Source organism: Lycium barbarum, chromosome 8, assembly GCF_019175385.1.
Source record: "Lycium barbarum isolate Lr01 chromosome 8, ASM1917538v2, whole genome shotgun sequence".
NCBI lineage: Eukaryota > Viridiplantae > Streptophyta > Magnoliopsida > Solanales > Solanaceae > Lycium > Lycium barbarum.
This window is the reverse complement of record NC_083344.1, coordinates 114,799,572-114,871,208: the sequence shown is the minus strand read 5'-3', so window position 1 is coordinate 114,871,208 and position 71,637 is coordinate 114,799,572. Positions and strand designations below refer to the sequence as shown.

The window sequence follows — 71,637 nt, the reverse complement described above, 5'->3', positions numbered from 1 at the left end:
GTCACGGCCTACGAGTGGGGACTTGATAGCGCTCGCCGGATCTTGCAGCTCGGATAAACACTAGGGGACTTATACCCACATCGAGGTTTACCCCGGTTTGTGGAAAATGGAGGAGCTCAACAAATCGAGACCGGACCTTCTGCATTAGGTTTCGGTGTAAGGACCAAACGATCAAAATGAATCGTGTCCCCCCAATATTTGCTATGGCAAAATCAAGACCGGACCTTCTGCATGAGGTTTCGGTGTAAGGACCAAACGATCATAATGAATCGTGTCCCATTTAGCATTTTCTACGGCAAAGCAAAGGCCCGGTCACCGGCCATAGCCTTCGATGTAAGGACCAAACGATCATAATGAATCGTGTCCCATTTAGCATTTGCTACGGCAAAACCAAGGCCCGGTCACCGGCCATAGCCTTCGATGTAAGGACCAAACGATCGTAACGAATCGTGTCCCGTTGTATATTTGCTACAGCAAAGGCAGAAGGAATTAAAATTCTCATATGTACAAACATTTTGGAAACGCAAAGTTATCAAAAGTTGGTATAACAAAATCTTGGGTGTCTTTCTATTAACAGGACTTCGCCCCGATAGCAACCGCCGTATTCCAGCACTGCCCCACTCACATACTCTATATTGAGGATTGTGCCCGAAATTCGACAAAGGTGATAAGGTCACAATGACCCAATCCAAAGCTCGACAAATTCCCCCAAAACGGGGACTGCTGTTATATCCCGCATTTTTGTGCAATCGGAAAATTCAAGACAATCGCAGGAAGACAACAAGCAAGGCCTTATTTTTTGTTTTGTTTGGCATATGAGTTGCTTATGAAAAGTTTAGGAGTGGAAATGATAAGAAAGGCTAGGGGCGAAAAGGTAAATTCGCAATATGACTCGTGGAATTATGGAGGGAGACGAAGGGCAAATTTGGAAATTGGAAAAAAAATAAAATTTGTCATGGAGTACAAAAAAAATGGGCTTGATTTTTTTTTGGGCCAAGGTTGGCTATCCATCCTTCTTGATGGGCCAAGCCCATGTTGGATTAAAAATCCATGGCAATAAAAGAAGACCAAGTCTTCTAATTTTTCCCACAATCCTCTAGAACCTCCAAGAACATAAGAAAACAAAGAAGAGAGAAGAGAAACCTAAGGGCCATTTTCGGCCACCACAAAACCTTGGGAGATTTTCATCAAAAATTATTCCTTCCTAGCCAAGCAACTAATTAAAGGGTCCTTAGCAAGGTGGAGTGTTCATTAGAGCAAGAAAAACACAAGTTCATGCAAGTTGTGATTTCTAGCTAAGTGAAGAATTGAAGAAAAAGGTAAGGTTTAATTCTTTTTTTATATGTTATGGGAGATTTTGTGTGTTGTAGCATGTAAAAGTGGATGAAATTCATGGAAGAGAAAAACTATATTGTGGCCGTGTGCCTATGGGTGTGTGTAGGAAAGATGGTTTAACTATTTTATCTAATAATTGGTTGTTGTTGTTGTGGATGTTATGTTGATAATGAAAAATTGGATGAGCTTAGTGAAGTTGTAGTAATTGGAGACTTGTTTTAGAAATTATGTGAATTGTATATAATGTCTTTGCATGTAGGGAAGACAATGATGTTAGTATGGTGTTGTTGGAATATAAATTATGAGGTTGTTATAGCTTTTATTGGGATAGGAAAGTCTTGAAGGAAGTAGAATGTTAATGGAAGTGTTAGAATGTATTTTGGATTGAATATGGAAATTGTTAGTATGGTTGTTGACATTATGTTGATAGTTTGGCCGGGTTGAATTCCCGGATTGTTGTTGATTAAAAATTTGCTAGGTTGAGTTTTGGGGATGGTGTATTTACAGGGGAAGTGCTGCCGAAATTTCGGTAGCCAAGTATTACTTTAAGAATCCAATTCTAAATGCTCTAATCAAGTTTAGTAAATGTGACCAATTTAAAGATTTTGGCGGATTTGCGACTTGAGTTTGGAATAGCATAAAGAGCGGAAAGAGGTATGTAAGGCTTTACCCTTCTTTCTATGGCATGTCTTAGATGTAATAAGTCGGATACGAGCCGCGGGGACAACTCCGTTCTCCGGAATCCGCACCCAAAGTTTTCCACGTTTCGTTCAATGGAATTGAACTAAAAATTGTGCAAAATGTTAGAAAGACTTCCTAAATAACTAGAGCTCGCATAGAGAGGTCCCGACTACCCTAAAACCCTCCCAGGAGACGTCATGAAATGGAACGAACGTGAATTTGATATGCCTCCTCATTTGACCCGAGGTGGGCCCATGGATCTCGGATTTTATCTATTGTTCCGGTTGACCTATTTTGAAGTAGAACCTAAAGGAAACCTTTGATCCTTATACCGCTTATCTAATGACAAGTAATGTAGCTATTCTAATGAGAATAATCCTACGACGATAATGACAATAACGATGTAAGAAAGAGAATATGTCTATGATGAGAACGACGAGAACGATTGCATGTCTAAAAGCCTTAAGTGAAGGATTCAGTATGAATACAAGAATAATGGACTAGTTCTTGAGTCCAACTCTATTCTTTTGGCATGACTCTATTTTCCAAAGACTCTAAGGTGCACGAAGTAATGTTTTATGAGTTTTACGATCTTGTCCCATGTTTTCTCTTAATGTTATTCTTCATTGATAGTCTCGCCTCATAATACTAGTTCCTTCAAGGTGAGACATGACGATCATGATTATTTCATAATGTAATCGGAGGCTACCGACCTTACGTCACTCCGACGTGGACATGGTTTTCTTGGAATCTCGAGCGTGTTGTATGCATGTTATAAGTATATGTATATGATAAAAGAACCAGAGCGCTATAGACGCTGATGTATGTACATGACACACGTATATGTATATGATGAAAGAGCCAGAGCGCTATAGACGCTGATATATGTACATGATGCATGCATATGTATATGGGGAAGATGGAGATAAGGGCAGCGCGTTATATACGCATATCCACCTGATCAGTTGAAATTATTTGACATGATATCGTCCCGGACGCGGGATTCCCGGACGCGGGATGTGTATATTTATGGTTAAATGGATCGGCTGCCGACGCCTCGGCAATATGACATGTTCTATTTTTATATATATATATATATATGAACAAGAAAAGATTTTCAAAGGAAAGCTAAGCATACATGACATCTGCCCAAGGGCACTTATATGTACAGGTTATGTTTCTACCTCAGGACATGTGCTATAACTCTTTTATGTCATTATCCCTGTTTCATATTTTCCATATATTACTATTCATGCCTTACATACTCGGTACATTATTCGTACTGAAGTCCCTTCTTGTGGACGCTGCGTTTCATGCCGCGCAGGTCAGCAGGTAGACGGACCAGATTCCTAGGAGTTCTATCAGCAGTGTTGGCAGCGCTCCAGTTGTCCCGGAGCATCAGTTCCTTGCTACTATTTTTGTGTAGATATATTTGGGCACGACAGTACTCGGCCCTTTCTACGTATATGTGTACTATGTTTAGAGGCTCGTAGACAGATATGTACAGTTAGATATGTTGTATTTTGGCATCTTAGCGTCGCTGTATAACGTGATGTCAAAGTTTACTAGTCTATGCTTATGAAGATGCTACTAACGATAATGTTCAGTGACGAAAAAAAATATATGGCACAGTCACTACGGCCCGCTGAGAAGTAAAGGTAAAATGATAGACAATGGGTGCTCGGTACAAGTATCGGGTACTCGTCACGGCCCCTAGTTGGGTCGTGACAGAAGTGGTATCAGAGCAGTTCGGTCCTAGGGGATTGTCTACGAGTCGTGTCCAGTAGAGTCCTATTTATGGGTGTGTAGCGCGCCACACTTATAAACAGGAGGTTGCAGGGCATTTAGGAAATATGACCTTCTTTGTACTCAAGATCGTGCGATAAAGCTATTCTACCAGGTTTCCATATTCTTTTCCTAATCCTGTGTTATGGTTTCAGTAATGCTGCCGAAGAAGAAAGCTAGGGCGGCCCAGAAGGGCGAGACGGTGGCTGGAAGAAGAGTTGAACGGGCGCTAGAAGAAGGAGAATCTCATAATGAAGCTCCCCCTCAAACCTTTCCTGCTCCCCATGCACCGGCAGAGCAGGAAAGAGTTCCAGCTCCAGCCCCCGCACCTCCAGTTCCACCGCCAGCAGCTCCGAGCCAGCAGATGGCCGAGGCCATCCAGTTGTTGACCCAGCTAGTTGCCGCACAGGCTCAGCGGCAAGATGCAGACCCGGGAGACCGAGCGGTAAGTTCAAGGGCCCGCGACTTTATCACCCTGAAGCCTCCAGAGTTTTATGGATCAAAATCAGAGGAGGACCCACAGAGTTTTATAGACGAGATGCTAAGGACTCTGGGGATCATACATGCTTCGGATACGGAGTCCGTAGAGTTGGCTTCATACAGGCTGCGGGATGTGGCAGTTCTGTGGTATAATAGCTGGATATCTTCGAGGGGAGCAAATGCACCCCCACCGGTTTGGCAGGAGTTTACTGAAGCATTTCTACGGCATTTCCTACCACCAGAGGTTCGACGAGCTCGAGCCGATATGTTCTTGAACCTTAGACAGGGAAATATGAGTGTTCGAGAATACATCCTTCGTTTCAACTCACTAGCCAGGTATGCCCCAGCCCTGATAGCTGATAAGGGAGATCATGTGCACCGATTCGTGAGTGGGCTAGGGCCACATTTAGTTAAGGAGTGCCTGACGGCTTCACTCCAGGATGGGATGACTATTACCCGCATCCAGGCCCACGCCCAAAATCTGGAAGAGCAGTACCAGTCACAGAGAGAGGAGAGTTATCCAGGTAGGGGTTCCAGAAAAAGGGGCAGATTTTCCAGGGCTAGAAGAGAGTATAGAGGGGGGCAGGCACAGGAGCAATTTAGGTATTCAGACCAATCGACGGCCAGTGCACCTCGTCGATTTGCGGATAGGGGATTTGACCGTTCTACTCACTCGAGACCAGATCAGGGTACTAGAGCTTCAGGAGCCCAGTATAGAGCTGATTCTAGCAGGATGATGCCACCCCCGCCACGGTGTGCTCGATGTGGTAGGCCACACTCTGGAGAGTGTCGCGCAGGTACAGGTGCTTGTTATACTTGTGGGCGGGTTGGCCATTTGATGCGTGATTGCCCACTGAGGTATGAGGGAGACCAAGCCCAGCCCGCCGGGTCCGCGGTTGGTTCATCGTCGACCGTACGTCCTCCCGGACTGACTTCCCAAGCTCCAGTGGGCCGCGGCCGAGGTAGAGGAGGGGCACCCAGTTCAGCCGGTCCTCCGCACCGTATATACGCATTGGCAGGACGGCAGGATCCTGAACCTTCCCCAGATGCGGCTACAGGTACACTATCGGCATTTTCCTATTATATGTATGCGTTAAATTGATCCAGGTTCTACTCTATCGTATGCTACTCTTTGTGTTACTGGACATATTGGAAATTTGCAAACTCAGGACGAAAAGTAACCATACACAAAGGAAAAAGATGAATACTGACGATTGCGAAGGCTAAAATAGTAATTAAAAGGAAAAGATACGTTACGAGAGCGGTTCGAAAATTGTCAAGATTCCAACTCGCCCCATATTAAGTGATATAGGCAGTGCGGAGGAGTGGAGGCCAATGGACTAGCATTAAGGCACTAAAACGCACTGAAGTTTTGAGGTTAAGCGTGCTAGGGTGAGAGCAATCTCAGGATGGGTGACCCCCTGGGAAATATGCTGAAAATTTCATAAATGCGGGAACAAGAGACGAATGCGAAATTAGTTAGCCTAATGTAAATTAGAGTATGTGGAGTGGTTAGAAAACCTATAGAAGTCATGTAAGTTGAGACGGGCTAGACTAACAGAAGGGGAGAAAGCATGACAGAAAAGGTATTCAAGACTGGAGAAAGTTTGATTAGCTTTTGGGAGTGTTTGTAAGTAAGATAGTGGTGGAAATGCATATATGTACATGATATATTATCGGTGACAGTAGAACCCTAACAAGCAGTGTCGCGATACATAGAATGTGCTAGCTGAATAAAATTCAAGGGACGTAATGAAAGGTATGAGTATGGATGTCACAGGGTAAGACCAACACCGAACTCGCACTGGTGGAGACGGAGAAGCCCTAATGCGGTGATATACGGGAGCATATTAGCGAGGTAATAGACGCGGCAAACTCCGCAAAGGGGAAATTATAATTGTAAAAGGTCGCGGAAGGCGACGACTACTTAAAAGGCATAGACGTGTGTAGACCCTCCTAATAAAGGAGGGGAGAGCATTTTAGACCAAAAATGGACTGTGACAATTCAAGATCCCATAAAAGGGGGCTTATTAACGCAGGGCCAGAGTGCGGATGCTAACTCAATTGACCTACGACATAAAAGCAACCTAAGTTCCTAAAATGGACATGTTAAGCGACGTGTGAGATATCTACGAAGGAGACCTCCCCGAAGTATCATAAGACCTCCTAAGGTCAGTTGAACATTCGAGGACGAATGTTCTAAAGGGGGGGAGGATGTTATATCCCGCATTTTTGTGCAATCGGAAAATTCAAGACAATCGCGGGAAGACAACAACAAGGCCTTATTTTTTGTTTTGTTTGGCATATGAGTTGCTTATGAAAAGTTTAGGAGTGGAAATGATAAGAAAGGCTAGGGGCGAAAAGGTAAATTCGCAATATGACTCATGGAATTATGGAGGGAGACGAAGGGCAAATTTGGAAATTGGAAAAAAATTAAAATTTGTCATGGAGTACAAAACAAAATGGGCTTGATTTTTTTTTGGGCCAAGGTTGGCTATCCATCCTTCTTGATGGGCCAAGCCCATGTTGGATTAAAAATCCATGGGAATAAAAGAAGACCAAGTCTTCTAATTTTTCCCACAATCCTCTAGAACCTCCAAGAACATAAGAAAACAAAGAAGAGAGAAGAGAAACCTAAGGGCCATTTTCGGCCACCACAAAACCTTGGAAGATTTTCATCAAAATTTATTCCTTCCTAGCCAAGCAACTAATTAAAGGGTCCTTAGCAAGGTGGAGTGTTCATTAGAGTAAGAAAAACACAAGTTCATGCAAGTTGAGATTTCTAGCTAAGTGAAGAATTGAAGAAAAAGGTAAGGTTTAATTCTTTTTTTATATGTTATGGGAGATTTTGTGTGTTGTAGCATGTAAAAGTGGATGAAATTCATGGAAGAGAAAAACTATATTGTGGCCGTGTGCCTATGGGTGTGTGTAGGAAAGATGGTTTAACTATTTTATCTAATAATTGGTTGTTATTGTTGTGGATGTTATGTTGATAATGAAAAATTGGATGAGCTTAGTGAAGTTGTAGTAATTGGAGACTTGTTTTAGAAATTATGTGAATTGTATATAATGTCTTTGCATGTAGGGAAGACAATGATGTTAGTATGGTGTTGTTGGAATATAAATTATAAGGTTGTTATAGCTTTTATTGGGATTGGAAAGTCTTGAAGGAAGTAGAATGTTAATGGAAGTGTTAGAATGTATTTTGGATTGAATATGGAAATTGTTAGTATGGTTGTTGACATTATGTTGATAGTTTGGTCGGGTTGAATTCCCGGATTGTTGTTGATTAAAAATTTGCTAGGTTGAGTTTTGGGGATGGTGTATTTATAGGGGAAGTGCTGCCGAAATTTCGGTAGCCAAGTATTACTTTAAGAATCCAATTCTAAATGCTCTAATCAAGTTTAGTAAATGTGACCAATTTGTAGATTTTGGCGGATTTGCGACTTGAGTTTGGAATAGCATAAAGAGCGGAAAGAGGTATGTAAGGCTTTACCCTTCTTTCTATGGCATGTCTTAGATGTAATAAGTCGGATACGAGCCGCGGGGACAACTCCGTTCTCCGGAATCCGCACCCAATGTTTTCCACGTTTCGTTCAATTGAATTGAACTAAAAATTGTGCAAAATGTTAGAAAGACTTCCTAAATATCTAGAGCTCGCATAGAGAGGTCCCAACTACCCTAAAACCCTCCCAGGAGACGCCATGAAATGGAACGAACGTGAATTTGATATGCCTCCTCATTTGACCCGAGGTGGGCCCATGGATCCCGGATTTTATCTATTGTTCCGGTTGACCTATTTTGAAGTAGAACCTAAAGGAAACCTTTGATCCTTATACCGCTTATCTAATGACAAGTAATGTAGCTATTCTAATGAGAATAATCCTACGACAATAATGACAATAACGATGTAAGAAAGAGAATATGTCTATGACGAGAACGACGAGAACGATTGCATGTCTAAAAGCCTTAAGTGAAGGATTCAGTATGAATACAAGAATAATGGACTAGTTCTTGAGTCCAACTCTATTCCTTTGGCATGACTCTATTTTCCAAAGACTCTAAGGTGCACGAAGTAATGTTTTATGAGTTTTACGATCTTGTCCCATGTTTTCTCTTAATGCTATTCTTCATTGATAGTCTCGCCTCATAATACTAGTTCCTTCAAGGTGAGACATGACGATCATGATTATTTCATAATGTAATCGGAGGCTACCGACCTTACGTCACTCCGACGTGGACATGGTTTTCTTGGAATCTCGAGCGTGTTGTATGCATGTTATAAGTATATGTATATGATAAAAGAACCAGAGCGCTATAGACGCTGATGTATGTACATGACACACGTATATGTATATGATGAAAGAGCCAGAGCGCTATAGACGCTGATATATGTACATGATGCATGCATATGTATACGGGGAAGATGGAGATAAGGGCAGCGCGTTATATACGCATATCCACCTGATCAGTTGGCATTATTTGACATGATATCGTCCCGGACGCGGGATGTGTATATTTATGGTTAAATGGATCGGCTGCCGACGCCTCGGCAATATGACATGTTCTATTTTTATATATATATGAACAAGAAAAGATTTTCAAAGGAAAGCTAAGCATACATGACATCTGCCCAAGGGCACTTATATGTACAGGTTATGTTTCTACCTCAGGACATGTGCTATAACTCTTTTATGTCATTATCCCTGTTTCATATTTTCCATATATTACTATTCATGCCTTACATACTCGGTACATTATTCGTACTGACGTCCCTTCTTGTGGACGCTGCGTTTCATGCCGCGCAGGTCAGCAGGTAGACGGACCAGATTCCTAGGAGTTCTATCAGCAGTGTTGGCAGCGCTCCAGTTGTCCCGGAGCCTCAGTTCCTTGCTACTATTTTTGTGTAGATATATTTGGGCACGACAGTACTCGGCCCTTTCTACGTATATGTGTACTATGTTTAGAGGCTCGTAGACAGATATGTACAGTTAGATATGTTGTATTTTGGCATCTTAGCGTCGCTGTATAACGTGATGGCAAAGTTTACTAGTCTATGCTTATGAAGATGCTACTAACGATAATGTTCAGTGACAAAAAAAAAATATATGGCACAGTCACTACGGCCCGCTGAGAAGTAAAGGTAAAATGATAGATAAGGGGTGCTCGGTACAAGTATCGGGTACTCGTCACGGCCCCTAGTTGGGTCGTGACAACTGCTACATCAAAAACTTTGCCAAGGTTGAAAAAATACCGACCCTGAAGAAAATGCCTATCGTAATTCGGAGACATCTGAACTTATGAAGCAACGGATAAGTCCCACGGGCACGGTGAATTAACGACTATGAGTCGACCTGTCCTAAAACGGACCAACGATCATGACCAAAATAATGGCAAACATTCAAAACGAAGAAATAAGAAGGTAACGATGAGCTGACAGGGCCACCGGTTTCGGAAGTTATCCACTCCCCGTTACTCCGATAGATCGGAGATCCGGAAAGTGTGGGGATATCTGTATACGGTAAAAACCGGATGCGAGGCAAACGGATGGAGCGAGGGGACCGACTGATCTGCCTTCTTCGTCATTGGAACGAGCAAGCCCGGTGACCCGAGCATTCGTGGCCGTTGGTCCGTACGGCTGTTGGTCCGAGTAGCCGTTGGTCCGTGTGGCCGTTGGTCCGAGTAGCCGTTGGTCTGTGTGGCCGTTGGTCCGAGTAGCCGTTACTCCGTGTGGCCGTTGCACGCGGGTCACGCGCCAGTAACGTCCTGTCCTGGTCAACTACCCATCATGCGCGTGTCAGACGGCGCCGTCAGTCTAATCCCACCAAATCCGTGCAGAGCTGTCCTTGTTGCTATTATTTTATTAGTTCACATCATATGAGACTCATGGAGGTCACACTATAAATAGAGCACGTCCCCCTCCTTTGGAAGGGTTGACATCTTTTACTTTCCAAGAACATTTATAATAGAAGAGCTCATATATTCAATCTCTCTCTCAATATCTGATCCGGCCAAGATTGTTTGTTTCGGTTTATACTGTGTTTCTTCCATCAAAGTGTTTCACACTGTTTATACATGTTTACATTCTTGGCAAGTCGCCGTCCTCGATCGTTTTATCGAAGAACTCTCGCATATACATTTTCTCCATCTACATAAATCAAGATCCAAGCACATATCCTATACCCACTTACAAATTTAATTGCTTATCCGATTTCGGGGTAAACAATACCCAGAAAGAACTTCTAAATAAAGAATTATTCCTTATGGTTTCTTCTTCTGATGATGATGAATGTGGAGATATTAATTAAGTATATGGTATTTGTTAGAAGCCCATTTAATTTGGTTAGTATATGGTATTTGTTAGAAGCCCATTTAGTTTGGTTAGTTGTACGATCATATAACTATGTGGTATGGTTGTTCAGACGGATAGAACTCCTAATATTCATCGAAAGATAATTTATTTAGTATTGAAATAAAAATAGTACACTTGAATATATATATGACATGTACAATAAATGCATATATATATATATATATATATATATATATATATATATATATATATATATATATATAAGGACAATTGCCCATAGATGATTTCATATATTTCATATATATATGAAGATATCAGTAGAAAAGGTCAGAGGCAGATCTGGGATTCGAAGGTGTCAGGTGCCATAATTTTCTTCAATGTACATCTTGTTAGGAAAGTGTTGGGTCGGGTCCATATCTTTTTAGTTTATTAGGGTCAACTTAATAGGCCTTTTTTTATTTGCAAATATGAAAATTATATCTCAAAAATCAAGAAACGTACATAATTAACATCTTAAACAAAGAATCACACTCATTAACAAGGTAAAATCAACATTTTCACCAAGGGACTTGCATCTTTTATGTATATTAAAAAATGAACTTGCACAAGTAAAATAACATCTTCAATAACGGAATTACACCAATCAAAATACGAAAAATAATAGAAAAATTCTTCAAACATAAGTAAATGTAGAATTAGATAAACTACAAGTTCTCAAAAAAAAATCATAAATTTCATGTTTTTTCTAAGCAATGCTTGTGAAATTTCCATCACAATTTAAGTAGTAAAGTGATTTAAATTGAATTTAACAATTATAGAATAGCACAATATAATTTTTTTATAATACACTCCCTCCATCCATTTTTATTTGTCCGCTAAAAATATATGACCACTTTTACTTGTAAGTTGTATAATTTGAAAAACCAAGACATAATTTACCATTTTATACCTATTTTACCCTTATTATTAAGTACTCCAATTCATTTCTCATTTTATTTATTACTTATTAAGAGTGTCCCAAGTCAAATATAGACAAGTAAACATGGACGGAGGGAGTAATTAACAAAAGAAATTATAAAAAATAAAAATAAATTGAATTTTGATCTCAATCCAAAATTTCCATTGAGACCCAAGTATTTCGATTTAAATACTCACAGATTTGAGATTATGAAAAATGCTTAATTTAAGGGATTTTGAAGTTTCTATCTGTCTGTTCTCGCTAGAGCTCACAAATAAAATAATAGAATAGAGGAAAGCCAATATAAATAATAAAAATATAAATAGAAAATTGGGAGAGCCGAAAAAAGAATTACTGGTACAAAGGAACTAAAAAGCACAAAGAAAAATGGGATTCGGAAATGTTCAAGATAGATTCAAACTTGTGTCTACTAGCTATGGCACCTTTGTCTAATTTGCGACTGGAGATGACAGGATTAAATATTTAACCTAATTTAAGCAAATTGCAACATAGGTATATAAAAAATTTATCAATTTAGGGGTATCATGGCACCCCACCCTAAAGGGTAGATCCACCCCTGGAAAAGGTAGTTGTACCCTTGCCCACATGCTACCAGATTACGTCATGAGCCACATGCAATCCAAAGCTTAGAAATTTTCCAGACTTCAAACTTCAAACTTCAAATTTAAGCTCCCATTTGGCCATAAATTTTGGGAGCATATTTTGAAGATTTATTTTCAAATCATTGGTTGGCTATAAAAATTTGAAAGATTTTGAAATAAATCTTCAAATCCCAAATTCTGGCTCAAACTTGTTTTTGTGGCAAGATCTATGTTTTAGCATTTTCAAAACTTTTAAAAACTATCCCCAAACTTTTGTATTTTATAAAAAAATAAAAAAACCCATCTATTTATGACCCAACTAATTCTATCTACCATGTTCCTTCATAAAGCGGTATCTACCATATTTCCACAATTAAAACCGTCTCTTCTATAAACTGAACGAGCTACTGTAGAAATCCGTTGAAAAGATAAAAATTTGAAGGTAATTTGCTAAGATCTGCTAATGTTTTGCTTGATTTGTATGATTTTCCTTCAGATTTGTTTTGCTTGATTTGTATGAATTTTTCTTCAGATTTGTAAACCCTTGTATTGTAATTTGAATTGTCGTAGCTACTAAATGTGTTATTAGCAGTTGTTATTAAAATATCATGTTCTGCATAATTTTGGATTAACAAGTATGTATGTTTTGTATGGTTGGGTATTCTTGATAGTTTCTAGAACTTATGGGTATAAGTATATTTCATATTTTCCAAAACAAAAAGTAAAATATGTTTTGAAAAATTTCGCCCAAATCAAGTTTTTCAATGTTTTTTTTGGGAATCTATGATCAAACGCTAGCTTAAACCATGGAAACTAGTCAAACTACTACCGCTGGCTTTGAACAGCTAGGAGCCCGTTTGAATGGGCTTTTATATATTAGGAATTCTAACCTATGGCGCTTATTTTTGTTATTTTGGCTTAAAAACAGACTGTGCAATGCATGAGGCATGCTCACAACTTCACTAGGTCTAGCATAGTAATCAACAGATATAATTTTATGTAAACAAGAGATAAAATAAGCTTTTTTTGTTTAACAGAAAAAAATGAAAGAAGGTCAATCAGGTTTGGAGATGCGGGATATCGATCCCCGTACCTCTCCCATGCTAAGCGAGCGCTCTACCATCTGAGCTACATCCCCAAGGGCTGACTACTTCTTTAATGTACCCATTTCTTCTAGTTTGCAATTGTAAATATTTTCCGAGAAAGTTTTTGAAGAAATAATATTTTAATGACAATATTTGAAAAGATTTAGGAAACAATTTGTTTGGACAGGATATTTTTCAAACACCCTTTGATTAGTAAGCCTCTACATTATCACTACATGGTACTATTTGAACACCATAAAATATAGTATTCCTGAAGTAACATCATTAGCTAGGCTAATAGTAAACACATAACATAAAAATCAAGGGTGTTCATAAAAATATTAGTGACTATTTTTGAAATTTTGGAAAGCAATTTGGTTGGACAGAATATTTTTCAATAAAGAGATATTGCGACCCTTTGTCAGTTAAGCCTCTACATTGTCCATATATGGTACGCTAATTAAATACCAGAAGAAATATTCCTAAAGCAACATCATTAGAGTACTAGTAAACACGTAAGATAAAATCAGGGGTGTTTATAAAAATTTGACTCAAAGCCGTTGTAAACACTATTTCTTAGAATTTATTTGCTTTATTTCGGTTTAAACTTATAAGTTAACAATATTTGTTTTGTTTGGTATTAAAAAGGAGAACGAAACTAACAAATGCATATACATTTTATAAAAACTTATGTATATTACTATATTATTTTATTTTTCAGTACAAAATTGCCTATACATTTTTTTTTTTCAAAAGCAACCAGTGGTGGAGGGTTTAGGCTTGACCCTAACCTGTTTATTCATCACAAAAGAAGGGTACATGGAGGAGGACATAAACCCTAACCTCCATTACACAATGGTTCATCTTTGTACAGAAACTAAGCGCAAACAGTTAGCTCAAGTTTCCTTCTGTACGTCAGATTTGTTACTATACATATTTGAAATGCTTACTTTGTATGCGATGCTTAATGTGGCTTATTCAATAGGTGCCTTTTTGTTTCGGTTGATTTTTTTCCTTACTTTTTGTTATAATTAGGGGGTTACGAAAGAGGAGAAATTGAACTCTCATCAATAAGGTGAAAATTCAAGTTGTCTATTAAACCAATTGATTTTTCTAGTTGATTGAGCTTGATAAACAACATTAAAACAAACATTCTAGAGTAATAATGAATCATAGTTTCATTTTCACTGTTTTTGTATTGTTTCGGTCATACTTGTTTTTTTTTCCTGTTTTTGTTTCTCATCCAGTGTAGTATTTGTATTGTACGTCGATTAATTCAGATTCATGTTATGTAAGGTTCGTTAAAGGGTGAAATGCTCCCTACCAAGACTTTTTCTATTTTTAAGACTCAAAACTTCAGACCTCTAATTAAGGGTGGAGGAATCCTAACAATTCTAACACAACCCTTGATATATACTCCCTAATCCCTACCTTGTGTTTTGTCTCTTGCAGACTAATGTTGATGATGGAAAATTATTATGGAATACTTTCCTTTGTCGTTCTTTGGTTTCTCCAAGCATTTTAAACTGTCTTGCTTAATTGATAGGGTAACATTCCAAATTAGAACACACGTGCCTGGGGCAAACTATTTGACCATAGTAGAGTATTAAAATTAAGGGAAAAGGGTAAAAAAAATGTCCCTCTATTTTGGGAAAAGGGGTAAAAATATCCTCCGTTATAAATTTGGGTCAAAAATACCCCTCCCATTATTAAAGTTTTCAAATATACCCCTATTTTAACGGAAATCTCCCAAAATAACACGATTTCATTTTTAAACCAACTCTATTTAAATCCGACCCAACTGCATAAAAAACTCATATGCGACCAACTTGTTCCTGAGTCCTACATCTGGAGCCACTAGGCACAAGCGCGGGTAACCCATATGAGTTTTTTATTTAGTTGGGTCGGATTTAAATGAAGCGGGTTTAAAAATAAAATCGGGTTATTTTGGGGATTTAAGACAGGAGTATATTTGAAAATTTTAATGACGGGAGGGGTATTTTTTACCCAAATTTGTAATGGAGGATATTTTTATCCCTTTTTCCAGAGTAGAGGGGTATTTTGACCTTTTCCCTAAAATTAAATAAGAGTACGTTTCATGACATGTTAAAGTAATTATTGCTCTATTTAGTGCTTCATTTATTTTGATTTTAGGCCATGTACATTTAATAATTGCTTCTAGCCGTGTGAATCTATCTTGCTTAAAACTTTTTTCATTTTCGAATCTTATTTTATATGAGTTCCCGTTTTCGTCGATACACTAGGCTTAATTTACTAAAAGAAAAAAATCAAACTAAAATAAATAAGACCATTTGAATTTACTAGTAGCTAGAACTTGAAGATGTGCTATGAAAACTGGTTTGATCGATGAAAAAAATACCTGAAGAATGAATACAGATGAATTGGTTTGTGAATTAAAATAACCAATCTTAAAATTATTCGAACACGGATTGAAAATAAAATACTTATAAACCGCACACGGCGTCCAAGTAAATTTTTTCTCTTATTGGGTAATGGTGAAGAGCTACCAAACTTGGTACATAAGTATTAACATTGAAGCTTGTAAACCCGATCTTTGAAATTCGTCCAAAAACTTTCCAGTTTCAACATCGAAAAAACTCATCGTCTCACTTGCGTCAACTATCAAAATTTCGTTGGTAAAGCTCATGTGACACACTCCCTCTATGCCGTCGTATATATGATCATCAATTGTCACACTAAACTCTAACCTCCATGAATTTAAGCTTCCTAGATCATCATTATTATGAGCAATATATCCCTTGAACAAGATACTACTGAAATTTAGACACGTTGTTTTTGTCATCAAACAAATCTTTCCTGCCTTTTCCTCTATACTTACATTGTCTTCAAGGCTTTCTATTGGTACCTCAATCAGATCAAATTCTTCCTTAGCTACGTCGAAAGCAACAAGTGTTGTTGTATCACTCTTGACTTTATGATGATGTGGATCGTGGTGAATACTCTTTGTACACCAATATAAAATCCCATTTACACATGCCGTTGACCAACCATATCCGGTCCAAGTGAACTATGATTCCATTTCAAAGACCTCCATGATTGGTCATATCCGTTAACAGTTGAAATCGAACCATTAATAGTCTCTGAATATGGAGGAGGGTGAAGTCCAAATTGAAATTGACGTTGAAAAACTACTGCTTTGTATGAGAGCCAAGAGGACGCATTGAAAATTTTAACTATTTACATTCTTCTTGTAGAAATGTAGTAGAGCGCACATTTGGCGTTTGGAAAGCTAGATGGTCTACTTTGAGAGACATGCCTTACTATCACACTGACACACAAAGGGACATCGTACTTGCTACTATGGTCATTCACAATTATATCAGAAACAAGTGCAATGTGGATGATGCATTCCAAACAGTCGAGAATGAGAGCTATATTTCATCGGTTGATTCTAATATTGACACAACTTCAAGAGCTAACAATGTAGATGTCGAAGACGTAGGAGAACAAAATGATGTCTATTGGATGGAGTTTCGTGATATGATTGCCAGTGACATTTCTAATGCTTGATGCTTGTATTATATGAATATTTTCCACTTCTTGTGTTTATAGTGGAGTGATTTCGGCTGTATTAGCACTTTTATTTTGTCTCAAATTCTCCATCTTTGAAGTATGAATTGTATTATCCTTTTGTATAAAGCATGAAGGCGTTGGGATATTGCATGAATGAATGCTTTACTACCTTCTTAACTTTGGGAAGATATCTCTTGCACCATATTATGTGCAAATGCAATGATAGAATTTCTTGAATGACTTTAAGAATATGTTTTTTTCAACAGAATGTTGCCACTGGTCTTCAGTTCTTTTATTTCCTACATATTTAATGATGGATTATGTTGCTGCAATTACCCCTATACATTAAGTAACATATATTTATAAAATTAACTTAAATAAATAGTTTATATTGGAAGTGATTTTAAAATATAAATTACTTTTGATTTGAATCAACTTTAGAGTTAAAAATCTTATAGTATCAACTTGTTTATGGTGTTAACAACTTTAAGGGTATTTCAATCATTTTGACAGAAAATAAGTGTTTAACAGCACTTATGTACCAAACACACCAGTAACTTATTTTCAGCATAAGCACTTTTATCCAAACACACAACTGCTTATTTATAAAATAACTTTCAGCGCTTAAAAGTTCTAAAAGCATTTTATACATAAAAATCACTTTTTTTGAGCTAATCCAAACGGGCTCTTAATAGGTGTATCAAGTTAATTCATAACAAGTAAAAATGGACAGAGGGAGTAACACATTAATTTTGACAAGAAAAACTACAGGTTAAATTTAGATTTTCAAAGCATAATTAATAATAAAATAGAACAAATCCCTAATAAATATATTCTTATGAAAGTATAACTTTAATAAGTGCTAAGTAATTCGATGTTGATCGTCGATTAACTTATTTCAGTCAATAAGTAAGCTGAAAAGTAACGTTTAAAAGTGATGACTTCGTTCCAATGTAGAAAAAGTAACACCCACTAAAAATACCATACATATTAAAGTTATCTTTTCACTATTTATTAGTAATTATTTTATATGTTTTTTATCTATTAATGACATAAAATATATATAATTTTTAATAGCAGAACCCAATAAGTGTTGTATTGATATAAAGAGAGGGGGGTTATGCCTTACTTCTAAATAGAAAGAAAACAGGTGATACAATCAGCTCAAAAGGGAAGGTTTGCCTAAGGTACACAGTCCTTCTTCCTAACAAAAAAGCTATATGTTAGACACTCAATTTTGTCCCGCCTTTCTTCCAAAATATTTATATGTGCTTCTAATATTTTTGACAACTTAAGAATAGTTATTTATACTTTACTACAATTATTAGCTTTCTATTAATATCGTCGTTTTTCATTATCCTACTATAGTCATTAGCTATTATCATTTTTATTACCGTTATTACTATTACTACTACTATTATTATTATTATTATTATTATTATTATTATGATTATGATTATTATCTTCATTATATTGCATCACGTTTAACATCTTACGAATCGCATTTATTTTATATATTTAGACGATAGTATTTACTTACTTTTAAACTTTAAAAAATATTATCGCGCGGCTATTATGATATCGTATAATTTAGTTTGAGTACTAATAAATATATTTTTGTATTAGGTAATACTTTAACACACGTTAATATATAATTAACTAAAGAAGTGTCTTTCATCTTAATTTAGGAGCCCAAATACTATAAGGAAGAAAGCATATTAAGTCCAAGATAAATAGTCTTCATACTAGCCCAATTCATATAAAATATGATCCTAATTTGGTCAATAATAGCCCAAAATGAGTAGCGCATTCGGCCAAATAAATGTACCATCTGAACATTTCTTAAAAAAAAGGTCCAATATGCAGCCCACTATTCTTTTAAACCGACCCGACCCGTTTTCAACTAAAAATCAGCTAGGGTTGCAAACACTTTCATAAAAAAACCCATCAGCTGCGCTTGCTCTGTCTTCATCTCCATTTTTGGCTAAACCTTCTCCTTTCTTTAGCCACGGACAGAGGTTATTCACCCCATTTTCGTGCAAACTTTGACTGGTTTCAATATCTATCAGAACCCTTTCTATTCCTTTGGTGATATAACGTCCACATTTCAAATATTGAATCTGGTGACAAAGATTTCTTCAGCTTTTTCTGTCATGATCTGGACTGATCTTCAAAGGACTATTTTGAAATGCAAATCGAAGACTTTTGAAATCCCGCGCCTAACAAAAACCCTAGTTCATCACTATAAATACTAGCTTTGCTACTCGTTTTAGAGGAACTTTTTTTTGGCGGCCATTTTCTTACTCTAATACTCACAGTTCTACCCTCCAAAAGATTTCTCTTAAGAAAATCTAGCTGCTTTTTGCTTCTGTTGGTTGCTTAACCAAAATAGAGGCATTTTACCTTTTCTCGAGTCAAGGTCGTAGACGGTGTGACCCGAGATCTACGCCCCTGTTCGCTACACTCAAAAAAGGTCAGTAATTCTCCTTCTCCTTTTACTTCAGTTCTGTTCTTTGTGTTTAATATTGTTTTTAGTTTGTTTTATGTAGATTCCAGAATGTTACTTAAGGTTTAGTTGTCTAATTTCAATAGGAATATGAGTTAGTCGTAGCTTTCTTTCGATTTTATGTGAATGCATATATCTTTTGTGCCTTTATTGAGCTTATTTCTCTTTTCATCGAACTTGCGAAGTATGAACCATTTACAGCTTTGTTACCCTTTGTCTGTTCAAAAAATGAATTAGTTTAAGAGGATTAACTCAAAGTATAGGCTGCTATGATATGGTTTAGTTTTTTTTTTTTCAGAGCACATAGGAGTTTAGTTTTACATTATAGTTTTTTTTTTCATTTGAATCTGCTCTTGTCTTCCATTAAATGGTTAGCCTTTAGCTATTCTTTGGTAGTTTAAGAGTATGCTTTTTTATTCCTGAAATTTTGATCTGAAATGGTTGATAATAGCTGCTGCTAATGCGATTTTCTAAATCTATAGTATAAAGTTCATTTAGGCCTTATCATTAAACATATCATGTTGCGGGATTAAGTTAGGTAGAGATTAAGCTAACAATTGATGTATGGCTTTCTATTTTTAAACATTATCAAGTTAGTAATTTTATATGAATGCGAATAGGTTGAATCTTCCATTCGAAACTCAGTCTCCATGATCATTTAGTTTAGAATTATTATTAGTGTAGTTAGCCAAATTCTCAAACTTGTCTGCTTCCTGGCTTGAACAATGTTTTCATCTTTTCCTTTCCTATCTGTTTTTCCTTTAAGGTAATATGAGAATGAATTTGCTTTCGGTTAAGTTGTTTTCTTTAGTATTTTGATAAAATGAGGTGATCCACTCTTCATTTGAAGTCGTACTCTATTTTCTGGAAAACATTTGTTGTTGGTTAGGATAGAGGTCGATCTTTCCCTTTAGTATGCGTTTAACTTAAGATATGATATGCGAAATTACTTGGTTCTTACACATCGATCTTTCTTAAGTTTGCCTCTATTTTCAGAATGTTTGGTTTGGTTAAATTGATTTGCTCGGAACTCTTGTTTTGAACGTGATTAAGTAATAACCAGGAGAGTCTAGATGTTGTTCAAATGTTTATTTTTCCGAAGAAATGACTAAGTTTCAATTTGCTAAGTTTTGAAGGATCTTTCTGTTGAGGTTTTTGTCTCTAATTTAGATCAGCTAGCTAAGTTCAACAATGTTTCCATCCTAGTTATTTTTCTTCATTATCCTGTTTTAAGGAAGTGTATTTCTGATCGTAGGGTATTTTGACATACCTCTTGTGCGAATATGCCTTCGCTTTTCAATATCAACCACTATTTTGAACCGTTCCGCATTTCTATTCGTTTAGTAAGACAATGAGTTCTAAGTGTTGTTTCTTAATAAGTCATAATACGAAGCACCTGTTGATAATGTTCACTAAGATCCAATCGTTCAAATATTTTGTAAGAATTCTCTTTATTAACATGGACAACATGTTTACGAACAAGTGTAAAGCCATAATATGTACAGCATGTTTAAGGTGTATGTTAATTATATAGGAAGGGCTGTGAATTTCTATTATGTAAAGGCTTCTGGTTCCCTCGATTAAAATCATGGCATAGGCTTATATTTAAATAATGTCTATTTAAATGATAGTGGAATTAAGGTTAAAGTCTAGTCTTTAAAATGACTTATCTAATACTTCTTTGAACTCTCTGAATTTTGGTTTGTGCTTGCAATTAAGTTTTCATGTTTGTTTCTCTTGCAATCTGCATCTTGTTGGACGCTGCCCGTTATGCTATTTAAGAATTTATCTTTGTCTATTTGTTTTCCTTATTAAATCTGCTCATTTCCTAATTCTTTTCTCTTCTTTGTTTTCATGACATATGGGAGCATTCTTGAGTCTTGCATTGAGACTCGACATCGCTGCTAGGCTCGAGACTTGCATTTGCATCTCCAATAGCACCTCTCATCCTCTGAAAAATGCACCTGAACAGAACGCCAAAAGAGAGGGGAGAAGTAGTGGATATTCTCTCCTATCATGTCGATCGAGTTTTGCTTCATGATCTGCTAATATTTTTCTTAGTTCCTTTCATGGATATAGCTAAATTAAGAGGACTCCAAGTAGTTAATCTTATGGGGGGTAGTTTACAGATAATGGATATATAGAGTTCTAGTATGTTTTTTTCGGAGTAACGTATTTAAAGGTTTAGCAATTTAGTCTATTCTCTTCGGTTCAAGATTTTTAAGTTATTCTTTTACAAGGTTTAAAAATGGAGTTTACCTCTAATCGTGCCTCAGATCGGTAGCTAAATTTGCTAATCCAATTACACCAAGTGAAACATGGAGTCTAATAACGTATTTTTTTAAAAAAATAAAAAAATACTAATAATAAAACGAGCCTTTTGAAAACTAAAAGATCATCTTTGCTTTGTTTCTTTAAATAAAAGGAGTACGTTTTTCTGTATGTTCTCAAAATTTATTTCTAAAGGATCAAATCTCCATTTCAAAAAAAAAAAATCTAAACGTATAAGACAAGATTTCCTATGAAGTATAATCACTTTGTTGTGACTTAGTTAATCACTACTATTGCTTGATTATAACGATTAGCTAGTATATTAAGTACTAAATCCATTGTGTTATCAAATGCAAAATCCTTCACTCAATCACTGAAATACATAAATAGGAATACTTTTTTCTTACATCGCCAATAAAATATTAATATTTTGTCAGAATTTCTTGTATTAACCTAAGTTTGGTCAGTAACCGTATTTAACGGATTCTAATGGATGCCCAAGACCTTCCCATTAGGATATTTAGAACCCTTACCTAGAATTTATGAGGTTAGTAAGACCTTTAAAATTAGAGTTTATTTTAGGTATTTATTTAGTTAAAATATGTGTCCTAATTCACCGTTAAAATAATTAGGTGGCGACTCCTTGAATTAAATATTTAGAAATTACCAATATGTTGTACTTCGCGTTGACCCGGTTAAAATGTTCTATACATTTAGCTGACTTTAAAGTTAGACTTGTGAAATCTGGTCCTAAGACTTTACAATTGATTTCCCTAAAGCTAAAAAAAACGGTTCAAACTATAAAGATAACATTATCCTCATCTTCATCCTTGTCTCTGTCATCTTCAATTTTTCTCTTTCATCGTCAAATCATTAGGATAACAAACGAGAGGCAGCATTTCACCTTCTTGCATTCTCTTACCGTTTTTCCAAAAGGTTTGCCTTCAGCTGGTTATAAGATCTTTCTCCAAAGAGCCTAACTCCACCGCAATGGAGGTCCACACGGTGAACACACCAATTGCAGTGTGTCGCAAATTGTTCATTCCCAAAGCACTGCCTACACTTACAACTGATTGTAAGTAACAGGTGTAAACGTATGTAGTGTTTTTGGAGTTTCTTCAATTGTCTTAGGTTGTGGAGACAAACCTGACACTCGTACACATATCAAAACAACCGCTTGGAGATTGGAGGTGCTCTTTCTATCTTTTTTTTTTTTTTTTTTTTTTTTGCGGTTGGAGGCAGGGACAATCACCATTTTTTTTGCTAGGAGTAGAGACAAAGACACTAAGCATTTTTCTGTTGGGGTCGAGACACAGAGACTATCCATTTTTCAGTTTGAGAGAAAGAGAGAGAGAGTATGACAGAGAGAGAGAAATGAGTGAGACACTAAAGACAACAAATGGAAACTTTATTCTCAAGGTGATAGAGATGTAATGATTTGAAATCCGACACAATCGAGATCTTCCAAACGACAATCCATTTCTTTTAGCTGACATTTTAAGTCAGAAAACTCATTTTATAAAATTTTGCTTAGTAAATATATATATTTTTTTTTAATTAATTACATCCATCATTGGATGTGTATTTTATTTCATTCAGCAAAAACTTACATGAAGCACCATTGAAATCAATGGCACTCTACAAAAGTTACTAGTATAAGAACTAGCAAAGATACAAAATAGGTCTAACTAACGAAGAAATTGGCCTTATCATATCTAATTCTCATACTGGGAATCTGAGAGTTATCAAGATGGTATGCTCCTCTTGATACGTCCGGGATTTGTTGCCAGTTTTGAAAGACAAAAGTGCCTTCCCTGTTAGCGCCCCATTTAGCTAGCCCATCCGCTACTTGATTGGCTTCTCTATAACAATGCTCCACGCTACAATTCATTTGCAACATAGTTTGTAGTATGTCGTCGATAACAGTCTTGAGTTTCAAGTTGTTTGTACCCCTTCCCCTAATCATATCAGCGATCAGCCTTGAGTCCAGCTCTAACTCAACGTTGGTTAAGCCCTTTCGGGCACACAGCTGCAGTCCAAACTTGGCTGCTTCTGCCTCTGCCGAATTGCTGCTGCTGCTGCTGTCCACTTTTGCCGCAAATGCCATGACAAGGTTGCCTCCCTCATCTCTCACTATGCCCCCAATGCCAGCTCCGTTTCTGGACCAGCTTCCATCAGTGTTGATCTTCACTTTGCCAGCTACGGGTTTAGTCCATAATATAATTTTCCAGTTGGTGCTGGGCCTTAGCTTTTCCACGTGTTCACAAAAAGTACTCCAGCTGCCAGCTACCTCCAGCTTTGGGAAAGCTTGCTTTAAGGACATCTTGAGATTCCACCATATATGATTTTCCATTCCTCTGCGCCAAAAATTCCTTTGACTGCCATATTTACAAGAACACATTTGTTTCCATATTTCCCAAAGTATGATCACAGGGAGGATATGTAATGTCATTTTGTGGACTTCATTACTAGTTTTGGATTTCCACCAGTTCTCTAAATTTCTTACGATACTCCAGGTTGGCTGCATGTTGATCCCCAAAAGGAGTTCCAAATGTTTTCCAGATCTGTTTGGCCACCAGATTATGTATAAACAAGTGGTGTCTTGTTTCGTGCTTTTCCTGTTCGCAGCAGACACACATACAAGCTCTATTAGTAACAAACTTGCATAGAGTATCATCCAAAGGAAGTTTCCTATGGATGATCCTCCATGCAAGAAAGGATATCTTAAATGGGAGTTTAGAGTGCCATACCTTGCTGGTGATGTATTGCTCTTCCTTGTGGGTTCTGATAATTTCCCATGCTGACTTGGTGGAGAAATTTCCATCTATGCCCGGATCCCATATAGCTATGTCCTTTTTGTTGTTGTTTCCTATACGAACTCTGGAGATGCTTCTAATCAGGTGACTAGGTATTATTTGCGAAAGCTCGTCATTGTTCCATTGTCCTTCCTGAAAAAAATCTTTGACTTTGGTCTTGGAATAAATGGACTGGTTAGGGACTAGCTCGGCTAAGGCACCCTTCCCTGTCCAGTTATCCCACCAAAAGTTACTCCCTCTTTCATTAATTTTCCATATAATATGCTTCTCTTCCTTGTGTTTGATTTTCATAAGTTTTCTCCAAGTATTGGATTGGGGGCCATTAATGGACTTGGCTACAGGGTGTACTCTAGAGCAATATTTTGCCAAGACAAAGTTGGACCATAAGGACTTTTGGGTCCTCAAATTCCACCACCTTTTATAAGCAAAACCATCGCTGATATCTTCAAGTCTTTTGATTCCAACCCCTCCTTCCTCCTTGGTATTACATAAATTGCTCCAAGCACTCCAATGATATTTATTTTTATCATTATCAGCTCCCAAAAAAATTGGCAATGTGATTTTCGATGAGCTTGAAAGTAGTTTTAGGAGGTGTAAGAGCTGCCAAAGTATATGTAGGAATGGCCTGTAGCACACTCTTAATAAGAATGACCTTGCCTCCATTGGATAAAAATTTGCTATGCCACCCTAATAGCATTTTGGTGATCTTATTGACCAGATCATCGAAGTAGCAAATTCTCCTCTGTCCCGCATAAATAGGGCAGCCCAAATAGGTAAAAGGGAACTGCTTGTGCCTAAAACCAGTATTGTCAATGATTCTGTTGATTCTAGAAGGAGAGACTTTTTTTGAGGTACAGAAAAAACTCTTGTCTTCATTCACCTTTTGCCCGGAACTTTTTCCATATTTCCTTACTTGTTTCATGATCAATTTGACAGACTTACTTTTCCCAGCAGTGAAGATGACAATGTCGTCCGCATATGCTAAATGATTAACTTGCGGGCCCTTCTTACTCATGGTGAAAGGGTAGAAATTGGGGTTAACATACAGCTTGTTAAGAAGTCTGGATAATACTTCAGATCCCAAGATGAATAGAGAGGGGGAGAGAGGGTCTCCTTGCTTTAAGCCTTGTGATGATGTGAAGAAACCTGTTCTGTTCCCATTAATAATAACTGTGTACCATACTTGTGAGATCAGCCTCCATATAATTTCAATCCACCATTCAGAGAAACCAAAATTCCTAAGAACAATAGTAAGAAATCCCCAAGAAAGCCTGTCGTAGGCTTTTGCCATATCGAGCTTGATCACCACATTGCCACCTAGATTAGGCTGCGTAATATCATGGACAATTTCCTGAGCCAGTAGTACGTTATCCGTAATAAGCATCCCTTGCACAAACCCACTTTGGTTCAAGGAAATCATCCTGGGCAGGAAGGGATTAAGTCTCTTTGCAAGTATTTTGGAGATAATTTTGCTTGAGAAATTACTTAGACTAATGGGCCTAAGATCAGAGAAATTAGTAGGAGAATTGACTTTCGGGACCAAAACTAGGCAAGAATGAGAGAAGAATTTTGTTAGGTTACTTCCTTTAAAGAAGCTTTGGACAAAGTTGAGCACATCATCCTTGATAATATCCCAACATTTCTGATAGAACATGCCGCTGAAACCATCTGGACCTGCTGAGCTAGTAGGGCTCATATCAAAAATAGCCTCTTTGATTTCCATTTCCTCTGGTAGCCTAGAAAGTAACAGGTTATCCTCTTCTGAGATGCATTTGGTGATGCAAGAAACAATCGTTTCGTCCACTGTAGTCTCTGGTAAATTGAAGAGATTTTTAAAATGATTGACCGCAGCTTTGCCAATTTTTCCTTCGTTCTGAATCCACTTCCCTCTATGATTTTGTATTCTATGGAGATGTAGTCTTCTCCTTCTATCTTTTATGATATTGTGAAAGTATCTTGTGTTGGAGTCTCCTTCTTCGTACCACTTTATTTGGGCATTTTGTTTAAGAAGAGACTCCTGCATAGCCATCCAAGTAACATATTCTGCCTGTCCCTTATTTAACTCCGCCCTGGTTTCCTCAGTATTGTCAAGTGTGTCCATATCTTCTAATCTCTGCACTGTTTCCTCCCATTCCACCACCTTTTGGAAAACATCACCGATGACTTCTTTCGACCAAATACTAAGCTGCCTTCCTAAGTTCTTCAACTTTTGATGTAGAATCCACATTGGGTTCCCCCTAATATGAATTTCCCATTCCTTCTTTACTATATCATAGAAGCCTGGTTGATCATTCCAGAAATTCAGGAATCTAAAATATTTGGTGCCCTCATTCATATCATCATAGCATTTAAGTAGTAGAGGCCTATGGTCGGACCCTGTCCTACTTAAATGCCTAACCACGCTGTTTTGGAATTTGTGTAGCCAATCATCATTAAATAGCAACTTGTCCAACCTCTTCCATATCCTTTTGCTTGGTCTTCAAATATATATATTTGACTTTTATAAGTTTATACATATCTTTTTTATATTATACGAAAAGAATATATCTTTTAATTTGCTAAAATACGTAAGTAAAATAATATTAAAGTGGTATCAGAGCTAAGTTTGACTTAAAATAAGCTCTGATACCACTTTTAAATATAAAGTAAAGTAATAGTAATTACATTTAGTAGAGAAAATTTGGCTCACAAACCTATTGAAGTCTTCAATTGACAAAATGGCCTTCTCTTATTTCTCCATTTTAAAATAAATCAAAATAAATAAGAAAATTAACTAAATGAATTATTGGGCTGTAATTAATACTCCATCTGTTTCAATTTATGTGAACCCATTTGACTGGGCACGACATTTAAGAAAGAGTAAAGACTTTTGAAACTTATGGTTCAAAATAAGTCTTGAATATTTATGTGGCTGTAAATCACTTCATAAAGTGAATTTGTTTCCAAATTAGGAAAGAGGTCATTCATTTTAGCACGGGCTAAAAAGGAAATAGGTTCACCTAAATTGAAATAGAGGGAGTATATTATACAAGCTATGGTATCTATTTATATATAAACTAAACATAAAAACCTAATAATCCCTTCAATTTCAAATCTGTTTTCCCTCGTTTTGATTACAACGACATAGAGAAAAAAATCTGCTATGTCCATTGAAGGCCATTCTTTTCTCCTCCCTCTTGCTAAAGACTGTTTTTTTCTCCAATTTACTCATCTTTAGAAATTTCTTTTTGAGTATTCTTCTTGAGTTTCTAAATTGTAAGTTATCTACTCACCCTTAACTCTAGCATCAATCTTATTTTCTAAAGAAAAAGATTATAGTAATAGATATGAAATTACAGTTTATATGGAGTTACAGTTAATTAATTACTTTTTCTTTGTGGGTGCTGCTTCTTGATCATAACTTCAACTTGTTTTTTGAAGAATTCATGGTGCAAGTAGATCCTAAAAATGTTGGCCGCGAGCTCAAGGACAATCAGGTGCACCTTCATTTTTTAGCTTTTTTAACTTAAATTTCTCACTTATCAGTGAGAAAGGAATCACAGTTTTTATAAATTAAGTAACAGATAATAAATCGGTCCGACCAAGTAAAAATTTGTCACAATTTAGGTGACCGATTATTAATGGGTCTACTCAATCAACCATCGATCTGTTTTATAAAATCATTCAAAAGGCTAAATATTTTTATTACCAAATCAGGCGATTGATTGTAAATTAATCTGACCAATCTATAAATCGATCTGATTTTCTAAATATATAATAGACCGACAAATAGTTGGTCGGATCGATTTACAATCAGTCCTTTAAAATATTGACACCGATCTTTAGTTTTCCTTATTTGTCTAATTGATATTACATTTATTACAATATCTTCAGGAACATGATTTATCTAGCGAGGGGGATGAGTCTTCTAAAACAATTAGTGATGGAGATGAAGCTTCTAAAATAGTTAGTGATGGGGATGAGTCTTCTGAGACATTTAGTAACGGGGATGAATCTGCTAAGGAGAATGATACATTATTGATACCACAACGTGAAACCTCAATAGTGTCACACCCCAATCCTGGTAGGGCATGATGGGCACCCGACCCTTACTTAGAGTCGAGCGAACCCGCTGCTTCTAGTTATACTTATAAATCTCACAGGACTCTTAAGTCATGAAATGAAATTCACAATAGGAGCTTTTCGAAAACATTCTTTTCATCTTTCTCGAATCAAATAAAATTTGTAATCATATGAATCTGTAAAGTAATGCATAATGATACATCGGCTTAAATAGTCGCTTACAAGACTGGCATACTGTATACATGACTCTGTCTGCAAAGTCTCTAACATAAAACAATATACCATAACACACATACTCTAACTCGGCAACACTCCGGAAAGAAATGGAGCTCGCCAATCCCGCCGGAACATCTTCTAGCAATATCCTCTACTCATCTGTATACACCTGCGTGGCATGAAACGCAACGGCCACAAGAAGGGGCGTCAGTACGAATAATGTACTGAGTATGTAAGGCATGAGTAACAACATAACATAGATATGAAGAGTAACAAGGAATAAGAGAGATAACCTGTACATCTGAATGCCTCGTAGGGCGGATGTCATGCATGCTTAACCTTTTAAAAAAAACATTTCTATACATATACATAGTAACATGCCCGGCCATTAAGGCGCGGTGTCATATATAATATCATGCCCGGCCATCAAGGCTCGGTGTTATCATTATTAGCCTGCGTCCAGGCCTCCCGCGTCAGGGGCAATATCATAACATGCCCACTGCAGTGGTGTGCACATCTACGTGCCTGCCTGGCCGACTATAGCGCGGCGCGGTGTGAGAAAATACATACATATATATAAATAAAGCATGCATAAGAGCCCAATCAAAAGCCACAACTGTATCGGAATGACGTAAGGTCGGTAGCCTCCGATTATATTATGGAATACTCATCGTCGCTTTGTCTCACCTTGAAGGAACAATTATTTTAAGGTGAGACTATCGATGAAGAATAGAATTAAGAGAAAACATAGAATAGGATCGTAAATGTCATAAGGCATCAAGCCATGTATTTTTTTTTGGAATCTTAAAAGAAATTAGTCATCATCCATGAATGAATTGAGAAATCAGTAAATAACTCAACATTCTTATATCGTCGTTGGAATCATAAACTTAGAACCTTTAAGCATGGAGTCATTCTCATCATAGTCATCATAATGATATTCTCACTTTTGACATCATCGTTGTCATTGAAAAACATATCCTTCGTCGTTATCATAAGAACTCACATAATCACAACCTTTGGTTTTGGAAAATAGGGGCACCTTGGAAAACAATTATGGAATATCAAGAAGGAAATTATGCTTTGGAATCTGGGACATTTAGCTTTTGATGACAAGGAAAAATACGGAAACATTTATGAAATCATAACCTAAAGATCATGTCTTTGAAAGAAAGGGGCGAGCCTTAACATACCTGGAAGATGATTCTCTACTTCCAACTTACTTCCCGTCTTGCAACTCTCTTAAGAATTATTCGTGGCCTCGTAATCTACATATATAACCATTCATAATATCATTAGGATCATCGTCATACGCTCGTCTTAAACACTTAATGAAAGTCCTTTTAGATTCAGTCGAAATTCGGGCAGCATTTCCCCTGTTTATGTGCCTAGCCCGAAATTCCAATTCAACAACCAACAACATCGACAACAATACCAATAGTAGTAACATCATTTCCAACACCAACATATGCCATACAACAGCCCACACACTGTTGTCCAAATTTCTCAACCAACCAACTTGGGGTACGACTAATTAATAACTTTATTTCCGTAAAGAAGCCGAAATTAATACTAACAACATCAATATCAACATCCTTAACATTCTACAAGATGAACATATACATATCTTATCCAAAATTCTCTTCAAGCCTCGATCCATAATTCAACAACATCAACACAACAAACTATAATTCTATTCTTGCAATTATTCCTTAATCAAACTTGATAAAGAGAGAGATTTGAAGATTCATACCTTGTTTTTATGAAAGTAGCAAAATCTTCAACATTTTCTTGTTCCCATGCTCCTCTAACTCCAAACAAAATTATATTCGTGACTATGCGTTGCCCGGACTTCGATTAGTACTTCGTAGCTTGAAATTTTGCTCAAAATCTTCACTTTTATGTGAGATTAAGAGTCATTTTTAATGGCTGAATTTTCTGGAACATTGTAGCATTTTTGATGATGAAAATGGGGGGTTTTATCCCTTTTATAGTGGGTGGGCCGACGTACTGTTTCTGCGTTGACAGCTCAGTTTGTAACGTCTATAATTCTCTACTCCGATGTCCTATCGATGAGAGGTTTGTTGCATTAGAACCTAGACTCGACGGACTTCATTTGTGACTTTTGAAACACCTTAAAAATCCATATATACTGGGAGATATGCGCCTCCAAAGTTGACTAAAAATCCTTCTAGCATTTCTCAAATTTTCGTCGAATTTATTTTCTTCAATTTGCTCGATCTCGAAATATTCCGAAACTCTCCATACATGATATTTATCACTTATTATACTAATAATGGTCATGTTCTCGTGTTTCAAAATACTCTTTCCCGATTACGACTTACGAGATCGTAATTCACCCTTTTTCTTCGTTTTTAGATACTCTCCCTGGCTTGTGCTTTTCAAAACATCATGGGACGTCTCCGACACTCCATTACTACGGTGAGGTAAATTTCATACTCATGCTCTGAAAACGCGGGGTATAACAAATAGACCTCTTCCAATATAGTTTGTGTAAGGAATTGGACGACGAGGACCACTTTGATGGACTTGTGAGCATTTTATCAAAGTGGGATGTTGTTAAAAATATACAAATTACTTGGAGAAGGAAAAAGTGTACAACCAATTTATGAATAGTTGTTTTGGCTGCTTATTAAAGTTAACCTAGAGAATTGGAACAAAAATTTTTGTGGCCAGATCGTACACTATCTTCTATAACGACGTGTTGTAAGCTCAAACAAAAAGGAGGTTTGGTTCATTATGGTAAGCCAATTCGATTTGGTATGAAGGAGTTTTCTATGATTATTCGGACTGAATTATGAAAAAATTCCCACCGGTAAGGCTTTATATGATGAAGAGAAGGCAAAAGATTTTTTAGATCTGGTGTTGAACAAAAATAGTAGTCTAACGGGAAATGATTTAAAGGAAATATTAAAGAGTGACAGATTTGATGCGCAAACAAAGTTGAACATCGCTATGGTGTGGTGTTGTTGAGTCTTTTTTATGGGTTGGTGATCAAAAGCGAACTGTTGATGTAAAGAATATGAAAATGGTGACAAACTTGAATTACTTTAATGCATATCTTTGGGGTAGGCGTTCTTTTGAGATGACAGTTGAGTTCCTCATAAATGTTAACTTGAAGAAAAAGTCTGCAGAATGGAAGGAAAATAATTCCACATCTAAAGGTTACAGCTTGCAAGGATTCTCTTGGGCTTTTCTGGTAACTTATAAATAATTTATGTTGAGATAGATATTGAATTGGTCATGACAATTACCAAGCATACAGATAGACATCATAAAGGAGAGGAACATGACAATTTCAACACAAATAGCAGAGGTTTCACAGACACTCAGAGGATTGACAACAAAAAATAGTACCTCCAAGACCCTAATAGCGCATGCAAGAAATTTCTCTAATCGGGGAACAAATCAGATATCAAGGCTTCATAGACCACCGATTTTGAAGTCAATCTAGAAGAAATCGAAAGGAACAACTCTTTACTTGAAATGAAACAATCTAGTTTTTCTGAGAATCAACTTCTTTGGCTATGGCTTCGCTGCACCTGGTCAGAGCTTTATGGTGCAAGAAATGCTCCAAGGGGAGAAAATCAGACTTGGATTTCCGGTGATGATCTCTGCTCCGACGAAGATGAAAAGTTCTTGAAGTTTTCTATTTTACTTTTGAGTTTGGTGTTGAACTGACCTTGTGCAATATTTTCTTTTTCTTTTTTGTTTTTCATTATTATATATTAATAAAATATCCCTCAACTAAGTTTTTTAGTGGTTTTCAATTACCTTCAAATTTTCTAACATATTTACTGCAACATGTAGACATTTTAAATTAGATAAATGAAGTTAAGAATTGGTAAGGACCTTATCAAGTTAAGAAAGAACTATAAGTAAGAGTCTTCATTACATTCCACGTCATCATAAAGTCGAGAGTGATACAACAACGCTTGTTGCTTTCGACGTAGCTAAAGAAGAATCTGATCTGCTTGACGTACCAATCGAAAGCCATGAAGACAATGTAAGTATAGAGGAAAAAGGAGGAAAGATTTGTTTGATGACAAATACAATCCAAAGGTATCTTGTTCAAGGGATATATTCTTCATAATAATGATGATCTGGGAAGCTTAAATTCATGGAGGTTAGAGTTTAGTGTGACAACTCATGATATATACGGGGTAGACGGATTGTATCACATGAGCTTTACCAACGAAATTTTGATAGTTGACACATATGACACGATGGGTTTTTTCAATATTGAAACTGGAAAGCTGTTGGATGAATTTCGAAGATCGGGTTTAACAGCTTCAATTTTAATACCTTATGTGCCAAGTTTGGTAGCTCTTCACCATTACCCAATAAGAGAAAAAAATTACTTGGACGCCGTGTGCGGTTTATAAGTATTTTATTTTCCAAGGTAGGGACTGGGAGCCGCGTCAATTGTCGTGGTAGATGGATCTCTCCATCGTTAACTAGAGGTCATGAGTTTAAGTCTGAGAATGTGAAATATCGTAGCATGTAAGCAGTGCTTCCTTCTTTAATGGATCTTACGCAAGGCGAATCTAGGTTAGTTAGAAATCCAATGCGATTATCTAACTGTGCATAGGTAAGAAATAAAAAATAAATAAACACAAGTACATAGGAAACAACACAATGACTGAAACAAATAATTTTGACTCTAGAATATTTGCTTCAATGTTAATTGATTATTCAAGCTCAATCAACTAATCAAATTAGGGTAGTTCAGTTAATTTAACCGGCAATTTAAATTTTCACCTTATTGATGAGAGTTCAATTTCTCACCTTGTAAACCTCTCCCCTTTTTGTCCTTCCCCTTGCCTGCGTCTTTATAGTAACAAGTAAGAAAATGAAAATCAACCAGAACAAAAGAAGGCACCTCTTAAATGAACTTTATTAAGCATCGTACGAAGTAAGCGTCACGAATAGATATATAGGCAATTTTGTAATGAAAACTAAAAGAGTATAATAATATACATAAATTTTATAAAATTCATGAATCTACATTTGTTAGTTTCGCTCTTCTTTTCAACACCAAAACAAAACAAATGGAGTATTATTAACTAATAAATTTAACACCACAATAAATCAATAAATTTTAAGAAATGGTGCTTACATCGGCTTTAATTTGAGCCAAACTTTTATGAACAGCCCTAATTTTATGCTACCTGTTTACTATTAGCCTAATACTGTTGCTTTAGGATATTTCTTCTGGTGTTTAATTACTGTACCATACAGGGATAATTAATATGTAGAGGCTTAACTGATCAAAGGGTCGCAATATCTGCTTTTTCAAAATGGAAAAGGATTAAAAATACTTCTGAACTTTGAAAAATAATTTATGTATACCCTTCGATATATTATTGGGCTAATTATGCCTCTACCGTTATACTTTGGTGTTGATTTGTCCTAAATTTTAAAGGAGTGCCACATGGCAGCGCCTTATTAAGAGACCCAGACCCAATCTTTAATCTACCCGTTTAAAACTCACTATTCTATGACCCGACCTGTTACCCAACCCAAAACCAACATTATTCTTCCATCTTTATCAATATTTGCTCAAAATTTCCAACCCAACTTCGGTTAACAACCTCGGAGCATCAATTTAATGTCGAAAACAAATTCAATAATAGATTCCAATTTATTAGTAACAAATACATTTTCAACAACATAAATCGACCGGTATCGAAGAAATTGAGGCGAGAAGAGGACTCCGGGCACCGTCGCCGATTGATGATAGAAACCAGTCGGAGTAGTCCACTTGCTTCCAAGCACAGAATTTTCGAATACCTAGCAAACCCACCTCCAAAGCTTCATTGTGGACTACAAAGTTTACCTTTAATTTCACTTTTGAGTGTCGATGATCTGTAATGCATGTACAACAATGCCAAACCTGGAAACTGAAAATAGCTATGCGAAGATACAATTTTTATTGAATAAAAATCAAATTTTGGAAACACCCAGATAGAAAAAAAGGGAAAGGAGATGGAATATCCTTGAGAAACGGTCTAGTTGAATAAAACATTGATTTCTAGTACTAGAAAAAAACTGCTGAAAAGCGAACAAAAAAATTAATTTTTCCAACCTCGCGAGATCGATTTCTAAAAAAAGACCTCAAAATCGACCTCAAAAGTAGGTCGGTATAGGCAGGTCGCAAATAATGAGGTCGGAAAAAAGCGACTATATATGGTCGGTACAGGATTCGTCCAAAAAAAGGGAAAAATTAACATACCGACCTTGTCTGGTCGATATATTAAATTATTATTTTTTCAGAAAAAACATTAACGGCCACGTGAGGTCAGTAAACTAGTCTCTCTATTCTTCCTCTCCCAGGCAATGTGTCTTTCATGCTTTAGTGTGGAAGAGTGATGAAGGGGGAATGGATTAACAAGCAGATGTTTCCGCTGTATATGGCCTTACCTTTTACTTTTACTCAATGTTAATGCACTTTTTCTTCATGTTTAGAGAAAGAAGGGAAATAGGAAAATTGGATAAGAAATTTTTTATTCATGAAACTTTGGGACCCTAGTTTTGTGATAAAACAATGGAGTGTTTCAATGGAAGAAGGAGATGAAGGTTGGAGAAATTGGTTTTGGGTGTAATTTGGTATTGGCTTGATTAGTTTAGCGGGTCGGATCGGGCTAAAAGAGGGACGGATAATTTAATTTCTGAGCTGCCACATGGCACTCCATTAAAAGTAAGGGAAAATCAACACCAAAATATAACGATAGGGGTATAATTGATCCACTAGTATAACGAAGGGTATACATAAACTATTTTTCAAAGTACAGAGGTAATTTAGGCCCTTTTCCTTATTTAAAAACTATCCTCTCCAAACACATTGTTTTCTGAAACTTTCAAAATTAATCATTAAAATATCATCTCTTCGAAATTAACTTCTTCATATATCATTAAAAAATTTTAACATCATTAAAAGATATCATTAAAATAATATTTCATCTCTTGTTAAGACTATTTCTTGCTTTATGCGCACTGTTTGCATGGGGATGTAGCTCAGATGGTAGAGCGCTCGCTTAGCATGCGAGAGGTACGGGGATCGATACCCCGCATCTCCAAACCTTTTTATGTGCAATTAAAAGTTTGTGCATTTTTCTTGTTAAACAAACTTTATTGTATCTCTTGTTTACATAGAATTATATCTGTTGATTTTTTTTAATTATATCTGTTGATTATTTAAGAACAATCTATTTTCATGTAGAACTGCAAATTATCCCTTTCACTGTGAATGTTTTTTATGGTTTTCCTTGAACTTTGATTTTGTGTTTATTTTGAAGCTCGTAGATTATTAATTACCTATTGTACGTTTTATGTTCTATCTTCTAGTACTACTTAGATTTTCAAGAGTTGTAATGATGAAATTATAAAACATGAACAAATTTTAAGTTGAATAGTTTTAAAATTTCGTTTAAAGCTATATATTGTCATGATAAAGTATTTCAACCTGGTTGCTATAAGTTCGATGATTTGCAGAAAGTTTGACCAAAAAGAGTTTTAAAGTAATTTGCTTAAAGAGGCTGACCATAAGAAAAGAGGTAAGAAAACCACAAAAAGGACCTTGTTATTCAATTTGTAGAAAGTTAGTACCTCTCTGTCGTAATTTGTTTGACGCTTTTAGTTTTTCGAGAGTCAAACTTTTAATTTTGAATTTTTAACTATGTGTTTGAACATATAATATTTAATTTTTTTGAAATAAAATTTACATATTTGAAAACTACGTAAAAAGTGTTATAAGTCACCATAATTAATACTAATTTAAATTATTTAAAAGACATGAAATATTTACAGTGAAAGAGCAACTCATTTGACTCTCAAAAAGCAAAAAGTGTCAAACAAATTGAGATGGAGTATTTTTTTTATGGTACAAGTTGGTGTTAAGCTATTCAAAAAGATAGTTGTATTATATTGTACCCTCTTTCCCTCCTGGTAGTCGAAGGGTGCCTGATTAGCAACAAAATTTCAAAAAGTAGAGACAATTATTGGGTATTACTATACTAATTTGTGATGGAAAAGTTGTGTATCATTTGAAGAATAATGAACATTAATTTCTTGTCAACCAAGGAGAATGGATATTAGTAAATTATTTTGTATGAAAAAGTAGTAGTGACATATATTATAAGAAGAATGACAATGACATATTTCTTGACAATCACTCCATTGTTTAGTAATCTTAAGTCATGCTAACCGTTATTTAATAGACCAATTTCTGGTAAAAGATTATCAACTTGTTTAATCCTAAATTAAGTACTTGCTTTATCAACCCTCTACTAATTTCATATTTCATCAAATTGTTGTCACCAATGGATTCATCTGTATCAACAGAACCACTTAGCAAGAAGTATGGTGGTTTAGCTTCTTCTTTTTTTATCTTTTAATTTCATTTGCCTATTTACAATTCTAAAAGTTATCTAAATATTATTTGGATATGCATATGTACTCAAAGATTAAACTAAAAGTAGGCCAATCAATATGCTGCTCTTTTTTTCTTTTTTTTTTTTAATTTCCTTTGGTGAAACAGTGCTCTTAAGAGAGAGAATAAGGCAAAGGAGAAGGAGCACCTGGAACAGGAAAAGAAGGTAAAACTTCTGTTTTGTAAATTTTCAGTTTTGTGTATGTTTTTTCACGACTAGAAATAGGCATTTTTTTTCCGCCAACATTCAATGGAAAATTTGTGCTATAAAACATGTTTTTCCCACTGAAACATCTCACTGGAAATATGCACGGTGGGAAACAGGTTCCCTTTAAAACGCTGAGAAACTTCCTAATTTTTCCGTGTGAAAACATTGCTATTTAGGTTTTTCTCACCGATACTTAGTGGAAATACCCACCGTACATTTTTGGGTGCGAAAATAGTGATTTTTTAGTAGTGTGTACTCAGTGATGCTTGACCATCTGGTTTATCATTCATAATGATATGGAATCTTGGGTGTGATGGACACACTCAAGAGTTAAGTATACTAGTAGTTTTCTTGAGTCATCTTAGTAGTACTAGTACTACCTTATCAGTATAGCTGCCAAAAAAATGTTTTAGCTTATTTGCATACTTGCCAACGTGCAAGTGAAAGTGTACATTTTTTAAGTTGATGAGTTTTGTCCCCAATTGGATGTACAGGTTGCAACAGTAGCTAAAAGGCAATTGAAGCATCATAATATGCCTGAGAATGATAATTTGGATCCTACTGTAAGTCCTTCTACCATTTTGTTCAACCTCAGTGAGAAATTATTCCTTGTTGAATTTACAGCCCAAAAACTCAACAATCAGGATGAGCTTTCACAATGTGATAAATGGTTAAAAGTTGAAATTTTTGTGGCAGCAATACTTGGCGAACAGATTGAGGAGCGTTGAATTGTTGAGAGAATCTGGAATAAATCCATATCCACATACATTTCACATAACAATCTCTATCCCTGAATTTATCAGCAGATATGCTTATTCAAGTGCTGGAGAGAAACTTGAGGTCATTGAATTTGATATCTCCTTAGCAGGTTCTCAGGTTATGAATTCCATTAAAGATTGATTAGATTTGAAATTTCAATAACTTCTATTCACATCCATGTAGGGAGAGTAATAAGCAAGCGAGCATCATCATCAAAGCTCTATTTCTATGAACTGTTTGGTGGTGGGGCGAAAGTACAAGTACTGGCTAGTGCAAGGTATTGAGTTATTTGAATAAGCGAGCTCAATGAATGATGAAACAAAGACATTCAATTAAATGCTTATTATTTTCTTAACTTCAATTAAGTTATTGGATTTTAAGAGTATCTTGCCTTGGCTGCTTAACGGATAATGGCATAGTGAACGCCTTTGATCCATCTTTTTAACTTTATGACTCATAATATCATATTTATGGTAGGGATTCGGATATGGATGATGTTGCATTTCCTAACTATCACTCTGGAGTGAAGCGAGGTGACATCATTGGTGTCCGTGGATTTCCTGGTTAGTCTTTTAAAATCCATTAAAGAAAGAAAACTAAGACAATGTTTATCTTTTACCACTTAAAAGTTGGGATCCAATTTGATCCCTATTTTGATTCACAAACAATTTTCACCAATTCATTCCAATTTATAGCTTGAAATTATGCCAGTAATTAAAGTGTCATGCTGCTAATGCTGCAGGGAAGAGTAAGAGAAGAGAGTTAAGTATCTTTGCAAAATCTTTTACAGTGCTAGCTCCTTGCCTACACATGCTACCGAGGCGTTTGACCTCCTCTATCGTAGATGAAACTCGGGCACAGGTGAAACATCCATAAGGAAACCTATCTTATGTATGTCCAGTTCATATTACATCAATGATTCTTAATACAAGACTCAAAGGAGTTGTTTATTTCCAGAGTTCCCAAGGAACAGTAGCTAATGATACTTGGACACTGGGCGATGCAAGAAATCCTGAGTCGTATGTGTTAAGGGATCAGGTATGATCATATGAAGAATCCGGATTTTTAAAGTCCCCCCTGCCCCCCATTTCCGGAGCAAGAAAAAAGTGATAAGGAGAAAAAGGGAGAAACTAGATAAAAATGTAGATGGTAGGTAGTGGCGGAGCTAGAACTTTTACTAAGTTTAGCCAAAATATAAAGAAGTTAAGGGAATTCAACATATACTATACATACATAATTTCTTTCACCTTTGTACACAGTGTAAATTTCCAGCGAGGGGGTCAATTGACACCCCTTGGACAAGGGTGGCTCCACCACTGGTTAGGTTAAACCGCTCTCAATTGTATAGGAGTAGCCATATTTGGCTAAATCTGGTTTCCTGTATCTAATTATGGTTGGCTAATCATGATACTTTGTGGTTTTCAGGAAACTCGGTATCGTCAAAGGTACTTAGATCTAATGATGAATCCAGAAGTTCGAACTATATTCAGGACTAGAGCCAGAATCAATTCTTACCTCAGGAGTTTCCTCGATAATCTTGGGTTTCTGGAGGTTTAAATCCTAGATATAGCCCTTTGAATGCTGACTTATTCTCCTGCACTAATGTGTTCTTTTCTCACTCAGCTTTCTATTTGTCTTAGGTGGAGACTCCTGCTATGAATTTGACTGCTGGAGGAGCTGCAGCCAGACCATTTGTTACTCACCATAACGAGTTGGACACAAAACTATTCATGCGTGTTTCCCCCGAGCTTTATCTTAAGAAGTTGGTTGTTGGCGGATTTGATCGTGTTTATGAGATCGGGAAGAATTTCAGGAACGAGGGAATGGATTTGACTCACTGTCCTGAATTCACGATGTGTGAATTTTATATGGCTTATGCTGATTACAACGACTTGATGGATTTGACAGAGCAGCTACTATCAGGCAAGCTTCTCAAATAGTTATCTAAATTGCTTTTCGTCTTCAATCTGTTGATATAATTTAAGCGATTTTTGCATAGGTATGGCGAAGGAACTAACTGGAAGTTATAAAATAAGGTACCATGCTAATGGCTTGGATAATGAACCGATAGAAATTGATTTCACTCCTCCATTCAGGTATGTAAATATGTGATTAACGATGTAAAACTCACCTTCCAAAAGGAATAGCATTTACTTAATGGTTTGGCGTTCCTCTTATTTGTTAATTGCAGAAAGATTGATATGTTGTCGGAGTTGGAGAAAGTGGCTAACATCAATATACCCAGAGATCTTTCCTGTGAAGCTACTAATAAATACTTGCTAGATGTATGTGAAGAGTTTGATGTCAAATGTCCTCCACCTCATACCACAACACGATTGCTCGATAAGGTCACTTCCTGATTTGCCATAGCATACTGTTGTCACTATTATATTTTGTTTTCCAAGTTAAATGGCAACTCTATTAGTGCTTGAAGTGTCATGTTGACCATTATTGATGTTATATTTTCAGAATTTAGTATCTCGTTGACATACTAATACCTGTATGATTGTTCCCCAGCTAGTTGGTCATTTTGTTGAAGTAAGCTGCATAAATCCTACTTTTATTATCAACCATCCTGAGGTCATGAGCCCACTGGCAAAATCGCATAGATCAGAGCCTGGTTTGACTGAGCGTTTCAACTTATTTGTTAACAGGCGAGAGGTAATATGTTATTTCTTTTGGTGTTGATGCAAGTGCTTTCTATATTTCAATCGTGATCTTGCATTTGGTACTATTTAAATTAACCCTTTCAGCTCATCCTGCCCCGCTTTCTCCAGCTATGTGATAGCTACACTGAACTAAATGATCCTTCAGCACAGAGAGAACGTTTCGCTGAACAATTAAAGGTACATTTGCATTATAACCAAATTGGTGGATAGGTAGTAACAAAACCTATGAATCTTAAGCACCTACTATTATTGCCACTTACCACCAGAAGAAAGCAAGAAAATTGCGCATATATGATCTACTGTTTTATTATTTCAAAATCTTCAAATTCCATCTAAGATACATTGGGAAACATAATTGGATTTGGATAAATCTTCTGTATTCAGGATTCAAGAAAATGAATTAGTGCCTCTTTACTTACTCAAAAAAGTATATAATATGTGAAACAAGCTAAAAGAAGAAAAGGGAGAAACAAGAAAATACCAATAATTGTACTGTTAGCAAGTATTCTGCTAGTTCAGTATGCTAACAGTTAGAATTCATAACATGTGAAGAGATTCTTTAAGCCAAGAAGAGGTTCTTTTTCTGCTTACTAACACTGTTTTTTGTCATCTCAGGATCGACAATTAGGAGATGACGAGGCAATGGTTTTGGATGAGTCCTTCATTACCGCATTGGAGTATGGACTACCCCCTACTGGTGGCCTAGGCATGGGAATTGATAGACTTACAATGTTGCTTACAGATTCACAAAATGTCAAGGTTTAGTAAACTCGAATTCTTGAAGTATGTTAAAATTCTCAGTGCATGACAAAAAAAAAATGAATAGCTGTCAAATCTCACTCTGCTATTTTTCTACCTTCTCAGGAAGTTATCCTCTTTCCAGCCATGAGACCACACTGAAAGAATTTACCAAGTGGCCAGCGATCGCGTGTTCTCTCCATTATTATGATCATTTGATTGACTTCATTTGCAATTCTACATAAAACTTACAAAATCAGTTCCCAGAATTTATTGAAGTTTTCATTTAGTAGTATATCAATGTAAAAATGAAATGCAATACATTAAAGCTTTTTTTTTTTTCCGGAGAGGATGTGTGTGGTGGACAAGTTACTCAACATTGTCAATTTTAAATGATCGTCCAGTTTCATGTATATGTTGTATCCATCTCTTGAAAATGAAGTTAAATTGACTTTCTTTAGCCAACCTGCAAGTACATATAGTTTCGCATTTTCATCCTTTCTTTACTCTAACTCTGATATTTGATTGAAAATATTCAAAATCAATAAAACAGATACCAAGAAGAGCACCACTATTCCTAACATCAAACCAGAGTGGGGACTGCATATTTCTTCTTTTTCGAGTCAAATCTATAAACTCGTTTGCTGAAATTTAAATATATAGCAAATTTAAAATTATTTAACTAAAACAATGATGTTTTAACAATTATTTTTATTATATTTGACCAGAAAAAGATATTTCACAAAATTTATGTATTTAGAAAGATAAGAAGGTATATTCTATTTCAAAAAAGTCACGTGATAAAAATAAGTGACCAAAATATCAACTAATCTTTTTAATTATAAATTTGACCCCAAAAAATGATCACAATTAATAAAGCACTAATTAGTATAAATAAAGGATACTTATAGTGTTTGACAAAGCTTCTAAAATCAGTTTATTTAAAAAAAAAAAAATCAAAAGTGTTTTTCAAAAAAATGTTTTTGGCGAAAAACAGTTTGTTTGTGCTTGCCAATTAATTTAAAAAATAATTTTGAGCTGCAATTAATGTTTGGTCAAGCTTTTAAAAAGTATTTCTAATAAGTGTATTTTCATTAAAAGTGTTTTTCAAAAAAGTGTTTTTGGACAAAAGGTATTTTTTTTAATCTTCTAAAAAACTGCTTCTGCTACTCTCTAAAAGCACTTATTTTTTCCCTGGCCAAACACCTCACTTTTTAAAAATAAGTAGTTATTAAAAAAAATTAGCACTTTTGGTAAAAAATAAACTTTAGCCAAACAAGCTATTAAAAAGATTGTTCTATTTAGTTCAATTATTACTGCCTTATACAGCTTTCCAAGGCGGATCGACGAAGCAATATTATCTCCCACAAACCTACTAATTAAAGTCAACCACCAATAAGAAAAATATTTTAGATGATATTTTACCTTTTTAGTAACTAACTAAATACTACTACTCCAAACACACAACCCCCCCAACCCCCCGCCACACAAGCCCCCCACCCCCCCCCCCCCCCCTCCCCAACCACCGCAAGCCAGGTTGATTTGCTCAATTAACAAAACATGTGGTTTTTTTGTTGATTTATAGCTATAAAAAAGTGTAACTAAAAATTTTAATATTTAAAAATAAAGTATAATTTCGAAAATTACGTATTAAAGAACTTTCTTAGTACAAAATCTAAAAAAGAGAGATAATATGAAACGAAGGAAGCATTCGGCAATTCCTATAATTTTATACATACTCCCTCTGTCTCAAAATATTTATCGTCCTTACTAAAAATACTTATTTCAAAATATTTGTGATTTTATTTACCCAAGATAAAATTAAGTAACCTTTTTCTATTTTACCCTTTTATTAATTACATTAATGGGATGATTTTGTGAGTTCACATGCCAACATTTAATAGGTGTTATCATTAATGAAATAAATATTTATTGAAAAGAGAATATGATGAAATATGTTAAGAGAGTAAAATAGTCAAAATGCTGCCTTTATAATGTTTTTTTAATGGGCGTGTAAATGAAAAGTACGATAAATATTTTGAGATGGAGGAAGTACAAATTCTACAAAAAAACATTATGATTAGTCAGAATACGCCAAATAAATTAATAATGAGGTACACAATATAAGGGTCGTTCCATCAAATACGCACTCCTGTTCAAATAGAGTATCCACTTAGCCATTTGCATATTCTTTGAGAAAATTCTAACTTCTAGGTAAAAATAGATAATTTGCACAATCATTGAAAAAATAATTTAATTAAAGTATCCCTAATTAAACATATATTGAGATTTGATCACATAACACTTAAAAATGACAAGTCTGAAAAAATAAGGTTAATTCTTTCTTAATTTGATGAGTGAACATTCTTTTTGAACAAAAAAATAAAGGAATAATTTTAATAATAAACAATCCAGCATAAAATGTTACACTCACTTAGCAATATTAACCTTTTTTTGCAGCAATATTTATACACACGATATACTAGGGGGTATAGACCAAGTTAGTTTGGGTTTTCTAAACACCAAACCAAGCCAATTGCATCGGTTTTTAAATATATAAACCAAACCAAACCAATAAAAGTTGAATTTTTCAACCTCGGGTTTTTTCGATTTTTTTGGGTTGCTGGGATTTTTTGAGTTTTTTCCCAGTAAAGTCTTCTTATAAAATATGAAACTTGTAACTCAAATATTTCTTTAGTTCTAGTAAGATACGACTATCTAATTAAGATATTTGTAAGAAAATAACACAAAATGTGAGATGAGAGATGACATTGTACTAAAAGATTCAACAACAAAAAAAGTAATGAAATCGCATAAAATAAAATGATCATAATTTAAAAATACTAAGTCATGCTATAATAAATACGGCTAATTTATAAGGCATATAGAAAATGATCATAATCTAAAGTACTAAGGCATGCTAAAATAAGTAAGGCTAATAAATATTAATTACAGACTAAATATTAAAGAAAAAATAAAATTATGTTTTTTATTTTCACTGTCTAAATTAATATAAAACTAAAGAATAAATATCCAACATTGTGTTAGAATTGAATTTCTTTTGTTAGCATTAGTATTGATTTGAAATGTTTTGGGTTTTATTTAAGTTATTAATATCAAATGGTTCTAACTAATACAACTAGTTAGATACTACACACAAATAGTTCTAATTTCAAGCTTGAAATAATATGTAAAGACAAAGAACCATGAAAAGGTTTAAGAAATATTTATAAATTACATTACAATTAAAATATTTTTATGTATAAAATATTCTTAAAATTTTATACATGTATTGTTGGGTTGGTTTGATTCGATTCGACTTTTTTTAGTTAAATCAGACCAAACCAAAAGTGATCGTATTTTTCTTTTTAAAACCAAACCAAGCCACCAAGCGAGTTTTTTCTCGGTTTGATTCGGATTATCGAGTTGGTGTGATTTGTCGGTTTCTTTTGTACATCCCTATGATATACAACATTATATATTTACTGTACACAATATATAAACTTGTATAGAAATATATAATAATCTATAAGAGAGTCATTACGGATAATATTAGAAATATGTGTCATTTTGGGTAAATATTTTTCCCAAATAGACAGAGGGACACTATTTTTGAACAAGAGTGAGTATCAATCAATATATATTCAATATCTTATAACCCACACTTAGATTTCCGTGCCAAAACATCCTTCATCTTCTTCGTCGTCATTTTGCCTGTTTCTTATTCTATCTGCTCAAGAGTTGACAAAATCATTGCTTTGTATTCATGAAAGTTCCATCTACTATAATTCAAGGTCGGTTCTCTTCTTTTCTTTTTTCCTTTCTGAGAAAAATTGCTAATATGTTTTTCTTTTTAATGTGATCAAGATTTGATATTTTGCTTCAAAGATAATACGGAATAGTAAATTCTTAATGCAAGAAATTTTCAGTCTTTCAAGTATTGAAAAGTCGAGGGAAATGAAAAACCTTAGTTAATATTGGGACTTGGTAACCAGAAATGTGTAATTTTTTTTATTTATTTTTTAAGAATTTGGTTAGGATACATCATGGAAAGGAACAGAAAAAAAAAAAAAAAAAAACAAGTTGTGAATATGGATATGGGGTTTTCTCTTGGATAATTAGGAAATTGCAGGGTAAAATGGTACTCTCAATTTAAGTGTCTTAGTTATCAATATGAGTGTTTTAGTTTGATTAAGTACGGAGTTTAAAATATAAAGGGAGACTTTTGAATCTTGTGGTAAAGATGTAATATATTAAAATGATCTTTTGAATTTTGGGACATATCAAAAGGAAAGTAAGACACTTTAATTGGGACATATTTTTTAAAAATTCAGTAAAAGTTCTTGGAATCACTGTTTGGGTTGACTATGGTTTTTTAATAACTTTAGTATAAATATTCCTCTTATCAGTTTTCCCAAAAAGAAGAGGTCTATCTTTTTAAATAGTCAGTGATCATTCCTTTGGGTTACACTTTAGAATCTTTGGATGGTGAAAAAGCTAAAATATTTGTAGAATCTGGCAAATTAGCTGTTAAATTTCATATTTTATATGATGTTGATTAAGTAATTCTGTTTGTATGTTGGTATTTACTTTGAGCATGTTTACTTAGTGTTTTAGACTCTCTGTGTGACTCGTTTGATTAAGGACTTACATTTTAAAACGCGATGCAGAGGAAATGATTAAAGAGGCGAGAAGCTCCTATTTTGATTTACCAGCATTGGATGTTTCCACTGCATTTCCTCAAGCAACACCAGCTTCCGTCTTTCCTACATGCAGTAAGATTGATTTTTACTTTACTTAGTTGTGTATTAATACCATTTATTATTTGAAGAAAGAAGCTCAGTACTCTTTTGAGAATCGCTAAATGAGACTGCTTTTTTGGAAGACAAATTTGTGTTCATTAAGGACTGAGTTAGCTTTGTTACGATGTGCTTTGATATTCGGGCTGAGCAATTCTATGTCTTTGATTACATTTGGAAAGATCATCTTTGTGGTCACAATGCTGAGGATTTCACTAACTTGGATGTAAACTTTACAGCTTCGGACTATTATCAGTTTGATGATCTCTTGACTCCTGAAGAGAAAGCCATCAGAGTCAAAGTGAGAGAGTGCATGGAAAAAGAAGTTGCTCCTATAATGACAACGGTATTCCCTAGTTCTTGTATGTATTGAATATTCCCAGATTTATGGCTATAATAGCTGCACCTATAGTTAACATAAAAACGAAGACTTGCTCTCAATGAACTCAAATTTCTAAGAAACAGGTTGAGCGTTTGAAGCTAATCCATTTCTTGATTTGATTGTGTAGTACTGGGAGAAAGCAGAGTTTCCGTTTGAAGTCGTTCCAAAACTTGGTGCTTTGCACATATCTGGTGGCACTATAAAGGTGTTTCTATAGAGCATGATAAGTTTGTTAGTTCCTGGCATTTTCAACTTCTATGAGGCACTTATTTACTTTCGGCTTCAGGGGTATGGTTGTCCAGGTCTATCAATTACTGGAAGTGCTGTTGCCCTAGCAGAAATTGCCAGAGTTGATGCAAGCTGCTCTACATTCATTTTGGTGCATTCATCTCTGGCAATGCTCACTATTGGTAGCTTTATAGTATTATTTTCCGAAGTTTCTACTGGCGCCATTTTTGTTTATTTTGAGCTTTGGGCATTTCAGATATAATCGTCTTAAATAATGATAGACAACTTCTTATACAATTTGATTAGGACTATGCGGGTCAGAAATGCAAAAGCAAAAATACTTACCATCTCTGGCTGAACTTAGCACTGTAGCTTGCTGGGTAAGAATTTTGGTTAGTTATTGATTTAGCATTGGCATCTGTTTTGCTTTAGATAAGTATTTATAATTTATATCTTTTGGGACCTAGGGTCTAACTGAACCAGACTATGGAAGTGATGCAAGTGCTTTGAGGACCACTGCCACAAAGGTCTAGAATCTAAAATTGAGTCCTGGTTACTAATTTCTATATCGTTCTTCATTATTTCTGTTCTTTTTATGGTAAAAGGCTGCTTAACATGCCCCCTTCCCTTTCTTTTGTGATCTCCAATTGTTAGGTTGAAGGAGGTTGGATCCTTGAAGGGCAAAAACGGTGGATAGGGAACGCTACTTTTGCGGATGTGTTGGTCATTTTTGCTAGAAACACAGCCACAAACCAGATAAATGGGTAAGTAACAGTATATACTATCTAGATAATCTAGTTCACCACATCTTATTTTTGTCAAAATCGGTTATTGTGTTTGTCTCAGCTTCATAGTAAAGAAGGATGCTCCAGGCTTGCAAGCTACTAAAATAGAAAACAAAATTGGGCTGCGGATTGTTCAGAATGCAGATATTCTCTTTAAGAAAGTGTTTGTTCCTGATGAGGATAGACTACCTGGTGTCAATTCTTTCAAGGATACAAACAAGGTATGGCTGCAATGGTTAAATGAGGTTGATGATGCAAAATGTGTGCATTGTTTCACTAATAAAACTTTGTGCAGAAGGACCATCCTGAAGTCATCAATAGTTAAATACACTAAAAGGTCGTCACTAATGGTTGGTCTGACAAGGGAACAAGAATCAGAAACTTACCATGTGAATTTAGATCTTAAATCTTAAGAGAATGACTTAATGTTAATTTCTATTGATGCTAATAAAGTTTCAAAAATTCTTGAAAATACCCGTCCTCCCCCAAAAGAACCAACCCCACAAAAAAGTAAAAACAATCATTGAAGGAGGAAAATACATAGCTACCCCCCCCCCCCCCACCCCCCCCCCCCCCAAAAAAAAAAAAAAAGAGGAATAAATTTTAAATTCCTTTAATTGCTTTCTTCAGCTTGCTAATGGATTTTTGATGCAGTGTGATTGTCATACTGATTGATAAAGTCACTGTTCTCATTATAACGATTTCCCATCTGTATTTCCAATACTCCATGCATGCATCTTGCCGTTCAATTTTCTTGAAGTTCTGTCACTTAAAATCCTGTCCTTTTAAGTTATTGTCTATATTTTGGTAGCGGCAATTACTTAAATAGCTGAAATCGTCTTGACAGTCTATACTACTTTGTTCCCTGAACAGGTGCTTGCTGTATCACGTGTCATGGTTTCATGGCAACCTATAGGCATTGCTATGGGTGTATATGATATGTGCCACAGGTAGTATTTAAATTAGAAACCTGTTTTATTTGCTGTCAAATGAAAGTTACTTATACTGGGTGCTCTTTGGTTCAAATCATGGACGTTAAGCTAATTCCTGCTGGGTAAAATAAGGGAAGTTGATTTTCGAGATTGCTATTGTCTATGATGTCCTTTTGATAAGTATTGTCTACAATGTCCTATGGTGGCAATGAAAGTAATCTCAATTCTCTGGAGTCATACAAACATATATTCCTTATATCTTAACTTATTTTCCTGTTCAAATTAACAAAAAAAAATAATCCTATATCATATCTTTCATCTGAAAGGAAGTTGCCCCAAAGAACGTACAATTTCTCAAGATCTGTGCAGGCTTGGAGAAGAGCAGAACGTAATAGAAGCAAAAGATCCTTACAGATGCTATGAACTAGTTGGGGTTAGGACATTGAACATTAAGTCTGGTATTGACTGTTGACTAAGAGGCTTTTAGTTTATCTAGGGATTATGCCAATAGAAAATTAAGAACCTCTAGGACCTGTAATTTGTCCTAAAGCACACATGTTTGAGTATTAGAATGTAAAGGGTCAAGATGGAATGATATAGATAATGAGGAGTCGTATGGCCGATCCAACTAGATCAGGATTTTTGATAACAATCCAACCAGATTAGGATTGCATGTTAGTCGTTGTTGTATCTTTCATGTCTCATTAGTCAACGTGCTGTCATTCTATTTATCTACTTCAAAATAGAACAGCCAAGTGATCAAGCAAAGAGATTTTAATACATGATGGGGTTTGATATTTAATTCTCTCAGGAAATAAGTAATTGAAGATAAAGTGGTCCTAAAGTTAGTAATTACTATTTAGGATATCTTTACCTGTTTACCATGAAGTGGTTTAAAAGAACCTTATTAGCATTCTGTTGTACCCTTTATTTGTCAATCTTTTGTTCAATGTTTTTATAGAGTTTCCTAGTTCAACATTTCTCTGGGCTAAATTGTTTTCTAACTTGAAGGTATTTAAAAGAGAGGAAGCAGTTCGGAGCTCCATTGGCTGCTTTCCAGATCAATCAACAGAAGCTGGTTCAGATGTTGGGCAGCATTCAGGCAATGGTTCTTGTTGGTTGGCGCCTTTGCAAGTTGTACGAGAGTGGTAAAATGACTCCTGGTCAAGCTAGCTTGGGGAAAGTAAGACCATATTCTACTGATTTTAAAGTTGTTATAGATTTATCTTTTGCAGTGATTAACAAATCGTTTGTTTCTAGTCATGGATTACCTTGAGGGCTAGAGAGACCGTTTCTCTTGGACGCGAATTACTTGGTGGCAACGGAATCTTGGCTGACTTTCTAGTGGCAAAGGTTTGTGGATGAACAATGCTTACTTTCTTCCTCAGATGCAAACCGCAAGATACTTTATTTTCCTAGTATTTATTTTTTACTTGTATAGTTGTATAGATCTCATTTTGGCAGCAACTTATGTTTTGTGTTCTCATTTTCTCCACATATCTGTCAATGTCTCCAGGCATTCTGTGACTTGGAGCCCATCTATACATATGAGGGTACCTATGAAATCAACACCCTGGTAACAGGTAGAGAAATTACAGGTCTTCCTAGCTTCAAGCCAGCAGCATCGAGGCCAAAGAGCCGCCTGTAGTATCTCAACCATCTTGAAAGTGTTCTGCTGAACTCACTGCACCTCTAGACCTACTTGTGCAAAAGGGGAACTCACTCAAGAATATTTAATCCCTTTTAATCTCCGGGATCATAATCATAAAGAAATCTTGTAATAAAACAAACTTTGTATATGTGAACTAGTTCATTGCTATGTATCGATTTGGCTATGCAATGCCAGTATGCATAGTTATCTATCTGATTTTATATGAAGTTTAATCCTTGAATAGATTTTGAGAGATTCACACCAAGTACCTCGCGGACGCAATATATGTAATGGGTAATTCTTCCTACTAAGACAGGAGCATGAAACGAATCTCTCAACTCTTTTTCCTTGTCTACTTCCCTGATGTAATGTACTCATTCTCTGGCTGCAACCTTCTTCCTTAACTTCCCAATCTACAAAATTACAGTAAGAATTTGGCCTAAAGTGTGTAATACAGAATGCAGAGGATTTGAAAGGAAATGATAATTAAAGCACGTCTTTCTTGTAATACAGCTGGCAGCTGCTGCTTTTTTTTTTTTTTTTTGGTACTCCAATCAACAAGCTAATACTTCTGGCTTAATAATAACAGTGACGATGTAATTTAGTTCGTAAGATCAATCTTCTGATTCTCAAGATTAGAGCAGTTTATTCCATCAAATCTAAAGTGAATATCTCTTTCCTCTTTCTTCATCTCAAATTAAGTCAACCTTCAATTTAAGGAAGTTCTAACAGGCTTATAATATAAAAGGCTCAGTGAAATTTTACTTTCACAATGCAACATCTTTTCTCGAAAAGCTCGTACAAGTGTTTATTTCCACGATGTTTCATTTTTTTAAGTTCTATTCTTAAATCTCAAAAACAATATATGACTATTTGGGGAAATAGCGTTAACCGAAAAATCAAATTTGAAATGAAGAAGTTGCTTTGCTATAAAGAGGTGAGCATAAAGCATTTGAGAGCACCTAATTAAACTCGTGATTACTGCTAATTGTACGTATGCCATGTCTGTAAATTAATACTTTGCTTCCACGGTTTTGACTGGATAAAGATCTACAACCATCAATCCCCTCGATCAGGATGTAAACATTATTGGGATATGAACTTACAACCCTGTTTAAGTCAAATTCAATACAACAACTACACCTTGGACCCAAACAAGTTGGACTTGAAGCAAATTTGATACAATTAAATATATTTTATCACTCATGTTCGCCATTACTAAGAGGTTTTATTATAATTTACAACAGTGCCTGCAAGTTGCCGAATTCTTGGATGGCAAGGTTTCATTCAGGGCTTCGATAACAGTCAGGTTCACGAAGCAAAGATGCCTCATGGTTCTGGATATCTACTATAATATGATGCTCAAACTTACAGCAGTCCACACAATCGAGGTCTTGAGCAGATTTGCCTTCCATTTGATTTGACAATTGCCATAACTCCAGCAGTTACACCAGCACAGAGTGCAGAGAACAAAAAGGCATTTGTATTTCGTCCCGCTGCCCAAAGTAGATTATGCTAAATTAGAATCTTGAAATATGAAGCTATAAGATAAGAATTTGGTAAATACTGCACACCACCAATCAATCTCACTCAGCTCTATTAAAAAATGGAAGTGAAAAGGATACCTTGGTTTATCGTGATGGTGGTCACGGTCAATCCTCCAATTAAAAGAGCTGATGCTACTGGCAGATACTGCAATGATTTGTTCATATGATCAATAATCAGTCTAACAATGATTTGTTCATATGATCAATAATCAGTCTAACAATGTGTTACAAAAGGAAATAAGTAAAATGACCTGACTCAATTACTGCAACAAGTCAGTAAGCAACCACTTGGTATGGATTTATGCTTTTTCATTATATTGTCTAAGAGATTTAACTTTGTGAAAGCAGATCAGTAAGATTCATGATTCTACAATATTATATAGAAGATGGAGAAGCCCTGCTATCATCTAGGTTATACCAAGAGACAGTCATTGCTTACACTGAGTGATTCGAATCCATTATTCTGGACTGGAGAGGGGTTGCCCCTGTTAACACTATAGCGACCACTTATAAGGTCCACCGCATCCTGCAAGTGCATGGAAAGTATATGGAGATCTCACTTGCAGTGTAAAGATAATAAATAAGAGAGGATATTTTAATATTAAGATTATATCTGCAGCATGCCTGACGAAGTCCATCCTGAAAATTGTTCAAGAAGTATCTTGAAATTGCACTCATCCCATCTTGAATAAGTCCTGTCATAGTCTGTTTTCCATATCTGGTGCATTTTCAAAGTAAATTTAGAGTGGATAAATGATGCTTTTGCATTCATATTTTTAACCCAATATTTCATCTATTACTTGACAAGGTCACGTTTTAGAGCATGTGTTCCAGAATATTCCAGGCTGATTTCATCACCTTGCTCCACCCACACTGCAATAGGAGTATGAAGACTAAATAAACAAAGAAGGCCAGTATGAATGTATGAATTTTATTGGACACGAATTTTACAGAGTCCGTACTAGTCTTAAAGATTTCAAAATCTTCAGGGAACATAGATATGCACTCATTTGAAGAAAGCGCGCCAACTCTTTGCAGTTGAGAATCCAAAGACTTCCGAGCCAGATAGCTCTGCAAAAGATAATGGCAGATTATAAAGGGTAAGTGCAAGGGAAATTACCATATAAAAAAACAATATTATGTGTGTTTGAAGCATTTCAAGGACTCGTTTCATCGAATAAAGAATAGATGTGGTTCCTCCGACCTGAGTAACATTTGTCCGATCTAGGCAGTCAATGCAGTTGGATCTAATAACTCCTCTCTGCTCTAATAGAATCTTCTCTTCTGTGTCTATGAGAAAGTATCTGCTCAGCTGGATTAGTGAATTTTAGCGAGAAAAACAGTATTATGGACATTAAACATTGTCATATTGAATTATCTTTTCCTGGCAAACAATGCCGCTGTTGTTCTAGTTTTATTCTTACCCTTTCTTTTCAAAATCCTCCGAGATCTCATCATATAGAAGTTGTATGTTGTCGAAGTTTGAGCCCCCACAACACTGATGAAAGTCAAACGACACATATCTGAGACAATGCAAACAGAATCAAGAAATTAGTCTTGAGTTTGAGCAGGCAACACTTCAGTTTCTTAATGCAGTTCAGTAGGCACAAAATTGCTGAAATTAGATTGGAAAAGAGACTAAATAACTATATAACACACTTTCAACCAGGTGTCTACTGACTTTGATGATAACTACCATATCAGAAGTAATTGTGGCCAACTATTTAGTTTCCACCTTTCTCTCAATCTTCTAACTTCAGCCATGTGATGGTAACTATCATAAAATTAAGTAAGGGTAGCTTACTAAATTCTCCAGTTCTCTCTACCTTCTGACTTCAGTCACTATGGAACTATGGGATGGACATGATCCTACAGCCTCAGATAGATAAAGGTTTAGTAGAGTCAGTCACCTCACACTTGAAAGCTTTTGGATTTGTGTTGCATAAGCTGCATTTAATAGACCCTCATCTCCTTGCTGCAACAGGAGATAACGAGAATGTAAATGTGAAAATATTATTAACAGAACTAGCTCCTGTAGCAGTAAAATTAGGATAAATTACTAAGTGGAATCTCATAAAAAAAAAATGAAATATGACCATTCTGGCTATTAAGAAATGAAATAATAGTTACTATTTCGACAAAAATTTCATCATTCGTAATGATTTTGACTTTTGCGATATCTAGGACAGCAACATAATGTTAGATTATAGTAACCGGATTAGAAAAGAGGAAATAAAGCTTGGTTTCCTGAGATATTCAAAAAGCTCAATAAGCATGGATACATGTATAGTTGTGCATGGATACACATATATTCTTACTCGAAAACATTCTCCATAGTTGATGCTGGAAAGAATTGTCCACATTATCAACATCAATGCAACTTAATGGACTTAAGTATCAGCAGAAAAGCTATATACCTTGTCTGTCAGGTCAACTGCAATGACATCCCCGTATCTTTGCGACAGATCATGAAAATGGCGCTCCACAACTTTTGGCTGAACGAGGAAAGGCAATTTCTCATAATTCATACACTAGAAGATTTTAAATAAAGATAATCAAGAATAAGTACATACTGTTTCCTCATGATCGATAATATTAAGCCGTGGTTTATAGCTCAAATCAACAATTTGCTCCCACAAGAGTGGAATTGAACCTCGAATCTGAAATGCAGAAGAGATGGTTTCTCAATGCTTAGACCCTTGAAATTGTCAAAGTTTCCTCTTTTCTTTGTTAGAGAAAAGTAACATCTCAGACATACACCATTCTTCCAACAAAGAAAAGAGGAGACTTAAAGACAACTTGAAAATTATCAGATGAGAATAAACATGACTAATGTTCTTTCATGCACATAAGAGAGAAAGATGTGTGTGCGCGATACACACACACACACACACACATATATATATATATATAGAGAGAGAGAGAGAGAGTCAATTACACAAAAGAAAAGAACCAGTTACTTTAGTTACAATGCCCATCAGTCACAACTTCATATATGTCATTGCTGAACTACCAAAAAGCAGCTATAACACTCTTTTAGACATGGAAGAAACCCTTATTTGCCAAATAAAATGTGCGGAAACCATAGAGATGCAATTTAACTGAAGAATCATGCTTCGGAAAACATACTTGCAGAAAAGAAGACCTGAAACCTTCAAACTCCAGCAACTGCTCAGTTTCAATAAAATTAGCAGTATCGCCTTCTAGATTAGCCCCTCTTCTCCACATCCGTGTTCCTATATTTGGTATAATAATATTAACTTAGAAAATAAATTTGGGTTTTGATTCCAAATCAATGCCACATGATTAATGCAATAATATTAACTCAGAAAACAAATTTGATGCTTTAGAGATAACGGATTCTTTATGTACCCAAGCGTCGTGTGCATCTTCTTGAAATCAATGCTATGGTAGCTGGTGACTCTTTGAGTTTAAGATGTCCTGTCTGAAAGCTTATGTCCTGGTTAAGGAAAAAGTATTTGTACTTCTGACAAAAGCACACGTAGTTTGGGCATTTATGAATTGCATATCCTTAAACCCGTGGAGGAAGGGAGGGAGGGAGGGAAAGAGAGGGAGACATGGGAGTAGGGACAAGAATTTCAGGATATTTCCTTGCAACAGAGGAACGATGAAGCCATCAAGCTGCACCAACAAAGAAAAAATGAAAGACGATTTTAGACAAGCTACATATCAGAGTCCAATACATCTGATTTTTAATAATCTCACTGATAATCAATCGAATTATTTTAATTTGTTAAATGAAAAGGCACTTATTGATCAAAAGAAATGTATAAACACAGGTCTTTAACAAACCTTGTTTTCAATCAGGTCCTCCAACAGATTTTTGTTCCAAACAAATCGTGGGTCAGCCTGAAATTAAGCCAAAAACCAAAATAATCAAGAAGAAACAACTCTACACAAATTTCATACATTAGTGAAAAACATTATGATGCTGGTGCATAAAGGTGATAGGAACATAGTTGTTAACCAGGATGATGCCAAAAAATGTATAATTCTATTTGGTATTTATCGTCGATCCGGAACATGTAGCAAGAAGAGTCTTTGTAGGGAAGCAAAACACCGGACAGAGTAGTTCAATATGACATGGCAATATTTTGTCCCACATCTACATCAGTTTGACAGGTGAAACAAGTCCACCATGACATATGACAACTAAACGTGGTAGCGTGGTCAAATATGAGAACCCAATTAAGCTTTTGGTATAGCAGTAGGCTAGCATCCTGTGAGATCACATGCACAAAGACATCTTCTGGTTGGTATTGTGACCATAATAAGTAACACTTCTTCGTGAGTTAAGGCTCGATCACAGGAGAGAGTACTTTTGGCAAGAAGATTTGGACTGCTTTGGTAACCATGGAAAACAATTGATCCGATAAGGTGACACTCAACATATTTTACTCCAACAGAAAACAAATGTGAATCTCCATGCTTGCAAGTAATTGTTAATGGCACAGCAGAAAGCTCTTAAAGCTCTCACTTTCAAACATTTAAGAGGCTCATAAGATTAAGAGATATAACAGGATGAAAATATATGGGCAATGACATTAACATCATCAAGTACACCTTAAACGGTTCTCGGTCACTGACTTCAATCAAAATGTGACAACCATAAGCGACGAAACGGCAGACACAATAGCCTGATTCAACATTTATTCGCCCATAGAGTTAATTGAGCCTTAACCTTCAGCAACCTCCAACTATCAACCGAAAACAATGATCTCTGGGATTAGATAAGAAATCTAACAGCGAATCATAGTAGCTTTAACCTTCCATTACCTCCATGCGGAATTGAATGTAATGATTTGTATTTCATACGTAACACATAAAAAAAAAATCCCAAGTGCTTCATAAAACAATTTTGATACAGTGAAACATATCATGTGAGGTGTGCATGCAAGCAGCGTCAATTGTCGGAATAGTCACTGAAGTCTATTTTCCTTTCTCTCATCCATGGTTTTGGCACTCAATTTAACACACTAAGCAATTTCTATCAGTGTGAATCCTTCATAAGTAGGTCCAGAAAACTTGCAGCGGCCAGAATATGTGTTCACATGCCAGTTGGAAGCAATAATATCATAACATTCTACAAATTCAATGTTATGAAACAGTTCCAAAATAGTTAGTAGACAAACCTGTTTCCAAACTGGTTTACTCATCCACCCTTTTGCCAAATTGTGTCTTCTCTGCAAGCTGGTAAATATATTTAGATTTCTTGATACTAAAAGAATTGCCAATGCGCAAAGTCAAGGAAACGACTGAACAAAAATAGGGGTAATAACACAGCTTGAACATACTTCACTGTTATATCTGTTTCATAGGAATAATACAAGCCTGGAGTTGATTCCACTATTCTCAACAAATTCATGAAGTAAGCTTCATCTTTTTTCTGCTGGCACAATAAAAACAAAAGAGAAAAAGGAAAAGAGCTTCATCTATTTTCTGCCAGCGCAAGAAAAGTAAAAGAGAAAAGGGAAAAGTGTAAAAGACAAACATTATTCAAAGAAAGGTATTTTAAGTTTGGATATTATGATATGAGAACCATACTTCTTGCCGTGTTAGATGCCTTGAGGCCTCGTTGCAGGAAAGAAACTTCATGGACATCACACGAAAAACAGGAAAACCAAGATAGTTTCCCACTTCTTTGCGGGAAGTTATTAACAATATATGTGATCCTACAAAAGAAGAAATTAGCAGAATGTAAATAAATCTTGACAGAAATTGAGTTAAATTATGATATTATCCTTTTTTTATTCCTAAACATTCCCACAGTTGACAACCAAATCTAATTAAGTTGACATTCAAGGAAGACCTAAAACAGCTAGATTAACAACCTTACCTTTTATGGATACAGATATAAATATGGATCGGATCCCAGCATTGCTGTAAACAATTGTGCATACATAACCAAAAATATGATAAACGGTTTGACAGCAAAGGGAAGTACTATAGTCTCAGATATATTGGACAAGCAAAACAACAGCTAGTAAAAGGAATTAAAGCCCAAAAAGTGGTGGCAAGTCAGAAGCTTCACATCAATGCAGACATGAAATGTTAGGGAAAAATAAAGGAGAAATGGAACCTAGGAAAGAGGGAATCCCTTAAGAGTTGTAAATTGGCTTGATCTTTCACAATAAGTTGCTTCACCAACTATATACACTTGATAGAGTAACTAAATATTTATGACCATGTTTGTGAATATTTAACTCAATGTTATTCAATGTGCAACTGTTTTTCAGAACAAAAGGAAGTAGCTAAGGACTTCTAGTACTTTCGTTTGGTATCCATCTGTGCCATGAATCCAAATAAACCATCAGCAAAAGCAACTTAATTTAAAAAGGAAATGCAAGTGATGCTAGGAGATACTATGTGTAGATTTACGCAGGTTGCTCCATCAGAAGAAGATGGGTTATTCGAAGTTCTTAAGGATATTTAACTGCTGACATGCAAAGAACTGGCCTGATCACATTTTCACCAGATAGTGAAGTATATACTGCCCCCAGCTATTTACGCATCAACAACTTCAAAAAGAAAATTGAAAAAGATTGGATTTTAGCAAGTTTAGAATTGTTTGCTAAAGCAATTTCCATTATTCAAACCGTCTACAAGTTTACACTATATCCCATTTATCAACTACTTTCAACTTGTTAAGTTGTCCCGAATTGGTTGAGGAATGGATTGTTTGTCTCCTTATATGATTTTGGACAATCCTCACCCCATGAGCTATCTTTTGGGGTTAAGTCAGGACCAAGGTCCATTTTCCTAATATGGTAGTAGAGTCAGGTCCATTCCTGTTATTGTGTGTGCCGATGTTAGGCCCTCAAATTATTGTCCCTACTCCAGTTGGCAGGTCTGGGCGTGGGGGGGGTTGTTAGGTTGTTCCGCATTGATTGAGGGAATGGGTTAACAACTCTCACCTCATGAGTTAGCTTTTGGGGTTGACTTAGGCCCAAGGTTCATTGCTTAACACAACTTAGGCATCACTATATTCAAATTACAGGAGTTGCGCTGGTTCAACCACATAGATGATGCAACTATTTCAATTCCAAAAAGAATGGCAGAGTTGGGACTCAAAACGTCAACACATCTAACTTTCAGACTGAATTCTTTAAGTTTTTACATACTTAGAAATTACAAAAAAGGTTCTATAAAGTTCAATGCTCTAGAGTAATAACATCGTACATTTGAGTAATTTCCTGCCGGAAACCTAATTGTTAAATCATTAAGTTTGTAAGCTATAGTCTCCTCGTATGGTCTTGGACAATTCTCGCTACTTGAGCTAAATTTTGTAACTGAGGTAGCGCAAAGGTGCAGATTTGACTACAAAGTGTTGGACAACAAAGGAGAGTACTATGGCTTCAGAATATAGGTCAAACAAAAAACAGCCAATAAAGGAACTAAAGCCCAAAAGAAGGCGGGAACAATAAGAGGGAAAAGGTTAAATGCAGACATAAAACACTTAAGAGGAAAATAAAGGAAACTGAAACCGAAAAAACCTGAAGTAGAATAAACATGAAATGTTAAATCCTTTGCAAATTGTGATATAGCTTCATCTTGCACCATGGGGTTTTAGCACTTATTATTAGTTCAATATTTTATACCACTTTTATGAATACTTTAACCTTATTTAATCAAAATATACCATTCTTTTCTGAAGATAATTTTTAAATTAACACAAAATAGCAAAGGACTTTTGTGTTCATCTACTTTACTTTTGTAGGAAGTACTAATCAGTATATGTCTGAATGTAAATAGATGAATCAGCAAAAGAAACTTAATTTAGAAAAGGAAATACTATTAATAGTTGATGTTATGTAATACTATGTGTAGATTTTTGTTGGTTGCTGCACTATAAGGAGAAATAATATTGAGTTATTTGAAGTTATTAGGGATATTTAACTGCTGATATGTAAAGTAATAACGCCCAAACACATCAATTTCCGCCTCCAGTTAAGTATCTATTGAACTCTTCCTATGTGAGCTTAGCGAAGCATATCCAGTGTGAAGCCCAAATAAAGAAAGAGAGTTGTAGTGGATTCATATAGCCGACCCTCTAACTACTGGGAATTAAGATGTAGTTGGTTGATAGTGAAATGTCTACTGCCTCCAGCTATTTACACTTCATCAAATTTTAAAGAAAAAAAGGATGGAATCTTTGCAACTCTAGAACTGTTTGCTAAAGCAAAACTCAATATTCACAGCATCTACAATTTACAAGCCAATTCATGTGTATCAACTACCTTCAACTCACTCATAGCATTCAAATTACTTGAGTTCCATTGATTCACTCACAAGCAAGTATATAATAAAGATTCATTTCAGTATATTACCTGCCAACAACCTAATTGTTCCAGCAACTCCATATATTGTAGAGACTTTTGAAGGATTTCCAAAGCTCATATCACCTGAAAAAAAAGCAAGAGCAAAAGAGCCCACCTTAATTTCAAACCTCAAATATCTCAATATTTTTCACTCCATTCGTCCCGAAAAGAATACATAGGTCAACTTAAAGCATCTAATTCTGGAAACCAATTAAGTTTAAACATTTAGGGGTAGTCTGGTATGCGGACAAGCATAAATAGTCTTGGGATAAAAATTCAGTACTGCCTCATCCCTTGTCTGGTTACTAATCCTGGGATAAGTTATACCAGGATTAGAAATAGTACCGGGATAAGTTAATGATAGTACCAGATTTAGAATTAGTTATCGCTGGATAAAATAATGAAAATGACAAAATTACCCCTGAGGTCCCTAAAACTTTTTTTTTAATAAGAAAATAGGGTGGAGGGTATTTTTGTAAACAAACAACTTTTGTTTTAAAATTACTCCCTCCGTTCACTTTTACTTATCCACTTTTGGCTATGCACACCTCTTACGAAATAATAAATGAAGTGCATAATTTACCAATATACCTATATTAATTGGTGCATATTTTTATTGTATTTGAAAAATGATTTGAAGTGAGTATTTAATACTATGAGTAAAACAGAAAAAAAAAATTATCTTGTCTTGTATTGATATGCTAAAAGTAACAAGTAAAAGTGAAAATTTAATTTTGAAAAAATGGACAAGTAAAAGTGAACAGAGGGAGTATGAAATGTATGTTATTTTTAATACAATAAACTAAACGGACAATAAAAAATAATCCCAACATAACTAATACCACCGTAACTAATTTCAGCAGAACTAATCCCACCATAACCAAATCCAGTATAACAAATCTCAAATCTCAACATAACTAATCCCAGCATAACTTGTCTTCAAACCAAACGACCCCTTAGAAACTAATTAAAAACACCAGAAAATTAAAATAAAAGTAGTTAAACTGCAATTCACCGTTGAGTTTCTCGATGTTGCCATCAAAGCGGCTAATGGAGAATCCTTCAGTGGGAGATTCCAATGATATAATAACAAATTTATCTGCAAATTCCTGTAATTCCAATTGGCTACATAACTTGAAATGTTCTGTTGAATTTGCTTCAATTTCCATTTGTTGGAATATCAAATTTGGAAAGGAGGATTTCGGGAGAATTGATTGATGAGTCTTAACAGATAATCAAAGAGGGGCTATTGGAAAAACTTGCGTTAAGAAACGCTTGTAATGATTTGCTCAATGATTGATCTCAAGACTGGATTGTCTGGAACCAACGTGGAATGGTTAAATTAGAGAAAATTATTTTTTCCTAAAAAAAGAAAACAAATGTTTCTGTTACTTTTATCTTTTACTATTAAGTTTAACCAAAAAATAGGGACTTTGTAAGGGAATACATGGTGCACATTAACCGCTAGGTTTGGTTGAGTTGATTGGATGAGTAGCTTTCACATGAGAGATATGTGATGGATTTCTCCTCACCAACTGTCTTCTCAGTCAGAGCTTGTCATATCACGCTTAACTAGTGTGATTTATATTTCTCGTGTGATTTGCGGGTTATTGGATAGAGAGCAAATTACTAACGCACATTCGAAGAATAGCGATTGCGAGTTTGCTAAGGTTTCAAAAAAAAATGGTATCTAATTCTTTTTGGTGTGTCAATAAGGGCAAAACTACGCTATTTTACAGTGATAGGGACGTCTATGAGCCAAAGTATAGAATGACAAAAATAATCTTTTTTATAATTTATGAGCAAAATATAACCTTTTACCTTGTTTATAAGTATTTTTTTTATTTATTTATGTGTTTGATAAACATAAAAAATATTTATATGTCCAAAACTAGTAATTAACATAGGTTGATTACCCCTTAATTCATGTAATTCCAATTGGCTAGACAACTTGAAATGCTCTGTTGAATTTGCTTCAACTTCCATTTGTTGGAATATCAAATTTGGAAATGGGGCTTTTGGGATAATTTGATGAGTCTTAATAGATAATCAAAGTGGGTTATGGAAAACTTGCGTCAAGCAACGCTGTAATGATTGATCTCAAGATTGGATCGTTTGGAACCAATGTGGAATGGTTAAATAAGACACAATTATTTTCTTACAACAACTAATGTTATGTTAAAGGAAAAAAAAAAATCCTATCACTACTAGTTTTTGTTTCCCTTACTTTTCTTTTTAGCATGTTTCAAAAGAAAATATAACTTTCGTTATTTAGTAAGTCTTTACAATCAATATCCTACATCACATATTTAAGACCGCGAATTCAAAAGACATTTTTATACATTACACATATCTTTAATTTAAAATTATAAAATTCAAAATTCTTTTTTTTTAAATCCCAAAAAATCAGAGGGACTTTGTAAAAGATAGGACTTTAATATATTCTTCATGCTGCACACTAGTCTAATTAGTCTCTAGACTCTAATACATGGATGAACCCAATTGTTAGTCAATCACAAATGTAGACTATTTCTCACAGTTCAGAAGTAAATATAATTCTTTACCTTTTTTTTCTTTTTCCTGGCTCATTTTTCTTTCGCTATTAGTTAGTTTATTTGTTTTTGTTTTTTTACTCTTTTTTCCATTTTCATTTCTTTCAAAAATCCGCCGGAACTCAATTAAATTAGAAAACATAATTTTATAAGTGAACAATTTAATTCCATGAGATTTAAAAAACCAACCAGATAAAGTAGTGGTCCCTAGGCAGGCAATAACGTAAGGATAACTGGATAAGCACATTTAAAGGGGTCTCCATCTAAAGCCCTGTCATAAAATATAGAAATATCTACAAGGTATTAATACGTAGCAAAAAAAGAAATTCAAGATTAAATTAAAATAGGATTATAATTTATAGCTATTTCCTTTATTACAGTATCCTAACCTTGGAATGTTGGTGACGGCGGAATTTAACTCAATTAAAGCATTTTTATTGAACTGAAATTGCTTAACGTATCATTCTTAATTATATTTTGCTCAATAAGGGATAGCTAATAGTTCGGAAAAAGCGACGGGGTTAATTGATTTTTCCAATCACTTCCGAGAGACGACTTTTGAGAAATTTCTTTTAAAAGGGAAAAGAATAGATTGATTAAAAAAAAATTAAAAAAATTGATACTTTGCAGCTTACAATGAAAATAAGCGCCCTCCACTTTCAACCCGAAGGTTGCAAGTTCGAGTCACCAAGGGAGCAAAGGAGGGAGCTCCTGGGGGGGGGGGGGGGGGTGTTTAAAAAAAAAAAAACCAATGAAAATAAGGAGTACCAGAATTTCTCGTAATACAGAAAACGATAGGTGAGGTTCGTTTGAAAGAAAATGTTTTACATTTTAAAAAAAAAATCTCGTGGTTGTATTGGTAATAAATGTATAGGGGTGCAGACATGTGGCAAGAGTTAAAAGGAATTCATATTCAATTCCGAGTTAGTCGGTGTCAGTTTAGCCAAAAATAGAAGAATTCTTAACCATCCAAGAACTTGGTCCCCGGTCGAAACATCTCTACAAGAAAGATTTCATTTAAGAAAAAAACATTATGGTCATTGTATCCACACTCGATATTTCCATCAACTCAATGAGTACATGATACATGCCTTTATATACATATTTATCACTACATTAATAGTTATTTAAGACATGTTCGCACCTTAATTTGTTACTTAACAGTAGAAAATTAATATGATTTAGAGTAAATATCGCGCGCGGATAAATTTTTATCGGTCACTAGGCCTTTATCACTGTCAGAATTGTCCGAAAGAAATCACCAAAAAGGGCGTAAAAAGAGAAAATACAAATATGCAAAATTAAAGTTTAGAAGATTAAGATCGGCGAACTAGGCTGTGGCACCATTGCTTTGGTTGTAGTGTCCATATCGGAGAGAAAAGTGTTTGGTTCTGTTGAATAATTGCAGTTTTAGTAGAAGCCTATTTCATTATCATGGTTAATTAGACAAGAGAGGTCAATATAATGAGAATGGTTTAGTGTACACAAAAAGAAAAGGTTACCTTATTATGAACGTCTCTCTTGGGGGAGTTGGCCAAAAGGTCATTTTGGAAACTTATTTCGCCAAAAGGCCATAAGCATTCAGAATTTAGTGCTTTAGCCACCATTTATGATGTCAACACGTCAGAAAACTGTTGTGTCAAATCTCAGCCCTAAAGTTTTAAAAACTACACTTTGGTCCCCTCAGTCCTAACATTTTTATTAGCTAGAATAGAAATAAAAACAAAATATTTCCCTCCAAAAGCTCCCATTTTTTGCTTTTTTCTGACCATTTTTCTGGCGAAAATTTTGGCTTTTCACCAGATAATCAGTCTCCCACGACGGCAAGCTTCCATAGTTCAGCCATTGTAAGTAAAATCTAGTAGAAATCGTTGAGAAGGAGTTTTCCTCATTGTTGTAAAAGCTCACTTTTTCGGCAAAAATTCCGGCCTCATTCCGACATTCCGTCACTTCTCCATTCAAATACCTCAGTTCGCAACTGGTAAGAGCTTTATCTCTACTCTTTTTGATCATGTATCTGGTACAGCTCCCCAGTCAGTAATAGACCACAGTCATCAACGAGTCATCGACCAAGCATAGACCAAAGTCATAGTCTATTATATATTTTATTATGGCGTCGATTGCAGAATATATTATAGTAGGTGGTGATTACATGGGTGAATGAGAGGAGCCCCAAAATGTTGGAATTGGAATTCTGCCAGCAGTACCGATTGTCGTGCGTCGCAATGGTACGTATAATGACTTGGTCACAAGCGTAATGGAAAGCGGGGAGTTAAATTGTGAGTCTAGCGACTTGCGCATTAGTTATATGATTAATGCTTTGCCCATTAGGGGAAAAACTCATCCTTCCTTCATAACGAATGATAGGCAGATAGTATTGTACATGCTTGATGTTGCTGCTGATGGTTCTAGGCCTGTTTTAAGAATAAATGTTGTTGAGAGGCCTCAAGTTGGTTCTACATCAGCAGCACCACCCCCACCCACAGACCTACCATTGCCACAGCCACCAGCCGATGAAGCTTCAATGCAACATGAGGGCATATGTGATCATTTTATGGATATGGATGATCCTGATAGTGATGACGAAGAGTGTGATGGAAATGATGGGGGTGATGGGCAGCCACCAAGTGGTTCACAAAGCAACCACAACTTCAGTGATGGAACTGGTTTTTACTGTGGGCAAACATTTGAGAATAAAGAGTATTTAAAGGTTTTATTGAAGAAAGCTGCAATAAAGACCCCATTTTGTTTTAAACCAACAAGAGTAACAACAAATATTATAAGGTGGAATGCACCTCTTCTGATTGTGGTTGGATGATGCGGGCCAATAAGTACGACAACTCGGATAGGTTTTGCATTTACAAGTACATTGGTGATCACACTTGCGGGGTTGAACACGTTACGAGCACTCATAAGCATGCCTCGACAGTTGTCCTTGCATCAGTCTTGATGAATGACTATATTGACAACAAAGGGCCAACGACAAAGGAAATTCAGAGGACGGTTTTCAGGGAGTTCCATTGTAAACCAAGCTATTTTGAGTGTTGAAAGGCAGGTATGATAGCTGAAAATCTAAATCCAGGCTCCAGAATTTGCATTAGTCTTGATGATGCGGACAGGTTCAAATATTACTTCGTAGCTTACGGAGCTTGCATCCGAGGATATAAACACATGCGAAAGGTTATTGCCGTTGATGGCACATGTTTATATGATAAGTATGAGGGTGTGTTGTTGTCCACCGTCGCACAGGATACTGAGAACCATATCTATCCAATTACTTTTTGCGTGGCGAACAAGGAGTGTGATGAATCCTGGACCTACTTCTTTGAGCAGCTGAGGTATATAATCGCTGATGAACTAGACTTGTGCATCATCTCTGATAGGCACAAGAGCATAGCCAACGGTGTTTCCAGAATTTTTTAGCATGCTCATCATGGACTATGCATGAAGCATCTTGATGATAACCTTCGAAAAAATTTCCAATGTGGAGATTCTCTTCATGTGTACTATGATGCAACAAAGGCATATGGTTACCAGGAGTTCAATGAACATTTTCAGCAATTAAGGAATAAATGCCCCAAAGCTGCTAATTGCCTCGAGTTTGATATTGGATTTGACAAGTGGTGCAGGGTATATTTTCTAGCAAATAGGTACGATGTGCTGACCACAAACATTGCGGAGTCGCTAAACTCAATATTGAGGGGTGAAAGAGAGTACCTTGTGACTGCCTTAGTCACTTCCATTTCTAGGAGGTTTGCTGAAATTTTCACCAACAATAGCTTGTCTGATGTAATCTTCTTCTTTCGAGTAACCTTTGCATAGAATTCTGCCCCTTTCTTAATTGCCCAGTCCTATCTAGATTGAGAGGGATAAGATCCACAATTTAAACCGGTGATCAACGCAAACTCCTTAAATCCAAAACACGCAGGCTTGTCGTTCACGAGGAACCACATTTCACGCTTCTTTTTCTGGACCACATGGCGAAGAAGCATATAGTGGATCATCCATCCGTAGAAATTGATGAAGAATTTTGACAGCCTTCTAAAGCGACCAAAACAGGAACGCTTCCACATTTTCCTTAGTTTTTGATCTCTCAATACATTGTTAAATTCAACTAACAACGACAGCCTGCTCCTAACAGAAACTTTTCCTGCAAAAGTTTCATAATCATCCAGCCAATTGATCAAACTATACTTTTCAACGTTAATTGTCTTTGCATAATATGGTAAGGACAAATGATCAACATCTTCAGCAGCACTAGAGTGTTTTGAACCATCCCCAAATACACTCTCAACTCTACTATTAGCTCTATCTCTATCAACACTACACTCATCAATGGGGTCTGAGTGGGACGCACTCTTAGCTTCTGCACTTCTTTTTCTTTTTCTATCTCGGCTGAGTTCTTCACCTCTTCTATTTTTATCCTTACGATTCGCATTAGAACGAGTTTCAACCATTGCACAAGAATGGGGGAGTATTTTTCCTCCTCTGCCTTTACACCTAGGCATTTATACGATCTATATACAAACAATAGAGACGTTGATCAACCACCATATAACAATAATCGACCAAAAGTCTATTAATAGACTATATATAATTTCAAAAGGCAAAAATAGAAAAATAAAGATCGAAACAAGCAAAATAAGCATAAATAACACACATTTCGATGAAAAAAAAGAGGAAAAACAACAAAGGTTTTGAAAAAAAAAAAACAGATCTTTATGAATCCAGTTTTTTATCAAGATCGAAAAAAAATATAAAATTTCAGGGCAATATGGAGTTCAAAATGCTCCGATGGAGTTATAGAGTTAAAGAAATTACCTGTTTACGACAATCAAGGCGTGTTGGAGCTTGGGGGGAGAGGTGGAAGTTTGAGAATTCCAAGCTAGAAAGAGAAATAAAGAAGAGAAAGGTACGGATGAGAGAGAAAGAGTGTTTGTGTATTTTATTAGAAGTCAACTGGACTTAAGTGTATAACTTAAAACTTTTAATGTTTTTAAAATTATGAAAAGTACCCTATTCCCATTTTTCTAAACCCCAATATCGAAAAATAATTGAAAAAGAAAATGAGCAGCCACAATGCCAATAAAAACTTAGAAGCGGCCTTTTTTGACAAATCTTCTCGTCTCTCTTTAGCAAATCACTAGCTAATTAGGTACAAATATAATGGCCTAAACAAGTAAAGTAACCAACATTATTTAGCAATCAACAGTGGAACTTATGATTACACTCAAAAGATAACACTGAATTATAGTTGAAAAGTTTAAGGATAAAGAGGCATACTTCTTGAAAATGATTATAGTTATAAATAATCAAATCACTGCTACGATTATTTGTTGAAATTACTGGTACATTAGTTAGGTTTAAAATGTCGTAAGATACCTTGGTACATATATTCTATGTGTTAAGCTGACAATGGGGAGACAGTCCTATATAATTGAATTAGTTTTAGGTTATTCAATCCCACTTATATTATGAACGGTTATCTGTAGTTATTTTTTAATATTTCAGATAGCTCATATACTGTTAGTGTAAAGGATTAAACTCTAATACATATGTCATGGACCCCATACCATTGAATTGTTTGATTGATATGTTGAACCTGCTGTATCAGAAAGATACGCCATTCTGTTAGTTACTGCAAATGCAAGTCATGAGATATGAATATGGGATGATGAAAAGAGAGCTAAAATATACATGCTCTGCAGAAAACCATCCCCACCTACTGTTTAGAGGTTGTTTGGATTGACTTTTTAAAAGTGGTTTACAAGCTAAAAGTTAAAAGCTATAAGTTGGTTTTATCCAACTTTTGACTTTTGACTTATTTTTATATCTTTTTAGCCTCAAAATAAATGTTTAAAAATACTTTATCTCACTCAAACACCTCAAAAAGTAAAAAAGAACTTAAAAGTCAAAAAACACTTAAAATAAGTCAATCCAAACACCCTCTTAATCTTTTTTCACAAGTCATTTGTAATGTCTAGAAAAAAAAGGACAGCTTGATACACAAAGTGGTAGGTATTCATGCAGGATCAAAAAAGGCCCGCAAGGGAGTGTAATTCATGAAAAAGCTCAAATTTTGCCATTTCGAACTGGCTATACAAATATTGTGCACCAACCATGCATGACTTCCACTTCACTCCGACTATGAACCCCACCCCCCCCGCAAAAAAAAAAATATTGTCCTCCAAAAGCTTCTCTGTTTACTTTTAAGCCTTCCAATCACTTAGCCTTGCTTCATGTTGCAGTTAAACTTCTCCATTGTGAATTAGTTCACATCCATCCTTTCACCATGGGATGGACAAAATCTGCCAGAAGAAAACTCTCTTTGCCCATAATCACAACCATCATCTGCACCTTCTTAGCCTTCATTTTTCTCTTGTACACTGAGAGGGTCAGTACTATTTCTTCGGGCTATATTTCGAGGCTTAAGCCTTGTCCCAAAAGAGCAGGTGTACTAGCTAGTTGATTAATTTTGATCCCAATTGCTCACGTTTTTTTTTTTTTTTTTTTGGTCGTGCTGATTTTTTTTTTTTTTTTTTGGTTTCTTGGCTTAATAGATGACAGAGAATTGGAGAGCGATTCAATAGACAATCTAGCAGAAGATACAAATGATTTTGATCCTGATGAATGCAGCGTCAATCATGGGAAATGGGTCTTCAATTCTTCAATTAAGCCATTGTATTCAGACAGGACTTGTCCTTATATTGACAAACAATATTCTTGTATTAAGAATGGCCGAAATGATTCATATTATCTTCACTGGGAATGGGAGCCTGATGACTGCATGTTGCCAAGGTTAGCATGTTACTTAAAAATGTGATTTTCAATTCTCTGTTTCATTATGGAAATTACCATATTGCAAGATGAAAAAAATAGTATGATAAATTCTTGGTTCTTGTATCAACTTACCATATTGCAATGACTAAAAATTCAGGTTCAATCCTGAGATCGCTCTCAGAAAGCTTCGAGGAAAGAGACTAATGTTTGTAGGGGATTCAATACAGAGAAATCAATGGGAATCTTTTATTTGTTTAGTTGAATCTGTAATCCCAAAAGGCAAAAAATCTATGAAACGAGGGCGCGTTCATTCTGTATTCAAAGCTAAGGTAATTCACCATATAACTCAAACATAAAAATCTGGTCTTGTTCAAGAATTTTCTTTAAAAACTAAGGGATTGAAGTTGGAAAAATCTGGTTTGCACTTATTTGCCAGGAGTATGATGCAACCATTGAGTTCTATTGGGCACCATTCTTGGTGGAGTCTAATACAGATATTCCTATTAAAAGTGATCCCAATCAAAGAATCATTAAAGTGGACTCAATTTCCCAGCGTGCCAAACATTGGTTAGGAGCAGACTTCCTTGTTTTCAATACTTATGTTTGGTGGATGAGTGGACTCAAGACCAAGGCACTGTAAGTTCTTCACTTTATACAATTAACTAGACGCGAATCTAGAATATAAAGTTTATGATTCCGACAGAAACCTCAAGTTAATATATAATAATAACTGAGTTCACATTCAAATATTTATAGATATTTAGTGATTATTTCAATGCATATAGAGGGTTTGAGAAAAAGTTACAGTGTCAATCGAATACGCAAGCAACACTTTCAGTCTGCTATTATAACGGCAGAGTCAGAAATTCTAACAAGGGGATTAAAGAAAAAATTGAATATCACAACTAGAATTTGAAACTACAACCTAAAGCGTTTTGAGCCACCCTTACCACCAAACTAAAAGTTTTCATTGCGTCAGGGGCTCGACAACTTATTTATATACATAAGAAAAAAACCAATTATATGTACAGTATAATTTTCAGGTGAATGATATTTAATCAAACCTTCTTTGGTATGAAGAATTTCTACTTGGCATTGCATATGTTTTAAAGCGATAAAAAATGCAGATGGGGCGAATTCGAAAACGGAGAAGAAGGTTATGAAGAATTAGATACAGCAACTTCTTACAGAGTAGCATTAAGGACATGGGCAAATTGGATTGATTCAACAATTGATCCCCAAAAAACACGGGTTTTTTTCACTACAATGTCCCCTTCACACCAAAAGTAAGTTATTATGCCAAATAAACACATTCAATTTCTTAATAAATCGCGTTACAATCTTATTGAACTAAAACTCATTGAATCTTTTGCTGCTCATTTATTCAGGAATAAAGAATGGGGGAACGTAAACGGGATAAGGTGCTTCAACGAGACGAGACCAGTGACGAAGAAGGGTCACTGGGGAACTGGTTCAAACAAAGATATGATGAAGGTTGTTGCTAGTGTTATGGGCAGGATGAAAGTTCCTGTTACTGTCCTTAATATAACACAACTATCTGAGTATAGAATCGATGCGCATACGTCGATTTATGGTGAATTGCAAGGCAAATTGTTAACGGATGAGCAAAGAGCAGATCCATTGCATTTTGCAGATTGCCTACATTGGTGCTTGCCTGGAGTTCCTGATACTTGGAATCAGCTACTTTTTGCATATTTGTAGCCCCAAAAATGTAATGCTAAAGTCTAAACAGACTTGAAATGATCCTTCGTTAGTAATTTTTCCCCCCTGTAAACCAACAACAAATGCAAAGTGCATGAGTTGTCGTAGACATCCTTTTTTTTTTTTTTTTGGGGGGGGGGGGGGGGGGGTTGGGTAACACACGTTGAATCAATATGCAAAGTTAATTGATTTGCTGAATAATCTTCCATAATTGAATATTAAAATATAAAGTGTCGTTCTAATAGATAGAGACGGAGCTAGAGTTTGAACGTTATGAGTTCAAGAATAGCAATATCAAGTTTTAGCAACAGGGTTCTAACTTTAATTTTTGTACATATCTATTCAATGTCTTAATACAAATACAAAATTTGAACTAAAATTACTGGTTTGATCCAACTCGTGCATTGGCTTCTAGCTCCGCCCTTAGTA

At 35.5% G+C, this 71,637-nt stretch overlaps 4 protein-coding genes, 1 long non-coding RNA gene, 1 other non-coding gene and 1 pseudogene across 8 annotated transcripts; 5 read left to right on the top strand and 2 right to left on the bottom strand.

Moving 5' to 3' along the window:
• Positions 1-15,704: 15,704 nt before the first annotated feature.
• Positions 15,705-16,535, bottom strand: LOC132608177 (uncharacterized; annotated as a pseudogene).
• Positions 16,536-18,722: 2,187 nt separating this feature from the next.
• Positions 18,723-32,442, top strand: LOC132606791 (uncharacterized). The gene is made up of 3 exons (XR_009570077.1): positions 18,723-22,761; positions 27,808-27,863; positions 28,261-32,442. It is a non-coding gene; the product is annotated as an uncharacterized LOC132606791 (long non-coding RNA).
• Positions 32,443-35,692: 3,250 nt separating this feature from the next.
• TRNAA-AGC (transfer RNA alanine (anticodon AGC)) lies at positions 35,693-35,765 on the top strand. Its single transcript has one exon. It is a non-coding gene; the product is annotated as a tRNA-Ala (tRNA).
• Positions 35,766-36,626: 861 nt separating this feature from the next.
• LOC132605312 (lysine--tRNA ligase) lies at positions 36,627-41,946 on the top strand. The gene is made up of 16 exons (XM_060318500.1): positions 36,627-37,045; positions 37,226-37,283; positions 37,820-37,888; positions 38,022-38,193; positions 38,268-38,361; positions 38,562-38,647; positions 38,827-38,945; positions 39,042-39,122; positions 39,510-39,635; positions 39,725-40,007; positions 40,084-40,180; positions 40,276-40,432; positions 40,602-40,745; positions 40,862-40,930; positions 41,369-41,512; positions 41,618-41,946. Exons 1-16 carry the CDS (start codon positions 37,008-37,010, stop codon positions 41,651-41,653), a joined length of 1,773 nt encoding a protein of 590 aa, XP_060174483.1. The 5' UTR covers positions 36,627-37,007; the 3' UTR covers positions 41,654-41,946.
• A 3,180-nt stretch (positions 41,947-45,126) lies between these two features.
• On the top strand, positions 45,127-50,511 carry LOC132606789 (acyl-coenzyme A oxidase 4, peroxisomal-like). Of its 2 annotated transcripts, none has more exons than XM_060320421.1 (13): positions 45,127-45,285; positions 46,162-46,266; positions 46,530-46,636; positions 46,800-46,877; positions 46,959-47,082; positions 47,207-47,280; positions 47,368-47,427; positions 47,555-47,664; positions 47,747-47,906; positions 48,559-48,635; positions 49,629-49,800; positions 49,878-49,970; positions 50,134-50,511. In XM_060320421.1, the coding sequence occupies exons 1-13, from the start codon at positions 45,258-45,260 to the stop codon at positions 50,263-50,265; spliced, it is 1,320 nt and encodes a 439-aa protein (XP_060176404.1). In that variant the 5' UTR covers positions 45,127-45,257; the 3' UTR covers positions 50,266-50,511. The 2 variants fall into 2 exon arrangements, with proteins under 2 accessions (XP_060176404.1, XP_060176405.1); XM_060320422.1 differs by lacking the exon at positions 45,127-45,285 and adding an exon at positions 45,348-45,478.
• An 808-nt stretch (positions 50,512-51,319) lies between these two features.
• LOC132606788 (phosphoinositide phosphatase SAC8) lies at positions 51,320-61,649 on the bottom strand. Of its 2 annotated transcripts, none has more exons than XM_060320419.1 (20): positions 61,170-61,649; positions 60,164-60,238; positions 57,381-57,508; positions 57,131-57,225; positions 56,969-57,026; positions 55,629-55,685; positions 55,426-55,457; positions 55,188-55,270; positions 54,945-55,051; positions 54,389-54,475; positions 54,233-54,310; positions 53,726-53,790; positions 53,240-53,338; positions 53,020-53,119; positions 52,778-52,886; positions 52,616-52,688; positions 52,440-52,533; positions 52,255-52,341; positions 51,894-51,960; positions 51,320-51,764 (listed from the first exon to the last, which is right to left on the bottom strand). In XM_060320419.1, exons 1-20 carry the CDS (start codon positions 61,321-61,323, stop codon positions 51,637-51,639), a joined length of 1,776 nt encoding a protein of 591 aa, XP_060176402.1. In that variant the 5' UTR covers positions 61,324-61,649; the 3' UTR covers positions 51,320-51,636. The 2 variants fall into 2 exon arrangements, with proteins under 2 accessions (XP_060176402.1, XP_060176403.1); XM_060320420.1 differs by having other exon boundaries at positions 57,131-57,222; positions 61,170-61,646.
• A 7,254-nt stretch (positions 61,650-68,903) lies between these two features.
• Positions 68,904-71,356, top strand: LOC132605311 (protein trichome birefringence-like 3). Its single transcript, XM_060318499.1, has 6 exons — positions 68,904-69,158; positions 69,267-69,504; positions 69,644-69,815; positions 69,923-70,122; positions 70,614-70,772; positions 70,875-71,356. Exons 1-6 carry the CDS (start codon positions 68,999-69,001, stop codon positions 71,206-71,208), a joined length of 1,263 nt encoding a protein of 420 aa, XP_060174482.1. The 5' UTR covers positions 68,904-68,998; the 3' UTR covers positions 71,209-71,356.
• Positions 71,357-71,637: the final 281 nt, after the last annotated feature.

Bases quoted from the DNA above. Each gene is read 5' to 3' on its own strand.
- LOC132605312 (XM_060318500.1), top strand. From the start codon at position 37,008: ATGGATTCATCTGTATCAACAGAACCACTTAGCAAGAA. The intron at 38,362-38,561 runs GTATTGAGTTAT...TATTTATGGTAG, and splicing joins CAAGTACTGGCTAGTGCAAG to GGATTCGGATATGGATGATG. The intron at 41,513-41,617 runs GTTTAGTAAACT...CTACCTTCTCAG, and splicing joins CAGATTCACAAAATGTCAAG to GAAGTTATCCTCTTTCCAGC.
- LOC132606789 (XM_060320421.1), top strand. From the start codon at position 45,258: ATGAAAGTTCCATCTACTATAATTCAAG. The intron at 47,281-47,367 runs GTAAGAATTTTG...TTTGGGACCTAG, and splicing joins TTAGCACTGTAGCTTGCTGG to GGTCTAACTGAACCAGACTA. The intron at 48,636-49,628 runs GTAGTATTTAAA...TCTAACTTGAAG, and splicing joins GTATATGATATGTGCCACAG to GTATTTAAAAGAGAGGAAGC.
- LOC132606788 (XM_060320419.1), bottom strand. From the start codon at position 61,323: ATGGAAATTGAAGCAAATTCAACAGAACATTTCAAGTTATGTAGCCAA. The intron at 55,686-56,968 runs GTTTGTCTACTA...GCTTAATTTCAG, and splicing joins GTAAACCAGTTTGGAAACAG to GCTGACCCACGATTTGTTTG. The intron at 54,311-54,388 runs GTATGTACTTAT...TTCCTCGTTCAG, and splicing joins TTATCGATCATGAGGAAACA to CCAAAAGTTGTGGAGCGCCA.
- LOC132605311 (XM_060318499.1), top strand. From the start codon at position 68,999: ATGGGATGGACAAAATCTGCCAGAAGAAAACTCTCTTTGCCCATAATC. The intron at 69,159-69,266 runs GTGTACTAGCTA...TTGGCTTAATAG, and splicing joins GCCTTGTCCCAAAAGAGCAG to ATGACAGAGAATTGGAGAGC. The intron at 70,123-70,613 runs GTAAGTTCTTCA...TAAAAAATGCAG, and splicing joins GGACTCAAGACCAAGGCACT to ATGGGGCGAATTCGAAAACG.